At 41.5% G+C, this 59,543-nt stretch overlaps 2 protein-coding genes across 4 annotated transcripts in view; both read left to right on the top strand.

The window, feature by feature from the left end:
- Nucleotides 1-22,800, top strand: part of CACNA1F (calcium voltage-gated channel subunit alpha1 F) — a 71,134-nt gene extending 48,334 nt beyond the window's left edge. The window contains exons 34-49 of the mRNA XM_081967959.1: nt 3,912-4,040; nt 4,257-4,322; nt 4,807-4,898; nt 7,484-7,643; nt 8,621-8,748; nt 9,743-9,839; nt 9,925-10,027; nt 10,627-10,728; nt 11,111-11,241; nt 11,441-11,581; nt 16,294-16,505; nt 16,641-16,772; nt 17,797-17,960; nt 18,533-18,645; nt 19,811-20,128; nt 21,969-22,800. Of these exons, the coding sequence (XP_081824085.1) occupies nt 3,912-4,040; nt 4,257-4,322; nt 4,807-4,898; nt 7,484-7,643; nt 8,621-8,748; nt 9,743-9,839; nt 9,925-10,027; nt 10,627-10,728; nt 11,111-11,241; nt 11,441-11,581; nt 16,294-16,505; nt 16,641-16,772; nt 17,797-17,960; nt 18,533-18,645; nt 19,811-20,128; nt 21,969-22,280 (2,400 nt within the window). The 3' untranslated portion in view covers nt 22,281-22,800. The remainder of the gene's footprint in view (nt 1-3,911; nt 4,041-4,256; nt 4,323-4,806; nt 4,899-7,483; nt 7,644-8,620; nt 8,749-9,742; nt 9,840-9,924; nt 10,028-10,626; nt 10,729-11,110; nt 11,242-11,440; nt 11,582-16,293; nt 16,506-16,640; nt 16,773-17,796; nt 17,961-18,532; nt 18,646-19,810; nt 20,129-21,968) is intronic.
- A 3,844-nt stretch (nt 22,801-26,644) lies between these two features.
- SYP (synaptophysin) lies at nt 26,645-54,847 on the top strand. Of its 3 annotated transcripts, none has more exons than XM_081935809.1 (7): nt 26,645-26,718; nt 32,469-32,534; nt 40,448-40,572; nt 41,453-41,651; nt 42,902-43,093; nt 47,315-47,618; nt 52,194-54,847. In XM_081935809.1, exons 1-6 carry the CDS (start codon nt 26,701-26,703, stop codon nt 47,612-47,614), a joined length of 900 nt encoding a protein of 299 aa, XP_081791935.1. In that variant the 5' UTR covers nt 26,645-26,700; the 3' UTR covers nt 47,615-47,618; nt 52,194-54,847. The 3 variants fall into 3 exon arrangements, with proteins under 3 accessions (XP_081791935.1, XP_081791936.1, XP_081791934.1); XM_081935810.1 differs by lacking the exon at nt 52,194-54,847 and adding an exon at nt 48,131-50,571; XM_081935808.1 differs by lacking the exon at nt 52,194-54,847 and having other exon boundaries at nt 47,315-50,571.
- Nucleotides 54,848-59,543: the final 4,696 nt, after the last annotated feature.

Raw genomic sequence — 59,543 nt, 5'->3', positions numbered from 1 at the left:
CAGTAAAATATATCACAACATCTCTTGGTAGTTGCCTTTGTGTTGCTATATGTGAATTTACCCTGTAAATTTTGTCCATCTTAGCTGAAATCTCACTGGGGTCCTCCATTTTTAAAAACGTGACCAAAGCATCTGCACAAACTTTTCTTAAATCCTCTCTAGGGTTCTCTCTTATGCCCCTAAGCCTGATAGCAAACTCCATGGATCTAAATTGTATCATAATAATCTCATTATCCATCCTTTGCATATTCCCTTCCATTTCCACAAATTTCAAATCTGTTTCTTTTGTTTTGGATTCCAAATCCACAGCTAATTGATCAATTTTGTTGTCCACCTTAAGAACCACCTCTGATAATCCCGTTGCGATAGTTTGCATATTTTTATCAATTTGATCGGACCTTTTTATAGTGTCTTGGACCATTTGTTTAATCTCTTTAAGTTCCTTGCCTATAAAGACCTTCAAGTCCTGGAGATTCATTGGGGGAGCTGCCCCTTGATCCGTTGCCATAATTAACAGAAAAAAAGGAGGACAGTTCTTTCCAGCTTTCTCACAAAATACTCTTCCAACTAGGTCAGGTTATGCAAACCGACTTAAAAGTTGTTAATAGCTATTTCAGCCGCCCCAGCTATCAGCAAGCAATTAGCTTTCATTTTCTTTAGGATTTCAACTATAAATCAACGCCATTTTGAATCCTTTGTTCTTAACCCACGCCTCTCAAATTCAGCAGTAGCGTTCTTTTTTTAAAAAGATTTTTTCCCCCCACTTAGAGCTTACTTGCAAGTGTCTTTCTTCCTTCTGGGATGTTGCTAGAAGTTGAGGCTGATCCCGGCGTCTGGCTCCACATTAGCGGAGGACATCAAAAGACCGGAGAATGCAACAACTGCGAGGGGGGGCATTCCTTGCCGCACTCCAGAGGTTATAAATCCTTCCGGAGGGCTACAAGTGGCTCAACCCGACAGCTGAATCTCTCCCTCGTAAATTCCAAGAATTTACGAGCGTCCAAGGCGTTAAAGATCTTAAAAAAACACCTCTACAGCCTAATGATCTGACAAGCTCAGAGAAAGCTTGCCATCGACGCTCAAGGAAAAACCGGAAGATTGATTGCTTTTTGATTCTGAATAATGTACATGGTTAAAAGATAAAGTAAACAATCAACATAGTTTATCCATTAAAAACAATGTAAAAACTGTAACAAAAAAAACAGAGAATAACACAGTCTAAACTTATAATGCCCATTTAACAGGCTCCACACTTCCATGGGATCCCCAGGCTTGATGGCAAAACCCAGCTTAGGGGGCCGTTCAGGAGGTGAAGAGTGTTAGGGCCAATCTCACTTCAGGAGGAATGGTGTTCTGAAGGGCGGGTGCCATGGCAGTAAAGGCTCTCTCTCTAGGTCCCACCCAACAAAGCTCCTTGGCTGATATAACTTGCCCCCACCTCTGCCAGGCCTGATGCCACTGCCTGGCAGTGGTGGAGGCAACTTGACTGCCAATGCCACTGCATTTTCCACCAGCTGAGGCTTCCAGATACTCTTCAAGAGCAGCCCCATGTAGAATGCCTATTTACTGAAAGGACCTGGTCTCCCCCCACCCCCCGACTATGTAATTCAAATATAGCTCCCTGCTTTCACAAAGGCTAAGAATTTGCTTTTGTTATTTATTTGCTATATTATTTGTTAGATGGGTAGCCTGTCTTTTCTCTAGGAGCTTAACAAAGCTCACATGGGTCCCCTTTCCTTTTATTCTCCAAACAATCAACAATTCTCTCTCAATACCCAATCCTGTGATCAGCAAGAGCCATTAGGTCAGTGTTTCTCAAAGTTGGCGACTTTAAGTCCTGTGGACTTCAACTCCCAGAATTCCCCAGCCAGCATAGCTGGCTGGGGAATTCTGGGAGTTGAAGTCCACAGGACTTAAAGTCGCCAAGTTTGAGAAACACTGCATTAGGTTTTCATGAGTGAGAACCTAGAAATCACAAAACAAACAAAAGTCAACTTTCTCCAGAGCTTTTATTTTGTTGTAGTTATTCCTTATGCAGGAAATGAATATGTTTTGGGGAAATGTAATATGCTCTAAAGCAGTGTTTCTCAAAGTTGGCGACTTTAAGTCCTGTGGACTTCAACTCCCAGAATTCCCCAGCCAGCTATGCTGGCTGGGGGATTCTGGGAGTTGAAGTCCACAGGACTTAAAGTCGCCAACTTTGAGAAACACTGCTCTAAAGTTATTTTATTTTCTGAATTTCTTTGTCTTTTATTTACTCATCTCCGGATTCTATCCTGCTATTTCTTTTTTTCTCCATATATTGTCTGCATTGCTGCTTTCATGCACTAGCTATTATGAGACACAAAATTGACTTGATCTTCAATCATGGTTGTGATTCCTTCCCTCCAACAGAAAGGAAGCTGTAGTGTGAGAGTATTACCCCATGAATCAGAAAAGTTAAGCCATGTAATACAGAAGCAATGACTGTGACAAAATCCACAGTGGAGTCAAGGTGGCGGTGTGGTTAGAGTGCCAAATTACAAGAAGGAAAGCATAGGTTCAAATCCCCATCGATTCACAGAGTCACTTATTTGCCTTATTTCAAGGGTTCCTGTGGGGATATAAAGAAAGTAAGGTGATAAAAAAAAAATAACTGTATGCCAAAGATGTAGGCTAAAATAGTGGTCCCCAACTTTGACGGCCTGGCGAGGGTGGTGGTGGTGAGGAAGAACCAGACTGCACAAGGGATGGGATGGCGCATGCATGCGCAGGCCAGCCCACCACTCATGGAGCCTGGTTCCGAATAGACCATGGCTTGGTCGTGGGCCCCGCCCAGGTGTTGGGAACCCCTGGGCTAAAGGAATGAAGCAGGCCAGTGATAAAGCATTAAGGTATAAATGTTGATGTGATAATCCTCACTATCATAGGGATTGTAAATTACTGTATAAAATAAATGTCTTTCAATTCAGGCAGACTTCAGTAAATGCTCTGTATCAATGTGTGTTGTAAATGCGCATTTTGGGCAATATAAAATAAACAGATGAGCATATACATGGTAGAGCAGTCATTCCTGGCCACTGTATTTTATAATTTTGTGTCTCCCAGATGTGACGCTCCCATTGGGATCGCACTGGCCGAGGATTCTGGATGGACCAAACTGAAGAAGTGTGGTGGAGGGCTTGGGGATGATTGCAAGATGTTGTTGGGCAAAGATAACCAAAAGAATAATATGGGGGTATCATTTTGGTCTTGCCAACCATACATGCAATGGTATTATTTTTTTAGGTTGGTCTTGAATAATGGCAATTTGGCTCCACTGGCACTTTTGCCCCTACTTATAGCTAAGCATTTCCTTTCATCTTTCTTGTTTCTGGGACCAGCAGGCTTTGCTACAGATGGAGGCAGGAAAAAGGAAAGAGGCATAGTTGCCTAGCAACTACACAGCTCTGTTCTGTTAATCCTGGACCAGAGAAATATCTGGACTAGGAGCAGAACAGGCAGCTATGCAGGCAGGGGGAGTCATAGCTATACCCAATATATTGTGGCCTGCTCAGACTTTCCTGGAGGTAGATGCTGGTGGCCGAGGGAATGCAACTTACTTCTCACGTATTTGCAGATATACAAATATGTTTGTCTGACAAAGTGCATGTGTTAACTATGATAACTAAATGGGAGCATCATGTACAATGGCAAAGTCATTCATCTAAACTCTACTGTTGGAACAGAATACAATAGAAAGTCGTCACTGTCATGGCTGCTGCTCCCATTTGAAAGCTGATTACAGGGCTAGATGACGCTGTACAGATTCAGCTGGATGGTAGGATGGATTTAGTACGCTGACCTGTGTCATATGTATACATACGTTTCTATTATGGGGCTGCTTGTTCTAATCTAACCTCTTGCTGACCCCATTCCACTCGACTCCACAGAGCTCAGAGGACAGTTCCCGCATCTCTATCACCTTCTTCCGCCTTTTTCGTGTCATGCGCCTGGTCAAGCTCCTCAGCAAAGGTGAGGGTATCCGTACCCTCCTCTGGACTTTCATCAAATCTTTCCAGGTCAGAAGGGGAATGATGAGAAAGTAACCGTTGCCTTAAATCTAAGACTTAAACTTGCTGCATACTTTGTTCTAGCAGGGTAGGAAGGAAAAAACATACTTGGGAAATGTGCTAACAGGAGCATTAAACACTGGTTTTGCGTCAAACCAGAAGGATCTGGCCCTGGCTGCAGACTTAGTTCTCTAAATTCACTGCTGCTTTTTTTCCCCCATCCAGGCTTTGCCATATGTAGCCCTCCTCATTGCCATGATTTTCTTTATCTATGCCGTCATTGGCATGCAGGTGAGCAGATCTTCCTTGCTGCATTTTTTCTTGCAAATGAATCTTTGCACAAATCTGAGTGACTTGTAGGCATTTGTGGGGTAGGAGTTAGAACTCTGCACCTTTGTATGAGGCTCTGTATTATCAGAACTGAAAGATTTGATTCTTTCATATGTGCATGCCACAGATATTTGTATGTGCGTAGGTGTTCCAACTAGCCTAAGTACTACCTACATTTCTATAGTGTGCAGATTAAATGCATAATGTTCCCAAGAAACATTTACTGCCATCTATGGTTGGAGCCAGAAAATTAGCTCTTGCTGTATTCTAGAATCATCATCCAGCTGCACTTCTAGCAACATAGCAGAAGTATTGTTTTTATTCTCTGTTCTTATAAAGGAGACAGAATGCAAGGAAGGCTGAATTATGTGCACCAGTTTTGCATTTGAGTTTTTATTTGTTGTATCTTTGTCACAACCCTGAAATTGGATTCCTTGTCTTTCAGACCTTTGGCAAAATAGCTATGCAAGATGGTACAGCCATCAATCGCAACAATAATTTCCAGACCTTTCCACAAGCTGTGTTGCTGCTTTTCAGGTATCACGCTTTCTCTCCTTCTTGTGCTCCTTCTTAATTTGGGAGAAGATAAGCAAATGGCTTCTTTCTTACTCCTTTGTTTCCAAAGGGCTCACAGAATCTGGCCCGATTCACAAACTAAATTCTAATTCACAAATTGTGGCTACATAGAATGTTAGGGTAGGGTAGGGTAGGATAGGACAGGACAGAATAACAGAGTTGGAAGGGACCTTGGAGGTCTTCTAGTCCAACCCCCTGCTTAGACAGGAAACCCTATACCATTTCAGACAAATGGATATCTAATATCTTCTTTAAAATTTCCAGTGTTGGAGCATTCACAACGTCTGGAAACAAGTTGTTCCACTGATTAATTGTTCTAACTGTCAGAAGAACTCCCAGCTGAATGTTTGGCCCAATTTAAGTTTATAATAAATCAGAATTAAAAGCAAGATTTTGGTATTTGGAAGCAGGGATAGACAACATTTATCAAAGCATTACTTTGTCCCAGCAGACTGGTTATACCCCCTTTAATACCACAAAAATAAGGACGGTGTGGGGAGCACAACTTGAATAGGCACCAAAGGAACTTTTCAAATGTACATATAAATAGTAGGAATGTAGTTGTGCTCCTTTTTCTACCCTGTTTCCCTGAAAATAAGATCTCCCCGGATAATAAGCCCAATTGGGCTTTTGAGTGCATAAGCCCTCCCCCGAAAATATTGCAACCCAGCAGCAGCCACGCTTGCCACCTCCTGCACCTCAAAAATAATAAGACCTCCCCCCAAAATAAGGCCAAGCGCTTATTTTAGGGGTCAAAAGAAAATAAGATCCTGTCTTATTTTCGGGGAAACACGGTATAATGGTGATTCAGAGAGTGCAATCAGTGAGTTTACCAAAACATGCAGTGCTTCTGAGCATCACAGATGATTTCTAACAAGTCTTTTATTACATCTGTTGTATCTGTTTTCCTGTCTTTCCTCCTAAAATGTAATAAAAAATAGATTCCATCAATATTAGCTTGACTGCTCTAGATGGGCACATATATTGTCATGGAATATATACCCTCCCAGGCTGACTTTCAGTCCTCGGATTTCCTACTTGTCTCCTATCTTAGATCTACCGTGTTTCGCCGAAAATATGACAGGGTCTTATTTTCTTTTTACCTACAAAATATGGCTTGGGCTTTATTATGGGGGGAGGGTTTATTGTTTTGGGGTTGCCGGGCGGCTGCTCTCTTGCAAGTGGGCTCCCAAAGAGCTGGCCACAGCCTCATGGGCGAATGGCTGTGTTGCGCTGTCGCAGCAGCGCAACACAACAGCCATGAAGCGACCACGCTCACGAGCAGCCACCCGGCAAACCCCCTTTGCAGCTGAGCACAGCGCCATTCACTGACCTAGGGGTATCACCAAGCCGCGTGAGCGACTGTTCGCTGCCACCCGACTCCCGCGGCTTGGCGCCTTCCAAATGCCAGTGAATGGCGCTCTGCACGGGTGGAGAAGGGGGTTGCGTGAGCGTCTGTTCCACTCTTGCTCACCCGCCTCCCAGCCTCATGATGCATGGCCCAGCTCTCATTACGGAGCCAGGGCACCACCACCGCCATCCCAGCTTGGCTTTTTCCGCGGCTTCCAACCTGAGTCTTTTTGGCAGTGGCCGCTCTGGGCGCACGCTCTATGTTTGGGCCAGCTGCCTGCACAGCGTACAACCATAGAGCGTGTGCCAGAGCGGCCACTGCCAAAAGACTCGGGTTGGAAGCCGTGAAAAAAGCCAAGCTGGGAGGGCAGCGGTGGCAGCGGAGGTGCCCTGGCTCCGTAATGACAGCTGGGCCATGCATCGTGAGACTGGGAGGTGGGTGAGCGAGAGCGGAACAGCCACTCGCGCAACCCCCCTCTCCAGCCGTGCAGAGCACCATTCATTGGCATTTGGAAGGCACCAAGCCACGGGAGCTGGGCGGCGGCGAACAGGCACTCACGCGGCTTGGCAATACCCCTAGGTCAGTGAATGGCGCTGTGCCCGGCTGCAAAGGGGGTTTGCCAGGTGGCTGCTCGTGAGCTTGGTTGCTTCATGGCTGTTGTCTTGCGCTGCTGCCATTTGCCCATGAGGCTGTGCCCGAGTCTTTAGGAGCCCGCTCGCAAGAGAGCAGTCACCCGGCAACCCCCCTCTTCAGCTGGGCACAGCCCTGCTCACCAACCTAGCGGTATCCCGAAGGCGCCAAGCAACACGATCACCTTTGCCTCCCCCCAGGTTCCCGTAGCTTGGCACCTTCGGGATACTGCTAGGTTGGTGAGCGGCGCTCTGCCTGGCCGGAGGTGGGGGGTTGTCCATGGGGCTTATATGTGGGGTGGGGGCTTATATTTTTGCCCAACAGAAAAATGTGGCATGGCTGTATTATGAGGACATGTCGTATTTTTGGGGAAACACAGTAATAGTATTTGACTCTGTTTAGTCTTCCCCCCCCAGCATTGCACTTTCATCAGGTGCATCTCCTAAATCATCCCCCAAAGAAATTCAAAGAGGGCTTTTTCTGTCTGTTTGCTCCATACTTTTTTACCTTCTCTCTGTTCTGGCAGGATACATTCAACCTGTTTTCCCCCATCTTCTCCTTCTAGGTGTGCCACAGGGGAAGCCTGGCAGGAGATCATGTTGGCCAGCTTGCCTGGCAAGCGCTGTGACCCTGAGTCTGATTATGAACCTGGGGAGGAATTCACTTGTGGTAGCAACTTTGCAATTGTCTATTTCATCAGCTTCTTCATGCTGTGTGCCTTCCTGGTGAGTTCCTGGCATAGAGTACCCTCTGCTCTTCCCATTTAGCAGCTGGATTCTAGCTCTATCAGCCTAGCCCTTCTTCTGCAGAGCCAAGATCCATCTCATTATAACTGCCAAACTAAAACATTGGTTCCCACCATGCATGTCAGTTTTGATGCACCGGTTGTGCTGCGTGAAAATAGACCTAACTAGGAGAACATATGTGTCATCTTGAAGTTGTTTCTGCAATTGGAAGCAAATTAACAGCTGGGAGCCAGAGTGGGTGCTGCTTAGCTATCTCCATTCCTGCAGTTTATCTCTTTAAAATTGCTCTCCCCCCTCTAGCTGCTGTTTCATCTCTGTTGCACAGATCCTATAATGTGCTTCTCCTGTTTCTCTGCTTAGTCAGTAACAGCAGGAGCAACAGCACTGTTTCAGCCTCAGATGAGGCTCTTGCATTGTTACTAATGATACCAATGATCTGTGTGTGGCTTATCCCATTTCCATTCCCCATTGGTTCAGGCTCAATTGCTAAAATGAGGAGGATTGATGCTCATGAACGTTCTTTGACAAAAAGGCCTCCTCCTATCCCAAATGTGGGGCATACTCTCCTTGTTGAAAAGAAAGGGCATTGTGGGCAAGTGATGTTCTCTAACTAAATGTCTTTCAATCAAATGCAATACAATGTAATATAGCTCCCCTCATCCCCAGCCAAAGGGGAGGCAAATGACAGTCCAGAATACTGAGAGACATCCTACCAATGTCAGCACACTTTCTGTTGTGTTATTGAATATGTCCCAAGCCCAAATCAAAGCAATGACCCTTAGAAAGACCTGCTGACTCTCACTAAGGCGCTCTGGCATCAATTCCTTTCCAACTTGAGTACGGTTTTATGAACACTTGCTGAGCCCAACCGGACTTATTTCTAAATAACCTTCACAGGATCAAGCTGCTTGCTTCTGATTTTTTGCTCTTACTGCCTCCTCATTTTAATCTATTAGATCATTAACCTCTTTGTTGCTGTCATCATGGACAATTTTGACTATCTCACTCGGGACTGGTCCATTCTGGGTCCCCACCACCTCGATGAGTTCAAGAGGATCTGGTCGGAATATGATCCAGCTGCCAAGTAAGAAACTTAATTCCATTTATTGAAATAGTTTCAGCAAGTGCTTTTAGAAATAGTAGCGGTATCTTCCAGAATTTTCCATCACAGACAATAAGGAGAAATCTTTAACTTCTCTTAAGCTGCACAATTTCTAGTGTTCTACTGTTACCAGAGACAATAGAGACAATATTACTTTCTTTCGATAGCTTTGATGCATACCACAAAAGGCATTGTAGATTATATAGTGAGTTAATATTTTGAAAGTGAAATATAAGTGGTAGTCCTGCCTGAGGAATTGGTACTATCGTTTCTAGATCATGATTTTACTATTTGAGAGTCTTTCCTCAGTGCTGAGTTAGACGACTCTCCATCCATCTGGAAATGGCACAGACCTATAATTGTGACATCGAGTATCCCAGTTGCTGACTCTCTCCTGCCTCTATTTGTTGCAAGACAGTCAATTTCTCTTCAGGATGCTGAGTGACAAAACCTAACAGATTTTACACACCCTGAGGATTTTCTTTGGATGGTTTCTAACTAAGGAAAAGAATGTCACTCAACAGCTGAGGATGATTAAGTCTGTTTCCCTCATGGATTTCAGTTAAAATAATAGCAACATCATTGAGACAAGTCAAAGTGTGTTTTCCTAGTAGTGACACTGTCTATTTCCTACATCTTTCTGATTTAAAATGTTCTTTGAAATGTGTTTCGTATCATTATTACTTTCTATGCTGCTGTTTGATAAACATTTGAATTAATGGGCCTCTGGTTTAAATCTATACTTTTAAAATAGTGTTCCTTTATAATGCTTGGCTATTCGTGTGCTTAATACATGTGAAAATGTAATGTATGCTCATGCAGATTAATTTAGAATACCTGCAGCCTATAATGATAGATGACATGTGTTTCACATTTTCCCATTCACCATGGGAACTGGAGGTGATGAGAATATTTCATCAAAACTAAAGGACATCAGGTAGAGGAAGCCTTAATTAAATAAAGGTTGCTCTTCCAGAGGTTACATCAAGCATCTGGATGTGGTGACCCTATTGCGCCGGATACAGCCACCTCTGGGTTTTGGGAAGCTCTGTCCCCACCGCGTAGCCTGCAAAGTAAGTCAACAAAATCAGATTCATCTGGACTATAGTGACCACTAACAGAAGATTACAGGGATTCTTGATTCAATTTATCTTTTAGAGGCTGGTGGCCATGAACATGCCATTGAACTCAGATGGAACTGTCACTTTCAATGCCACCCTCTTTGCTCTGGTGCGTACATCACTAAAGATCAAGACAGAAGGTAAAGCACTAATTTAATACAGAGAAGTATTTTGTACATGAAGAGAGTTCCTTTTTTCAGGCTTCTAGTTAAGCTTCCACAAACCTTTTCCCTGTTCTCAACAGCTCCTCCTATGTCCTACCTACCCTAATCCCACAGACTCCTCCCTTCTCTCCACTTTTTTCTCCTGCTTTTGTTTTGTGGAATAGCGGAAAAGAAATTAGATAAGTCTGTGATACCGTAAAATAATGCGGCTGTTTTAGAATCGTATGTTCTAAGGCTGTCCCAATATGCTGTTCTCAAGAGCCAACCTTTCTGTTTTATTACAACAGATGACAATGAAAGTGAGGCTTTGTGCCTGCCATTTAAATTGGTTTTCTCCAGGTGTGTTAGGCTACAACGGGAATACAGCTATAGTTATAAGGCTGGGAAGACGTTTATAGATCACATATCTAAACCAGAAATCTTTTTCTTCCCCATTTTCTTTTCTTCCCTAATTCATTTCACCTCCATCTGACTGTATTCCCACTATTTGTTTTTCTTAGTTCCCAACTACTTGGGGTATTTTGGATAACTTAGAGGAATCAGGAATAAAATCTTATTCTTCTCTTCTCTTATAGGAGACCTGGATATGGCCAATAGGGAACTCCGTTCTGTCATCAAAAAGATCTGGAAACGGACTAAACCCAAAATACTGGATGAGGTGTTACCTGTTGCAGAAGGTCAGTGTTCCTTCGTCCTTTCTGTTAAATTAATCTCTTATCAAGTCCCCAGAAAGTCAGGAGTGGAGGAAAGATTAAACATTAGGTTAGCTTAATGGGCCACTTAAATATTCACAGAATTTTAACAGCTGTTAAGACTTGTTTGGTGCTGCACCAGTTAAGATTCTGCAGGTGTAACAAAAATATTTTTTCCTGATAACTGTTCTTGATGCAAAATGGAAGTCATCCTTGAAAACAACAAAACGCACTCACTACAAGAACAGTGGTGCTATTCTCTTGTAGTTTAAAAGAAAAAGCCAAACATTTCTGTAACATCACCTCAAGGTTTTTAGGCTTTGAACTTAGCCACAGATTCCTAAATGCTTGCCTCTTCCACTGGCAGGGGAGGAGATAACTGTAGGAAAATTTTATGCCACATTCCTGATTCAAGATTATTTCCGTAAATTCCGTAAGCGCAAAGAAAAGGGACTGCTTGGACCAGATGGATCCCCAAGTAACTCCTCCGCTTTGCAGGTAACCCTACCACTTTTAAGACCAATCCCTTAAATCAGGGGTCTCCAGCCTTGGCAACTTTAAGACTTATGGACTTTAACTCCCAGAATTCCTCAGCTAGCTTTGCCAAGGTTGGAGACCCCGCCCTTAAATGGTCAGATGAGGAGGCCCTGAAACACAGATAGTTGATCTTTTTGTTTTGTGACCTCCCCCCATTAAGGCTGGACTGAGCTGCTTACAAGATCTAGGGCCTGAGATCCGCAGAGCAATGTCCTGTGACCTGGAAGGAAAAGAGGAGGAGGAAGAAGAGGAGGAAGAAGTTGAGGAGAAAATCATTGAGGAAGAGACAGCCCTTTACAAGGTAAAGCCTTTGTTCCAGTTGGATTTAAGGAAGCAAATTTGTAGTTGTGAAAAGGTTACAAGGTTGAAAGCACTTTATTGATTTTTCTTCAAAGAAAAGAAAAAAAAATAGATTAGGAAGAATGCTGGGTTGGAACCCTTTCTGACACATTAGGTTTTTAAAAATGTATTTACAGGAGATAAATATTTTTGCATGGAGGAACTTTCACTCATGTGAGCTCTGTTCTCTGAAGTGAGAAAACGTTTTTTGCTAGTTTAGTAAGAATGAGGTGTCCATTGTGTGGATGACTGTTATCAATCTAGAACAAGGCTACTGTTTATTGGAACCTTCTTTGGAGTAGAGTATAGTTAGCTTCATATTCATAGTAAAACCTATGCTTTGCTATGTTTGACATAGTGGCTGAAGGTCCTAGGAAATCATGAGTTTTAGTTGTCCCTTAGACATGAAAACTGGCTGGGTGACCCTGAGACTGGTGGTCTCTGTCAACTCAATCCATCTCTCATGGTTTATTATTGTAAAAAAATTATATTTCTATAAAAAGAAGGCAGGATATAAAGCTAATAAATAATAAAATATTCCATTTGGGAAATAATTTTGTTGGAACTGGGGTTTAAAAAATGCTTAATTTTCTTCTCCGGTTGGGGTAGCCCAGCTTTTTATTTAATCATACAGCTTGTTTTTGCACAGCTTCCCATGGTGCACCTCTAACATGTGGACTACAAGTTCTAATAAGCTGAGAATTATAGCCAAGTGTACCACAAAACCCACTCAAGAGCATGGGATCCCTGGAGAGTGTTAACAGAGCACTTAACTCCAAGCACTAGTTGCTCATTGATTTTCCTTTGGCTTTGATTTGGTTCGATATCATTATTTAAGTTAAGACAGGTTTTCAACATGGAAATAACATGAATAGATTTTAAAAGATGAATTATTTTGAAAGTCAAATCCTAGTGCCCCTCCAGCTAATTGCAAATTCAGCTAGCCAGTTCTGTTTTTCCACACCTACTCTTCTCTGCTGAAATTGGAAAAGGTTGCTACTAAGTTTCTAAGAGAGCAGATGCATGTACAATATGGTGTTATGAACTAGAGAAGAGAAGAGAGAATTTGAGATTTTGGGAGAAAGGGAGTGAGAATTCTGTCTGCAGACTTATAATGTGTTTCTAGCTTGACGGGGCTAGAAAGTCAGAGACCCATCTTTTTCCAGCAGGTTTGGAGCTAAAGAATATACAGCAATTAATTTTCTGTGAGTGAGCAAAGTTTACATTTACTTCAGATTATTCCAAGGGTGTTCGCAAGGGGGGAGGGGGTTAAAAAAGCCAGAATGATGGCCACAACCATGCATGTAAAAAGTGTTTGATTGTATGATTGGGGCTGCCATCTATACTTTTTTGAGCCCCTCCCTGTGGACACCCATTGTTCATTCTCCTTTTCATGATTGCATTGTTTCATATTCAGTTTATGAGTGTTGAGCCTGGGCATTACAATTTCTTATCCAACTTCAAACCCTAAAATATTGGATTATCATCAAATTGTGGAATTGGAAGAGACTACGTGGACTTTTAAACAATCCCTCTGCAATTTGCATTAGAACTGATTAAACTAGGCTCAAGAGGGTCCATGCTCTTAAAAATATCCCAAGATAGAGAACCCTCAACCCCATAATACTTCCACTGTTGTACAGATCCTACCATTTAGAAGTTTTTGTTTGTATTTTAAAAAGAAATCTAGGTTGGTGCGACTTGTAGCTATTATTTTTGTCTCTACTTTCTGTGGACATTAACAAGTTCCCCATGGTACCTTTTAACATCATGAATCAGTATCAAGTCTCCCATTAATCTTTTCTCCAATGGAGCATCCCAAGTTTCTTTAAACTGTTTTGGTAGATATATCCTCAAGTTCCTATATAATCTTTGTTGCTACACAGTACTCCGGTTTGGAGTAGAAGAATATAGGTACTTGATGCACCTTTTGTGCAATGCTTCTTTCGATGAAGCCCATAACTATATTAGCTCTTTTAGCAGCTACCTCACACTGCTGATTCGTGTTCAGCTTGTTCTCAGTGACTAAGTCCTTTTCCTTGTATGATGTTGCTGCAAAGCCACAAATCTCCCTTTTGGAGGACATCTTGTTTCTCTCAGTTCAGACTTCTCACCTGTGCAATCTCATTCTGTATTTTTGAGTGTAGAGACCAAACCTTCAATTTCTGCATCATCCACCTATTATCCAGGTCATTAATAAAGATATTGTATAATACTGTCCCCAAGACAGATCCTTGTGGGATCCCATAAGTTACTGCTTTCCAATTTCCAGATCAGGTTTTCATGTCATTTCATGCTCATTGTTTTGGGTATAGTTAACCAGCCATTTCCTTGGCCACCTTCATGCTGTGTCATCTAAACAACCTTTGAATTGTTTATCAGTGAAAACATTGTATGGAGCCTTGTCAAAAACTCTGCTGAAAGATGGGTAACTCAGATTCTCAGCATTCTCCTTATCTAAGTTACCTTGCCAAGAAATGCAAGATTTGTTTCTCAGGACCTATTTTTGACATATACTTACTAACTTTTAGCAATCATAGCACTGTCTTCAAGACACTTTCAAGTGGCCTGGTTCCTACACTTCTCATTTGAAGCATTGTAAGTGGTCCTTGCTTGTTAGCTGTTCCTTCTGTTTCCAGTGAACATCCTTTTTTATTCTCAGTTCCTTCTTGAATTCTGTAGTCAACTACATGGGCTTCTTTAGGCGTTTCCTAGTTTTCTTCCCTCCTAGTATTGTTGGAGGCTATGTAACCCTTAATTCCCTCTTCAGAAAGTCACCCTCACCTACATTTTTGTTTTTAAGGTTTTATTTCTATAGCGCTTTTCTTACTTCATTAAAATTTGCCTTTCTAATATGCGTGGTTGGAGTTTGTTTTTTATGAAACTTTTTTTTACTAAAATCAAGAGTTGTAGGAATGTATGGTTACTTGCTCCCAAAGTTCCTACCACTTTAATATCCTTAATCATCTCGTCCTGGTTAGTAAGTATCAAATCCCAGACAGCAGATCCCTTAGTGCCTATCTCAATCATTTGAAAAAAGAAATCATCACTAAGGACGAGTAAAACATGTATGTGACATCTTACGTTTGGTAGACTTTATCTTCCAATAGATATCTAAATAGTTGAAACCTCCCTTCCGAAATACACCAAGGGGTATTGGGACTTCAGTGAAGCTTTTTCCTCTTCTGACTAGTTTGATGATTTATAACAGACTTGTAGCAAGTTATTGCTTCTATTAGCTTGCCCTGCTATATTAACTCAGATGCTTTCAACACTTGTACTACCATCAGTGAATTAGACTAGCTATAGGGAAGTTCATACCTTTTAAACAGCACCAACCTGCCTTTTCTCTGATGTTGACTGTTCCTCTGAAGCAAGCTGCACCTCTCAAGCCATCCCGTTGCGTTTCTGTAATCACTGTTTTATCATACTGGCCTTTCTGTCTCATGAGGTCTGACTGGTGTTGCTTGTTACTCATCCTTTATGTATTAACGTAGAGACATTTAAGATAATGGGTTAGATTCCCTGTTTTGACCTCCCTGTATTTCTTTTCTTCTTCTTAAACCTTCATATGCTGGATGGGTCATGCGTGTCTTACAATGTCATTTGTGTCCAGTTGGATGAGTAGAAAGACCTGTGATCAGCCATGCCGAAAAGTCTTGTCAGGGTTGTTTTGACACATCTCAGATCTGGGCACCCAAAGGGCAACATATAAAAGGGTTCTCATATGTTTTCTCTTGTTGGGTCACTATCTTTCATCTAAGGATTGTTAACAGTACAAGGAAAATACAGAAAAACCTGAAGTGCAACTGCTAAATCCATGCAAAAATGCCTTGCCTTCCAGAATTATACTTAATGCAAAAAAAATAAATCCAAATGCGTGTAAGATTGTGGAAGATAGCGCTCCCATCAATGAAGCTGCTTGCTGCAGAATAGTTTAAACAGAGCAGATGAAGCTGGGAGTGGTCATAAGGGCGTGGGCGAAACATACAAACATATATAAACTGAAAGATGCCATTAATCACAATTCTTTATAAATAAATGTTTTTTTTCTGAAGGCCTGGGTTTCCCAGTGGTGCAACTGATATTGATTTTACTTTGGAAATCAGAGTGGGATATCAATTTGGTCTGATTACAGAAAGGATAATTAGGACTGCTATTTTGGGAATGATACATATACAGTCTAAAGAAAACGGGGAGACACCAGAGCAGTGGTGGGTTCTGGATTCTGTTCCAACCAGTATGGTTGGAACGGCCCCAGCGTCACCCACATGCATGTGTGCAGCACACGCGCACAGCAAGCGCATGCGACAGCTTTAAAAGACGGTAAGGAGCTTGGGCAGGCGGGTGGGCCCTCTGGAGCACTGTACCAGAACGGTACCCGGTGCTCCGGGCAGGATCTGGTACGCCTGTACCGGGGCGCACCGCCTGCCACCTGCCACTGCATCAGAGCAAAGAGCACCAAGGACTAGAAAGCTGCAGGCATGCGAATTTGACAAAGGAAAAGAAGCTCCGAAAGTAAGACTGAGGTTGGCACATAGATTTGAAAGAACAGGCTCGGTTTAAAATATCTGGCTAGATCACACGTATAACATATTAAGCTATCCAGGAACAGCAATGGACAACAGGAAAAGTATTGCTTTCTAAGGCTTCCTTCCTTCCTTTTTCCTTCAGAGTTCTGAGTTATATAGTGAAGCCCCTGAGCGCCATGCCTCAGTTGCTGAGACTCCAACAGAACAAGAAGACAAGACTGTGGCCTCTCAGCACCTCTCTAAGACCAGCTCCTCCCATGTGTTAAATGGGCTGAAGCCCTATGAAGAGAACATTAGTGTCAGTGATGAGCCTGCTGACTTGCCTCCTGTTTCCATTCAACGCAGGATAAACAGGTGCTGAAGGGTTGAATGGGCTTTTGGACAGGGGAGGAAAGAAGGTAGTTGTAAATTCAGTGGGGCATAGTAAATTATGGGAGGGGAAAGAGCTTGGGAGACTGCGATTTCTCACAACCATATAATTCTATCCAGGCAACGCTCCAATTTCCCATCAACAGTAGAAGAAGTAGTTAACAATACTGAAGCTTGTATAGAGGACACCTCAGCTGAGCGAGGAAACTATAGCCGGGAGGAAGACTCTGAAAACCTGCCCCCACATGGCACGTAAGTGTTACAGCTGTGGGTTTCCATTTTTTTTTCACTACCAGTTTGCTCATGCGCGCATGTATGTGACACTTCTGCGCATGCATGCTGGATTTTCTTCTTGGTACTCCACTTCCATATTTTTTGGGGGGGGTTAACTATCCAGTAGATAAATAATATCTCTTCCAATGCCATGTCCACAGTCTATATATGGTCCCTCTGGATATTTTCACCAGCAGAGGACAAAAGGTCAGATGAGCAGAACATTTGGAGGATGTCCTCTCACCTGAAAGAATAGAACTTGAGCATCGAGTAGGGGCAAAACTAAGCCTTCTAATTCTTCAGAACCTATGTCTGACTTGGAGGATACTTCATAATCCCCAAACTCGTAAAAACAATGGTGTGAAGCAGAAGGGCAATGCAAAAGTACAAGGCTTACAAGATCAGCCACCGTGTCTGTAAAGTTGTACTCGGGAGCCAGGAATATCTCCCTTAAGAGCTAATAAATGTGATCTGAATATGGGAGAAGTACTCCACTGTTTCTGCAAGAAGGCCTTCAATAGAACAAATACTGGGAGCTATGGTTGTCATCGGTGTGTCCCAAATCTTGCTTTACTTGCTCAGCTAGACTGAACTACCCACCTTACCTGCTTTTCTGAATAGGAAGCACTTTGGTCCTCCTATTTTTGTGCCTGGACTGGACTTGGATAAAGTCCAAGCTGATTTCTCTTCATGGTCAGAACGTCATAATCCCTGATTTTAGTTTACCAGACTGTGTCCTTTATCCAGGACAGTTTGCTTCTGGCCACTTTATGCAGATGGAGGGGTTATTTTTGAGGGATCGCATATTGCAGTTGGCTCTTGGCTATCTCAGTTTATGCTTTGCAGGCTTAAATTCAACTACCTTGGAACTGAGCAGATGAGTTTGCCACTCCAATAAAAATGCCCAGTTGTCTCATCTGATCTTTCACACATTCAAATAAATTCAATTATTGGGAATAATCCACATAATGGGCTGAACTATGTGGTTGCATTTCTCATACAGGCAGCCTCATCTGCACAACCCTCAGTCCCACCAGCATCGCTGGCAGAGTGGCTACGGGGGCTCTCTGCCTCTGCTCTCCCATCGGCTCAACAGCAGACCGGGCAAAGGAGTCCTGGACGGGAGGCAGACCAAGCGCCGGCGCCTCTTGCCTGCCACTCCCGCAGGTCAGGATGATGGGGATTTGGTGTAAGGTGGAGAGTAGCTGGAAGAGGGAGGCAAGAAACTGTGCAAACCTGTCTTAGTTGCAGGAATATTTGTCTATCACACCACAGAAAACTATGTACGGTATCTACAAACGAAACAACAATGTTTGTACAGTCTCTTTAGGACCAATGAATGGCAACAGGCTGGGGGAAAGAATAGGAGATAAAATTAAGTTTGGAAACGGTACAATTTCAAGACAAACGGGAAAAGTTTGGAAACACAGGCTTTCAAGTGAAGAACTAAATGCAATTGAATAGTCCATTGGTTAGAATGGCTATAAACAACTGTAGATTTACTTTATCCACTGTGTTTTCACTTGCATTCCTCCTTGTGGTCTTAGAAAAGTGTGTAGTCATACTATGTTTAGCTTTTAAAAAAATTATGATGAGGAGCCGTTATACATTTAGTGAACGAATAAATATATATAGTAGAGTATATATTTGACTAAGCTAAACAGGGGGCTAGTAGAAGGTGGTCCTGTGCCAATGGCCACTTAACGCCTGCTCTTCCGTCACTTTCCTTCTTTGGCCAGGCCGCAAACCAGCCTTCAGCATCCAGTGCCTGCAGCGTCAAGACAGCTGCGATGACATCCCCATCCCAGGCACCTACCACCAAAAGGCACCACTGGGTCGAACACACGTGCAGGTGAAAGAGCATGAATAGAGTCTTCTTTCTAAGAAGCAGCAAGATCCTTCTTGGAAAACAATATTCTTTTGCTCTTTGAGTTCCTTCCCTGTTGCTCTCAGTATGTGAGGACCGTTTATGACTCAGACATTCTATTAAGATTGCTTCATGTGTTGTAGGGATGAACCTGAACTCTGAAAACAAGTGTAAGTGTCTCTGTCTCTCTCTCTGTCTCTCTCCCCCACCCCCACCCCTCTCTCTCTCCAACTCCTCTCCCACACACACACACACCAGTTTGGCCTCTCCTAGCTGAATGATATGCTGTCTCCCAGTGGTGGGTTTCCAATTTTTTTTACTACCGATTCACTCGTCTGTGTGCTTGCACTCGCGTGCGATGCTTCTGTGCATGCTCAGAAGCGTCCAGGCGGGTGGGCAGAGCCTCCTGCTGCCACTATTACTGGTTCACCCGATCCGGGCCGAACCGGGAGCAATCCACCTCTGCTGTGTCCATTTTAGCAGTCATGTTGTATGTAAACTCAACTGAACATTTCAGGATGGTCTTCTGTAATGCTTCACCTTTCTTCACAGAGAATATGTGACAGTAGTTGAACTTGTAATATGGTTGCTTTATGATCAAACCAGGTTAATATTGTTCCTATCATTGGCTGTTCCATTATTTGATTGTACCATGCGTCAAACCATTTACGCCCACTCTTTCCAATAAATTTCCAAATACCTTGCCAGCATGCTGGCTGAAAATTATTGCAAGTTAGTTCCAAACAGCTTCTCCAACCTAGAAGAAAATAAACACACATTGTTTCTCTGCACTGTTATCTACCTGGAGTATCCCAGTTTTCATGGCTCTTCTCTCCCACTATGCTCTAGTATCAGTGAGCGCACCAAGCTGCTTCTGCTTTTCCTTGGAGCATTTCTTCCTCTACTGTAGCTCCAAACGGTTCACTGATTGGCAAAAGTTCTCCACATACGGTTCCAGACACTGAATCATTGTGGGCAGGGCAGGAAAAGACCGTGTCAACTTGAGATGGCCTTGCTCTGCCCACAGTGATTTTGGATTTCAAGTTGTCAAAAGACTAAACTGGCCTTTTACTTTGTAAACCGAAACGCTGTTAAAAAGCACAGCAGCACTACTGTTATTAGGCTGACTGCGTTTCCCGTTCTCTTTCAGTCCCACCAGGGCTATGGCAAGTATAGCTCATGGCACAGTGGCAGCCACACTTCAACATCATCTTCCTCGCAATCATGGGCCACGCCTCCAAAACGAGGCCGGCTGCTCTATGCTCCGCTCATCCTAGTGGAGGAGGAGAGGGTGCCAGGATACAGCTGGGAAAAGAATAGCAGCAGCCTTCCACCCATGTCGCATGCCCACTGGTACAGGAATGAAGCCGAGCTGACCTGCCACACCTACGGAAGCCTCAAGGTTCCAAGCCCACTCCGGCACAGCTCCGGTGGCAGATCTGGCAGCGCAGACAGTCTGGTGGAGGCGGTGAGTGTGGGACCGATCTCTGTTTCCTTCAAGTACTTTCATTTAGACTATCACACTAAAGATACAAGTTGCACAAGCAATAACACAAGCAGTAACACAAATAAAAGGGCTGCATTTCTTTCTATTTAAACTCTCATAATGTAAATTATATACCCCCAAAAAATTAAACAGGAAAAAAAAAAAAACAATGTGTCAAAAGGGTGTAGAGAAAGAAAAATCAAAAGTATATGAAAAAGTGAAGAAAAATTATGTTAATGAGTAGCTGTGTTATATTAAGCTTATCCAAATTGTTACAAATAAATTTTCAACACTAAGGTGAACCAGAGAGCTACATTGTGTAGCCTTTTCTGCCAAATAAAGCCTTTCAAAGGCTGAGAAGTGACAGATTTCATGGAGTCGTAATTCGGTACACATGTCCTTCCAGTATAGAGAACTGAATATAGGACAGAATGTTTTTGTTTTTTTAAATAATTTTTTTATTTTCAGACAAACACAAACACACAACGCATATAACATAAAAGCCTCTTCAATTACACACAGGGTGTCAATTGGTTACAAAGTCTTTTTGTGTCCTTTCCGTGGTCCTCACTTGAATTTTATCAAAATTCACATATTGACAATCAAGGTATCTTTGTATACATTGTTATTATGCTTCCTCCTATTCTAAGTCATTCTATTATTTTAGCATTGATAACATTATCTAATAGTTTCCAATTCCATGTTACGTTGTTCATTACACTCAAAATTTAACTATATTTAACTAAATTTATTGTGACATCATTCTATTATTTTAGCATTGATAACATTATCTAATAATTTTCAATTCCATGTTTTCCCCCCATTATTAGTATCGTCAATCTAATATACTTATATACAAATTGATCATTAAACATCCATTAAGCCTAACTATTATTACATCCTTTCAACTTAAAGCATATTAAATTTAAAGTAAATTTATATTTTGACAATTAATTACATCACCCCTGAAATCATCCAATGATATTACATTTTTATATTCTATTCTATATAAAATTGTTTAACTTTTATAAAAATGCTTTTCAACATCATCTCCATATCCTCACTTATAGTATTGTATAAAATTTCATATTATCAATCCAGTATATATAAATGCTTTGTTATCATTATTAATCATTTATTTGACTATAGCTATTATTACATTGTACATAGCACTCAAAATGTAACTACATTTAATTAAAATTTATTGTGACATTTCATTTCATCATCCTGTATCCTTCCAGAGATAGTGTAGTCCAATATCTCTTGCCATTTGTAAAGTCTATATTCTAAATGTTTTCTTGATTAAGTCTTATGTGGATTTCTCTTAAGAACTTGTTGTTCATTATAACAATTCGAAACCCTTTATCTGCTCTATTTATCAGCTTCACTTTTGTTATCATTAGTGCTTTTGCCGAGATTACTCTCATTATTTCTGCCAAATTTTCTCTCCTTTCTTCATTTTTTTTCTGACATCCGAAATGAAGATCCGGTTCAACAATTTCTCCTTTCCATATTTCACACCTGTCATTTCCTTCCTCTGTCAGTTTGCTGTAGGACAGAATGTTTGACCAAGGTATTTTAGAGAGCAAACAATTCCCAGTCTTCCATTTTAGATCTTCACTTGTTGGAAGCCTTGGAATAAATGATCTGCAAGTAAATTATCCTTTTTTGGTTAGTTTTCAGGTATAATACTGGGACCACATTGATCTCTCTCATGGATGACCAGTGGCAGGACCAGGATGGAGCAGTGCAAACTTTCTCATCCTATTTGACCTCTCAGTGGACCATAATACTAAACTTGCCTTTCTTCTTTGTCTCCTAGGTGCTCATCTCCGAAGGTCTAGGCATGTACGCACAGGACCCAAATTTTGTGGCCTTTACCAAGCGGGAGATTGCTGATGCCTGCCACATGACTCTGGATGAAATGGAAAGTGCTGCCACGGATTTGTTGAGTTGCAAGTCTGCTGGTGGTGATAGTACCAGCCGAGGTGGTGGAAGCCACCTTCTGTACAGCAGTGATGGGGAACATAGCGGAGCTGAGAGTCTAGGCCTTGTTTATAGCGATGAGGAAAGCTTCCGTTCCCGTGAAGAAGAGGACTTGGCTGACGAGATGATCTGCATCACCACTTATTGACCAAAAAATGCCCTCCCAGCAGGGCACAAAGAATCAGTGGCTGCAGAACTGTTCAAAACATTGCTACGATGGTTATGGTTATTTAAAAAGCAATGGAGTTCAGGGTTAAGAAGTCAAACGCCGTCCTCACATTGACCGTAGCAGAAACAATTATTAGAAAGACTGGATAATAAGCTTTCCTGATTTAGAGAGTCTGCTCTTTATCTTCCAGGCTTTGGCTCTTCCAAAAATGGCATAGAAAGGGTTCTGGAGTTGAACTGGAATTCCCATACAATTAGTTGTACTTTTTTTCATCAAAAACAATAGATATTGTTTAAAAGATCTGGGATGGGAAGCTATTTTGCCAGATCATATTAAAAAGAGAGAGAGAAAGTAATTATTCTCCATCTTTTCCCTGATGTCCACTAATTACAACCAGTTCTTTTATAGTTGTTTTTCCAACCTCATACCTTCCAGATACTTTGGATTTCAGCTTTTATACTGTATTTTCCCAGCTTCCCATAATGATAAATGAGGTCAACATCCCACAAATGCTCTTGGTATCCTGAGCTTTATATAATAAAGAATCCAGAACAACCTCTGGAGTTCCTCTTCGTATACTCCCTTGAATTGAAAGAATGTGTATGATTTGGGGGAAGTTGTCTGTGGGTGGGAATCCGAAGTATTAAAGGGAAGGCTATCATGATGAAATTGTATGAATTTGGAAAAAAACCTTTTTACAGATGTTACTTAATCCAATCTATTGTGCTCATAGAAGATTTCCCTATGTCTATTGCCATACATACTAGACTAACCTCCCAATCCAGGAAATTCTGATTTCCCTAAATTAAAAATGGGTAACTTTCATCTAATTTCCTGAATTTGCCCAAGGTTGCCCAAGTTATCCACATTCAACAGCCAGCTACTGAATAAAGATGATGTAATTTTCTGCATTTGCAAGGGGGGTAGGGGCAAAAGCAAAAGAGACTGTTGGTCTTTGTTGATAAAAAATACTTTTAACAGATTGTATTTCCTCCTTGCAAGGCAAAACTAAGTAGAATTACCCTCTTAGGACCAAAGTCCCCTGAAAACATATTTTTTTAAAATGTACATTCTTAAAATACTATTTTATCTCCCTATTCAGCTCAAAAGGCTCCTTGAATATTTTTGTAGAGTGCATAGCTTCAGGTCTTGAAACTGAAAGACAGGCCATAATATTCTGTGTTTCACCTGAATCTGGTTTTATTTTCTCCTTATCCTTATTTTACTTCTAAGGATGAGGAGAAAATACAGAATGTTTTTAATGATCAAGCAGGATGGAAATAGTTCAGGGAGAGGATGAAGGAAAAAGAACACATGCCAGTAAAGCTGAGGAAGGGTGACTTTGCTTCCTTCTTCCTCTTTTTTTTCCTGCTGTAGCTGGATGGAATTTCTTTTTTCGCCTACAGTGGGGAAACCTGTTCCTTCAGAGATTATAATTCAACCATTATAATTCCCAGCATCAATCACTGTTGCTCAAGCTATCTGAGGCTATTGGAGTTAGTTTGACAGCACTGAAAGGGACAGGTACACTCAAATTTCTTCCCTGTTTGCATCTTAAATCATGTTAAAGGAAACCTGGAGGAGGGTAGCTATTCAGGCCTACATGTATATTAAATTATGTTTTTTCCCAGTGTCAGAAAGGCCAGATTTTCAATTGCAATATTTTTCTAATCAATCTTTATTTGCAAGGACATTATTATCTAGTGATAATTTAGAATTGATGACACATTTTTGAATTTCACCATAAAAATGTATGACTGGTCATGAGATTTTCTGACTACACTGATCATAGATTTGAAGGGGCCGGATTGAAGCCAATTGCAGAAATCAGGGAATAAATAACCTAACTGTACGCTGCCAAGTCTGTTAACAGACAAGGCAAGCCACGAAGCAAACAATGTACACAATCAAAATGCATCAAATTTTGAATGCGTATTATTGTGGAAACAAATGTGTTTTTTTTAAAAAAAACAAGATACTCTGAAAGCTAAACAATATATAATTTTAAGGCTATGTCTGGTGGATGGAGGACAAAAAGGAGGAGATGCAGACTTCTGGTAATCCTAGGTGAGATTAGGTCCTCCAGCTGGGCTGATTTTTTGCAATGTTTAATTGATAAGCTAATGTCTCTATTACCCACTGATCCCAGAGGGCCTTTGAGCTAGATTGCTTTTATATTACCATCAAGGCATATGGATAACATGGGTGCTGTATGAAGGCCCTGACCCAGGTTTTAAAAGCCCTCAATTCAAATGCTTGAGAGGTCCCTTCCAAGGCAGCAAGATAGGCAGAGAGTCAGAAGAGAAAGGTAGAGGCAATGAGACCCCATTTTGAATTCAATCCGACCTATATTAGCTTTGGATTTACCCACACAGAGCCCTTTCTAATGGATGACCTATGGGGAGGAAAGTACTGATAGATTAGAAATTCTCTATTCTGGCATAAATTTGCTACCCAAGGACAAAGACCCAGTTTTTGTGCATATTTATAGTTTACATAAACCTATCAAAGATCCAAAATATATTCATGAGTAAGGCTAACAATCCCTTTAAATTTACAAAATCATGTGGGTAACATTTTAAATAAGCTTTCTATGGTATATGGAACCACTAGAGTTTGATCTAAAATTCATAGGTATATCAAATTAAGTATTAGTTCTTAGATGAGGGAATAGAAGGGGAATGTACCAAATTTGCAGATGACACCAAGCTGACACAAATGGCCAACACCCCAGAACATAGGCTCAAGGTCCAGAAGGATCTCAACAGTCTTGAATACTATCTAAAAAAATGAAATTCAGTGGTGAGAAAAGTAAGGTTTTACACTTAGGCAAGAAAAACCAAATGTACAGGTATAGAACAGGTGGAACCCAGCTCAAAAGCAGTAACTGCAAAGTTTGAAGGCAGCATAGGAGTCCTAATGAACAACCACTTAAATATGAGCCAGCAGTTTGCTGCAGCCTTCCTCCCCTACCCCCCAAAAAAACCCAGTCTTTGGCTGCATTAACAGAGGGATAGAGACCATGTGAAGTATTAGTACCACTTTATAATATCTTGGTAAGACCACACTTATAATAATACATCCAGTTTTGGTCACCACAATATAAAAAAAAATGTTGAGACTCTAGAAAAAAGTGCAGAGAAGAGCAACCAAGACAATTAAGGGGCCAAAGGCTGAAACATAAACACTTGCAGGAACTGGATATGTCTAGTGAAAAGGAGGACTCTAGGGGGTGACATGATAGCAATGTTCCAACATTTGAGGGGCTGCCACAAAGAAGGGGGTGTCCACCTGTTCTCCAAAGCACAGAAGACGAGACAAGAAACAATAGATGGAAACTAATCAAGGAGAGAATCTACCTAGAACTAATTTTCTAACAGTGAAAACAATCAACCAGTGGAACAGCTTGCCTCCAGAAGTTTTGGGTGCTTCATCAATGTACATTTTAAAGAAGAGATCGTACAGCCATTTGTCTGAAATGATGTAGACTCCCTGCTTGGGTGGGGGTTTGGACTGGAGGACCTTCAGTGTCCCTTCCAACTCTAATTGTTATTGTTATTCTTTCTAGATCACATGTATCCATCCCATGATGGTAGAAAGAATAACAGAATAACAGAATAGAATCATAAAGAGTTGAAAGAGACGCTGAAGGTCTTCCAATCCAGACCACCATCCAAGCCCAAAGAAAGTCTGGAATGGTATAGGATCTCCTGCCAGTCAGGGAGGTGAACTAGAAGACCTCCATGGTCCCTTCCAACTCTTATTATTCTATTTTCTCCCTTTTCTAGGGAAAAATGGAAGTTGCTGTTCAATTAACAGAAGATGTATTTTAAAGTCGCAGTTAATCAAAATTATGGGTTTCACTCATGTAGTCAATAACATACCCCTACCACTGCCTTTCCTTTTTTTATAATCCTCTGATTTTGAAAAGTGGCACAAAATGAAAACACTATTTTTGTAGATTTTTAAAAATCATATATACAAGATACACAAAACCATTGAGGCTACAGTAATAACTGGAACATAAGGGAATAATAAGACAGTCCTTTGTTTTAAGAATATCAAAACACAATATTCTGTTTGAAGGCAGCATCTATTTGAAAGGCAAAAATCAAAACAGAAAAGCAATTTAACTTTAGCATCAACTTAACCTCCATTTCCCTCTCTAAAAGTATTCTCCATTTGCCCAGAAAGAACATGGTTCTCATCCTAGCTTCCCCTGCCAGTAGCTTTGACGTCATCCCTCCCGGCTCTTCCAATCTCTCCCTACCGCTATTACTCTCCCCCCACTTCACGCTCTTCGCCCCTCCCTCTGAGGCTGCTCCAGATAAGGTCCCCCCCCCCCGGCCCCAACCTCCCCTGCGCTCTGCTGCGTCGCCCTCGCTTTCCCCAAGCAAAGATGGAAGTCATCAATCAGGTAAGCGCTGAGGATTTCAACACCGGGAACAGCTCCCCACAGCCTTCTTAGCGCGCACCCCCACATTGGGATGTTGATCAGCTAAGCTGGCTCCCACCCTTCCAATGGCCGCTTCCCCGCTTTAATCCCATCCTGCCTGGATCGAGATTGAAGATGCGCCGGGTGCAGCACCATCTGCGAGCTGCAGCGAGACGAGAGCCTCCGTTTTAGAGCAACGGGGTTGGGGTGGAAGCACTGTTTAGTTAGGTGAGCACTGCAGCCTCCCAAAGTGGGGATGCAGACTAACGGAGCCGCGGGGAGTTCACATCACCCACTGCAGCAATTTGAAGGAGCTGCACTGAGCCCGTCCTGGCTGGGAGGGAGGGGAGGTGAGAGGAGGCTGTGAAATTGCTGCAGTGAGGCAGCTGGAAATGGGAAATGGGGACTCTGGAGAAGGCAGGTGCCAAAGCAGATTCAAGATGATATAGGTAAATAGAGGATGGATGCATGGACACATGGACAGATGGATGGACGGATGGACAGATGGGTGGATGACAGACCAGAGATTTCTGTTGGGAGAGATGGAGGTCATTCATAATCCCTCCCCCATCCTTTTCCATTTATAATTTGATGCAGCAGCTCTAGATTGTAGCTGACAACCCTAGGTAACGTAGAGGCACAGCATCGTTCTGCCTGCTGTCACTGCAGCAGACCGGGGAGGAAAGTGGGTGAGAAGGAAGAGCTGCCAAGCAAAATGGCTGGGGTGATGCAATAAAGCTGCGCAATCTAAAATAGGCTCTTAGGCTGTATTTAGGGAGCCAAAGGGCAAGGGAGACGTGGGGGATCTTTGGGGGGGGGGGAGAGGAGGGTTAGGAAAGAGAAAGCACCACAACACGTAAACAGACAGTGGGGGTGGGGCAGTGACGGCAATCAATATCACTGCACTGAGGTCAGTTGGGAATCCGGTGCATGCAGAAAGTGTCTGCAAGGATTGAAGAGGTGGGTGGGCTCAGTCGCAATACCATAACTGAGAATTGGGGGGAAAGAGGACTGGCAGAGTTGGAGCTAGGCATGTCCTAGAAATTGGGCAAGGTGATTGCAAGGAAGAGAAAAACAGATTAACCGGATAATATGGAACTGATGTGCACAATTCTCTTTGCCTTGGAGCTTCACCAAATGAATGAATAAATAAATAATGGTGCTTCCTGCCAAAAGGAGAGTGGCCAGGCAGGCGATGTAAGTGAGCACAGAGGGTAAAAGGGGCAGCAGCCCTTCTCTTTGCAGGGTGCAGCAGATGATGGATGGATGGAAGAGGGGTTGTCAGAATGGCTGCGGAATAACTCCAAGCCAGAGAAAGGAGGAGGGAGAAGAAGAGCGAGGAAGGAGGGGTGGGGGCATGAGATGAGATTTTATTTGATCATGTTTTGAGTGGAGAAGGATGTCAGTAGGTAAAATGGGTTGGTTGGAGAGAGGTAGTTATAGATACTAGACTAGAGGAAACGGAGAGCAGGCAAAATAAGATTTGTCGCTTAGGGGCAGTTTCTAATCCCTGTTCCCTAGAGCAACTGCAGCAAGATGTACCAGGCAGAGGGGACGATTTGCAAAAGGAAGTGATTTCTTTCCCCTTGGGAATGAAGGTGGCTTCTAATTTTCTGCCCTGATGGAACAGGTTCAGGGAAGCAACGTTGTTGCACAGGCTGTGGGATTCATATTTCAATGCAGTGGAAGTATTTTTTGAGGGAGCCACAAGGACTGGCACGAACTTTGTATTATTATTAATTTTTCCCTTTTTGGATGAAGTGTCTCTGGGAACCTGAAGTATCGTGAGGGCAGAGTGCTTTAAATAGATCAGAAAGATGGAAGGAAGAAATGTAGATTTTTTTTCCTACATGGGATTTTGAGCTGTTCTTTGCATAAGGAGAAGCATTAAGAGAACAAACGGATGTCCGTGTTAAAGTGTCGTCCACCAGCCAGTGGAAAAACATCCCTACAGTTTGCTATCCCAATAGTCAAGCCCTGTTCAGTCTCACTCAAAAGGCTCATGAATGCCCTTACAGCTTTCATGCAGAACAAGATGAGGAAAGTGATTGATGGATTGTCCCATTTAAATTTTCCCTCTCACTGGAACCACCTGCCAGCAGGAAACCCAGCCACTAATTGTTTTCAGCATAACTGAATTAGTGTAGATTGAATGGCGGGCTTAGTCCTGTATTAGGTCAGGAGCAGGTGCTCTCTTGTCTGTACCTGTCAGCCAAGCTATTTCTGAACACATATCCAGTGCTCTTTCAAAAGAGCATTAGACCTGTACATATATAAAGACCCTGCCTAGGACCGATAAGAACCTCAGAAAGTGCTGGCCAAGAATTAGGCAAGCAAATGTCTCTGCAGCAGCGACATCTCTGGTGTCTCCTACAGCCCAAACTAGATATGGTCACACTGAGCAGCATTCAGTGATGGGGGAGCGGAGGGTGGCGGTGGTGCTCGCAGCAGTCCAAAGTGGCTAGGAACTGGGCACATCCCAATTCCTGACCACATCACCAGCTTCCTATTGATCAAATGTGCTAGGTTGTGTCCTTGGCAAAAGTTATTGTGGGGCAAGAGGGTAAACTTAATGTTAAATTTCAAAGTGCTGGTGTTGACTTTAAGCTGCCTCTGCTGTGAGCTGGAAATGAGACAAAGACAGTGGCATGGGAAAGGCTAGGAGGACACATTGGTTTCCTGGTTAGGGGGAATATGAGGAAGAGCCCTAACTAAGGCTGTTGAAGAGGGAAGGGTAGACTTGGGGATATTCCAGAGAAGATTGTCGCATTACACTTCTTCCTGCCCAGTTGTAAGATGGTTACTCAAAAGTAAGTCCCCTTGGGTAATAAGAAAGCTTAGGACTGCAGACTCACTCAATCCTTGTTTCTTCCCTTGGATCTTACAAGACGAAAGGGGGAAAAACATGATTAAAAATACGAGAGGGCTTCTGGTGGTGATGTTTCCATCCAACCCCAGTGGTTAGATGGAACAACAAATTGTGGTCTTTTATTTGGCTTTTGTTAACTTCGGGACAAAATGTATTTGATTCTGTTGGCTTTTAACTCTTTTTCAATTGAATGTAATGTTTGTATATTTTATATTTTTTAGACGTGGAGCTGTCCATTTCTTCTAGAACAGGTGAAATTATAAATGCAAATCAGTCAACTTTCTCAGAGAGGGGAATGTTGTTGCTGGTGCCGATGCTTTTGAGCATCCTGGCTTTTTTACTGCCGATAAGTGAATTGTCTCGAGGCATGTTCTGAGGCCAGGCAGGAGATGCTGGGAAACAGAATTAGTCCAAACTGCTTGTGAACAAGATAAGAGGTTTTGCTAGCCTGCAGGGCAGTTCAGCTATTGGATGGTGTGCGTAGGCAGTGGTATCACATTGCCTGTGTGAGGCTGTACAAGTCAGAGATATGTGTGTGTGTGTCATAAGAGAGCAGGGTTTTCAGTTGCACATCAGTGTAAGATGGACAAATGTGGGACAAAAATGTCCCCAAAATATGGGATCATCTAGAACGGTGAAAAACCGTGGAGTGGTTTGCAGTGTAGGCAGATGTACCTACTCATAGATGTGTATGAAGAAAGGATCTGTGTCACTGATGTGCCTTGGGCAGCCCTATGTCTATCTCAGCATGCACCAGAGGATATGATGACTATCGTGCCAGTCTGTGGTCATGAGACATATTTTTGGCATATATCATGAAGCCAAGGACACCATGCGAATAATAACCTTTGGTATGTTGACTTTACTGAGCTAACCTATATGATTAGCTATACGAAGCAGTTTTGATTCTTGAAAATGCTACATAGTATTTATATATAGATGGGAGATTTCAGCATTCAGAAAATTGCAGCATTCGTGTGCACCACACACAAGAGATGTATGAGCCTTTTAAGATCTCTGATACATTTTTCCTTTGTTGAGTGCTGCCTGTAGTATAGGAACAGATCTAGCTAAGAGAAAAGCCATGCTAGATGACCTATTATGCATTGTTTTTTACCTGTTTCTAGGACAGTCTCTTTCGCCTTCCAGAACAGTGGTGGAAGTCTCAAACAGCCTTCAATCCCAAACCTATCTGGTGCTGAGAATAAGTTAGCACCTCACCTCCCTGGAAAGGTGCTTTGTGAGGAAGAGGGGCCATCACTCCTGGTTTGGCATTTGGGAATCCTGACAGGGTTTCATTACTGAATGTGCTTCTTTCAGTTATCTCCATTAAGATACCCTAGCAAATTCTAAACTAGTTATCTTTGCTGACAACAGTCTTGAACTATTTTTTTATTATTATTTATTATTTTTATTTATTATTTTGACTTCTTAGTCGCCCCCTCTCCCCCAAGGGACTCGGGGCGACGTACACCAGCAGCGGTTACCACGATACAATATGGAGGAGGTGGAACAATAAATAAATAAATTACAATAATTTAAAACAATTAAAAACCCCAATGATAGTTAAAGTTAAAAATTAAAATTAAAAATGCCCAAGAGGTGGAGAAGCTCTAAATTAAGCCAGGCCGGCTAGTCGGAACAGGTGGGTCTTAAGTTTCGTGCGGAAGGAGCGGAGGTCAGTCGTTGTCCTAATGTCTGGGGGGTGGTCATTCCAAAGGGTAGGGCCCATCACAGAGAAGGCCCTACTCCTGGGCGCCGCCCTCTGACACTCTCTGGAGGACGGCACCCGGAGAAGTCCCTCCCTATGCGAGCGAATAGGTCGCAGGGATGTGTGGGGCAGAACGCGATCCCGCAGGTAGCTAGGCCCTGTGCCATGGAGCGCTTTAAAGATGGTAACTAACACCTTGAAGCGCATCCGGTAGGCCACAGGAAGCCAGTCCAGCTCGCGCAGGAGAGGTGTTATATGGGAGAACTTCGTTCTCCCCATAATTGCCGCGCGGCTGCATTCTGGACCAACTGCAATCTCCTGGCGCACCTCAAGGGGAGCCCCATGTAGAGAGCATTGCAGTAGTCCAGGCGGGATTTTTCCTTCTCTTCACTGCCCCCCCCCCTGCTATGGTTTTATCAGCTCTCATTATGTTTTTTTTTAAACATATTTGAGCCAACACCTTTTTAAGAGCAAAAGAGCAGCCCAGAAAATTAAAGGGGAATATCATTTAACTTACCCTATTTAAATCACGTTATATTGGATTGCAGTATGTTTTCTGAGTATTGGTTATAAGGGAAGCTAAAGCAAATCCAATTAGACCTTTCTTCCACTTGGCATCCTCTAGATATGTTGGGACAGGAATTGCCAGAATTCCCATGAATTCTTGAAATTTCCTTCCAACATATCCAGATGTTGTCAAGTTGGGGAAGCCTGACTTAACTGGACACTTTTGAAAGACACTTTGGGCCATTTCCCTGTGTGATTCCAAGGTTATTCTATTTCGTTGTAGTGCTTAGAAAAAAACAAACTGAATAAATGATTCTGAGAAGTGTGGCAGAGAGCGTCCAACTACAGCGTCTATTCTTTAGCATGTTTGCTTTGCTTGAACATGTTTGGTGGATCCCAACTGATCTGGGGGATGGAAACTTTTGATTTTCTGAATGAGACAAAAGGAGACAGGAAAAGGGGTGGACCTTCATGGCCATACCTATCCTAGGTACTTATTAAATTCCAGATTCACCTTCAGCTTATCCAGCTGAAAGATGTCAAAGGTCTGTGACTTTGGACCAGTACAGGTTTCTGCTGAATGCAGCATCTTAGATGTATATATTCCACAGGTTTGTAAACTAAATTTCCTTTCTCTTTTCACAGCTTGTGGCGGTGGGACAGTTCCGGATCTTCAAGGAGCCCCTGGGTTTTGTAAAGTTGCTAGAATGGGTGAGTCCACCATACCAGCACCCCTATAAGTCAAGAGGAGTCTGTCTAACTCCTTTCTTCATCCTGCTTAAAATTAAGAAAGATGCTCCAGAGATGACAGTGTTTGCTTGTTCCTTCTCCCAAAGTTGCATCCATCTCTTAAAGGTGGAGAAGGTTTGCTTTCTTTGGCATCTGATCAGTTATAGTCTGCTCCTGAGCCTTGGCTGGGCTCCAGCTGCATGTGAAGTCAGGACTAAGGCTGAAAAATGAGTTCCTGGATGCTATTCCCAGCAGGATTTTACTGCTTAACATTGGATGGTCTCACAGGTGGATGAAGTGTCTCATTTCCCCCTGTGCTATCTCCAGAATTACTGGGGTTGCCAACCATTCCTAGCCTAGATCTTATAAGAATGGGTTGGAACACAGCCTATTTGCTGAAGCATTGAACCAGGTCAGGCAGGCTATTCTTCCAATCATCTGGAAATTCTCCACGTCACAACCACTGTGACCATAGCAACCTAGCAGGATGGAAGGAAGGGATACAGGGAGAAAGTGCTATCATGATATTTTAGCACTGGGATTTGCTAGTGATGATGCCAGCATCAGAAGAGATGGTGCAAAAGAGAGATTCTGTACCTCAGATAGATAACTGGCCAAGAAGGATGCTCTGCCAGGTACAGAATGAAAGTCCAAGCTACGTCCAACCTGATTCTCTCTCTCTCTCTCTCTCTCTCTCTCTCTCTCTCTCTCTCCCTCCCTCCCTCCCTCCCTCCCTCCCTCCCCCCACTCTCTCTCCCCCTCTCATTTTATCATCTAATTTAAATGTATTCCAACAACTAGGTAATTGGAAAAGATAGCGAGATAAAATGGATGGGCCAATATGCACGGAGAGTTTCTCTCACAATGCTCATGGAACCAAATATCACACAGCAGTTTAGAACTTACTGTCCTTGAGTTCTTGCTGAATTAAGTGTTTTTATAAATGATGATACAGAATTAAAATGTGCTTGCTGTGCAGATACCATCATGTCACCTGTTATAGAAACTACGTGGAAAAGAGGCCATTAAGAAAATTTTAAAAAGGACAAACCACTTCCATTTTGCTGCCAAGAAAACTGTACAGTGTGGATGCAAGACATCCACACTATGCAAGACATCAGGAGTTGAACACAACTTGAGGAAGCTTTTCCAATGGTTCCCCAGTCCTAGTCTGACACTCTATTATATCACTTTAGACCTCATTACAAATCCACAGTTGCCGGAATGAATGCATATTAAGCAATAATAATAAACGCTAGGGTTGCATAGCAATTAAATATTTGGGATTGGAGACACTCAGGTCTACTCTAACCTCAGGCAAAGAACCTCTTGGATTGACTTCAGGTCAACTTTCTCTCAACTCAACCTCAAAGAGTTGTTGTTAGGAGGAGAAATGGGAGAAGGTTGTGTTGCATACACCACCTTGCAGAAAAGTAGAATATAACAAATGAATAAATGTCAACACGGCATAAATCTGAGAGCGAACTGGAATTGGAAAAAGTAGTGCTCTATCTTAGAAGTTGAAGTGACGATTCTAGACCATTAAATTAGAATATAGAGAATAATATCCAAACATATAGGCAAACAAGCTAGTAGTTTCAAACATCTTTTTGGCCATAATGACAGGGGTGCCAATTTTTCCCCCTTTCATTCAATTGTGTTGTAAGAAACAGCAATAATTTTAGACCACACACAATGAAATCTAAAATAAAAAAAACAGACCTTAGAAAAATCAGGAGCAGTCAGGGCATTTGAGATGGAAAATTCAGATGCTTCCCCCTAATTAACTCAGACCACACTCCATAGGGAATCTGCCTGTTTTATTGCAATGTTGGTAGCTATAATAGAACACAATAAGAACTGGAATGTGTGCAGGAACATTGGTTGGTGCCCAGAATAGGTAGGGTATCTTCTCTATATCTCTCTGTGCCTCTGAAACCTAGTAAACAGGGTTTAGGCCTCGTTACTATTCAAATTAGAGATTTCAAGGAATGCCCAGGGCAGCAGGCTAGAGTGGAAAATAAAACACTCTTATAAGCAGCACCAATTCACTTCTGTATTGCTGCCTCCAGAACGTGTCCATGAAGTCACAATGAGCTAAACTGATTTGGAAAAGAACTTATCTTTTTATGTTAGGCTATTGAATGGTATCACCACAAGTTATTATATCAAGATATCAGTGAAAACTAACACTGAGCCAATAGGAATTACATTTCCAGTGCAGCAGTGGATCTACTCAAAAGTAAGTCCAGCTGAAATTCTGAAGAATCACAGCCCTTACCTGAAACATTAAGACAGCCCAGTTACTTTTATAAAATATAGGTTAACCACCAAGAATGGGAGGGTAACACTTAAAGTCATTCAGTACTCAGTTAAACAATACACACACACACACACACACACACACACACACACACACACACACACACACAACAATATCCAGTTTTTAAAAAGTGAGTTTGGAGGATTGAAGAGAAAGGAAGGAGAAAAAAAGAGTGCTCTATAGATAGGTAAAGGGGCAAGAGTGGGTGGGTCAAAATGAGGAGCTTTAGACTCTCCATCATACATGAGCTGTAATATCTCGAATAACCATTGGATGGCAGCCAAGAGTTAAATTTAGGCTCCCGTTGCTGTCATCTAATGACTGAGCAGATCTGCTCAGGTACAGGTGGATTACTTTTTCCCTTTCTCCCCCCCCCCCCCCAACCCTCAATAGCTAAGCACATTAAAATAGCTTTCTTCATACTGCCTTCCCAATAGGTTCTCACAATGCCTGGAAATTATGGGCCTCGTGCTACAATATATCTGGAGAACTCCAGGCTCATGAAAATTGCTTTGTACAACTATTTTGACATTAAACTCAACCTATTTTTTTTCAATTCCTGTAAAAGAACATATCCATTATGAAGATTTTCTTTTGGTGTCATCAGTAAGAGACACACACACACACACAAAGAAAATTTATGAGCAGAATTTTGAACAGGGAAGCCATTGATGGGATGGGACACAACTGCAAATATAAGATCCTTGTGGTTGAAGCCATCCTGGATTTTGGAAGCTGAAAAATATGATTCCATATGACCTGGGCAGTTTGGGATATCTTTTCCTGGAAAATTCTGGAGGCCAGATATTCCCTACTGGATAGAGCAGAGGTGGGGAATGATGACCTCTTTATGACTTGACTTGCTCAGGAATTCTGGGAGTTGAAGTCCACAAGTCACAAAAGGGCCATTGTTCCCCACCTCTGGGGTAGAGCAAGGATCCCAGCCTTTGGAGCCAATGGGCATGTTTGGATATGCAGGTATTTTCGGAACAATGGTTACCATGGGAGATATGGCCAGACCCAAACACTTGTATCTACTAAAAATCAAACGAAGAGCTTGCCTACAGCCCCACTCACCATCCCATTTTCTAAGAATACTTCTGTCATTGAAAATACGGCTTATGCTTAAGGCATGCTTTGCAACATACAGGCTTCCCATTTTGAAAAAAAAAGATAATGGATTTTTAAAAGAAGGTTAAATGTAATAGTCAGCTTGTTGGGCTCAAAGAAATATGTTGTGCAGATTGTTGCCTCCAGGACATCTTACGGAGCATGTAGTAAATAGACACTGGGACGGATCGGGACTAAACCCTTCTCCCAGCATAGCCTGCAGCATACCAAAACCTCAAAGCCGGTTTCCTCTGGTTGTTCTTTCTTAGATGCACATCCTGGCCTCAGAGGCTTTAAATAAATCCTAAATCCCTTTATCTGTCAGGTTCACCAGCACTTCTTAATCCACTTTTTATTATGTATTTTGCAAAGACTAGTCTGGAAGTACATTTGCACTGTGATTTATGAAGTGCTCTGAACTCCTGCCTTTGGACACCCCAGCAGATTTCCCTCCACGTCTCCGGAGCTTTCCGCAGAGAAGGGGATCAGATTTGTTCTCAGACCAAAAAGGCTCTATTTTGTTTCCTTAAAAGATGCATCACTTCGCTATTTTGCAGTGGCGCGTGCACCCCACATTTTTCTAGGTAAAGCTTTGCACTTGCAAACTCAGGAGTTGTGTGTCTTGACTGTGACTACCAAGCTGTTTCTCCTAGCCAGCCTCACAGTTGTCTGCAGTGGGGCATGTTGGAAAAAAAAGTGGACATACTACTTTCAAATGGCACAATCTTCCACTTGTGCCCCAAGCTTGAATTGCCGGTTCAGTTGAAACCATCCCTGAGTTAGTAAACTTGAACTACCTTGATACATGAACCAAGCCACGCAAACAGCTTAGCAATTCAGGGGTGTACACATGCACACACAAAAAGATGAGCTCTGCCTTATCTTGAACCAGCTTCTCCCCTTTTGTATTTTATTTGCCTACGGGACCTCTAGTAAGCTTGTTCTGTCGCATGGACCCTTCTGCCCTATCAGTATTCCAAGGGAGCAGGTTACCCCAACCCAAAACCATCTGGGGGGAAGGGAATTCTGGTAGGGGGGAATTTCAAATCAGATTAACGAGGTACTGCGCACATTCAATGGATACTGAATGCCGTACAATGGAATGGAGGATCCAGGAAAAACAATCCCAGCCAGCTGGCTGGAACCCTGAATAGCATGCTGTTCCTTTTCATTGCAGTTCTTTACTTGCCCTCTGTCTTTGGAAGCCATTTCATTAAAGGGATTTAAGCTCCTCGCAATCTAATTCGTCACGGCATAATTTGAAAGCCTTCCAATAGCAATCACCCTATGGCAGGTCTTTAAAGCAGGGATCTCTGCTGGATCTTCTGCTCTGTGGGCTGAGCCCAGGCAGGAAATGGTGGCTCCCTAGGTGGTAGAGAGCAAAGTGGGTCAGGGCTGGGTTAATATCTGGTCCCTCCCTGATTAGATGCTGGGAGGAAGAGATTAAAAGAGGGATAAGGCACGCTCTCGCCTACCCTCATTCTCCAGCTCTTCCTATGGCAAATTTTGCTCTAAAAATATCTATGATCACATGGTGATTTCTCAGCTGATCCATGATGACAGTAAACCAAATGCCTCCTGCCACCCCCCCCACCCCATCCCCCTACCCCCATCCTAAGCAAAGGCTAAGATGATCCCTTCATCTGCTGCTTTTCTTCCTAGAGTGCCCCCTGCTGGCCCAAGTGAACACAACAGCGTTTACATCCCCACCCCTGCGTGCTATCGCTCTGGAAGACTGAAATAGCCCTGTGACTCACATGGGTGCAGGCATTGCTCATTATCGAGAGGTGGCCTTGCTAGAAAAAGAGATGCGTTGGCATCAATTAAAGGAAGGGCCACATATGAGGAAAGATGTGCTTTGTAGAGAGGTAAAATCTTTTGATGCCACATTGGAGTCATAAAGCATTTCAAAAATATGTTTCCACACGAAGTGGCACAAGGTGCAGCAGAGTGCAGCGTCATTAAATTATGCAAGCCGCCTTGAGCCATCATGGGCGAATAGGCGGCAATATAAATTTAATAAATAAATAAATAAATAAATGTGCCTCAGCTCAAACATATGGTCCTTCCAAATTGGCTTGGAGAAATGATGGGTGCTTAATGCCTACTAATTTTCATTTCAAGTCCCTAGTTCTCATTGAGGTAGGAAATCTGCAACTGGCTTGTACCTTTTACATCTGGGTGGTGCCATGTTAGGCAATTTCCGTACACCCAAATTTGTCAGGCATAACAGCGGAAGCTGTATAGCAGGATGAAAAAAATTGAGAGGAGATTAACCTCTTCTGAATTCTACAAACTCCACCCATGACTTATGATTCATTTCTAATCATGTAAAAACACATAACTAGCTTAACATGTATTTCTTGACTCTGAACCTGGGAATCCCCATACCATATTTTTCGGAGTATAAGACGCACCTTTTCCCTCAAAAAAGAGGGTGAAAATCTGGGTGCGTCTTATACACTGAATACAGCATTTTTGGCCTCCCGAAACCACGACCCCTTTGCAAAAATGGCCGTGCATAGTCTTTAGGAGGCTTCCAGAGTGCTCCTCGGGGCTGGGGAGGGCAAAAATGAGCAAAAAGGGCCATTTTTTGCTCATTTTTGCCCCCCAGCTCCCAGGAGCACCTTATAAGCCTCCTAAAGGCTATGCATGCCCTTTTTTTGGACAAAGAACAGGCCCATTTTTGCGAAAAACGGGTCTGTTTTGGGGAGATCTGCAGAGTGCAAAACCCTTTTTTTAAAATTTGCCACTTCAAAATCGTGGTGCATCTTATACTCCAGTGCGTCTTATACTCCAGTATGTCTCATACTCCAAAAATACGGTATTTGGAGTGGAAGTAGTAAGCTAAGAGACCTCTAGAATAATAGGAGACTAACATTTTTTAATGTTTTTAATGTCTCATTTAAGAGACAAAAATAAAGCAATGATATACAATAAAATATGGTGATTAAAATTATATCAAGCTCTTCAAAGAAAAAAAAAGATTGTATTAGGATGTACACAACTAATGGAGTCCTTTCATATATTATTAAACCTAGACAATATAGCCTTCACCAAATTAAAATTCCCAGACTCCTTCATTGGAATCTATTTTTTTTTAATTGTATAAATTTGATGAATCTTTGCAATATAGTAGAGCAACTGCTTGTAACTTTTCAATGTTGTTTTTTAAGTGAACTTAAAACTTGAACAATAATTGTTCAAAATGTGGTCCTTTTAAAATAAAAATTCAAATTAGATGCTAATCCTTATTGAGGGGAGAAAGTACTTTGAGGGGATTCTGACTAGGAAGAAAAAGAATAATAGAAAAAAAGACTAAGTACCATCCACTCTTGTTTGAAGCCTGCTAAATCTGTTTCTATTTTCTTTTTTTAAAAAACTATTGTTTTTAAACTTGTTTGGGAAAAATATTGCACACATTTTTATTATAATAGTTTGTCCTTCAGATCCTTGAGTTAGTCACTGCAACCAGTTAGTTTTTTAAAAAAAAATCATACTAAAATATTTAAATATGCAATAGTAAAAAATGATTATATCTAAGAGCATTTCACCATTTTCACCATCCAAGTTCTTGCAAGCAAAAAAATATCAGGAAATTTTATTCCCCACCCCCACGGCCCGACGTGCCTTTCTATTTACCATGAGCTATTAATGGACTGTTCAGTTGACCAATCATAAAGGACAAATGCCAGCAACCAATCCATGTCCCTCCCATATCTATCCAGCTCTCTCTCTCTCTTTCTTTAAACTGTTCAAGCACTGCATGTAACCTGATCTTGTTTCCCCACTTCCTCCCCCCCTCTCTCCTCCCCCCTACTACCTATCTATCCATCCATCATCTATCAATCATTATCTAACAGAGCTCACAAAACATGTTCTCATCTTAACCTATCATTCTAAGGAACCAAGATAAGGTACAAATGAGAAGCCTCATACCTCCAGGTTTCAGCATTTTAACTTGATTACTGGGCCAGAAATTAATTGGCATGTTTGTGAGAAAGATATTTAAAATATTTGGGTAAGCAGGGAGCACCAACATCAAAAATGTTGCAAATATAATTAGCATTACAGTAATGACATCTTATAAAATTAATGTATTCAATATGGAAAGAGGTACTTAAAATCCAGATTTAATATTTCAAACAAAATATTTCATAAAAAGTCAATACAATGAAATAATCAAGCTATTTTTTTTCAAAACCTTCCACTAGGTTTATTTTCAGGAAACTTCAATTCTCTAATGTTAGAAATAGCTTCCATTGCAATATTTTTTCAGGAGTGTATAATATTTTACACGTGGCCACTAAATATCCGTGAAACCTATACCATTTTGTAATATTGCCAGCCTTTTTGCTTGCCTTATGATATGTAGCAAAATAAATAGGATTGCTGCTGAGTAGATTTCCAAATTTCCTGTGAATGTCACTCACATTTGCTCCCCTTCTCTTTTTCTCCCCAGTTCTTTTCCATTTTTGCATTTGCGACGTGTGGCAGCTACTCTGGACAATTCCGCCTCAGCGTTGATTGTCCCAAGAAAAATGAGAGCAAACTCAATATAGAGGTGGAATTCTCCTATCCCTTCCGGTGAGTTAAGACTTAGTTGGAACTGTTCAGTGAAGAAACTGTAAAGAAACTGCTGGTGGGCAAAGATTTACATGCAAGATGTTGTTTATAGACAAAAACACAGCGCATTCCAGGAATAAGCAAGCTACCAACCAGTGGCATGCACTTCTGGTTTTGACAGTCAATGTCCAACACCAGGTAGAACGTTGGGATTCCCAAAATGCCAAGCAGGGCCAAACTAGATTATTAAGTGGAAGTACCATCAAGGAATGTTTGTAGGCCAACAAATATCCAAGAAGAAAGGAATGATCAACCACTATTTATTGCTGCCAAGGAAACAATAGGACACCGGAAGTAGGGTCAATACAAAGGGAATGTTATCTTTTCTGGATGAAGTACAGAAGACAAATTTCAACTCCTGATATATATATGGATGGGTGGTGGGTGGAGGCATGCACATATGTATGTTTATGTGTGCTTTTTCAACAGTCATGCAGAGAAACCCAAGGAGTCCATTAGCAGAGCGTATGATAATGCACCTCCACAATTGTTAATCTTTAATTTGTTGCATTGAGGACTATACTTACCCTGAACCGTGAGGATCCATCCATTGTCATGGCTAATAGCAACTGCTACCGTGAAGTAGATTCCATTATGAATTTTGCTAATCACTTTTTCATAATCAGGGTCTAATCCTGTGGCTGTAATCCCCATGGTTTTGTTTCTCCTGAAATTAGTAGTATTAGGCAGCTTTCCTTAATGTAACACTTCCCAAATGGGATTCTGGGAATTGTAATCCAACCCAATAACATCTATCTAGTTCAGTGTAACCAACGTTCACCCATATTAGCTGCCTTCTTTCTGTGAATTCCTGTTACAGATTATTTTATCTCTTTTCCAGGCTCCACCAGGTGTATTTTGATGCTCCCACCTGTAAAGGAGGCGAACAAGACAAGGTTTTCTTGATTGGAGACTACTCTTCCTCTGCTGAATTCTTTGTCACGATTGCAGTCTTTGCCTTCCTTTATTCTCTAGCTGCGATTGTTGTCTACATCTTCATGCAGGATAAATACAGGGAGAACAACAAAGGTCCCATGGTTGTGAGTACAGTTATAGGATGATAGGATTGCACAAGCCATTTTGGCACACGTGTCACACCTGATACTAGCACCCTTTGAATTAACCTCAGCAGGAATAGTTGCTTCTGAAGAGGACACCTAGAATGGCAAGCAGGGATTTGGAAAACCTTCCAAATCCATTGTGAAGGATCCACCATTAAATAATAACTTTACATTCAGGATGTTCATGCTCCCACCTGATTGATTAAAGAGTGCCTTTTGAATGCCCTGTTTTGTGCACCAAAATATTAGAAGTTCATTAGGAACAGGAAGTTAATTGATGATAGCATGAGTCGGGGTGTCTAAAGTATGTTGAACAAAATAAATATTACATGATGGGTTCTTTATTTCTTTTGAATACTGACATAGTGCTATAAATTAGCATACTACAGGTAGTCCTCAACTTACAACCACAATTGAGCCCAAAATTTATATTGCCAAGCAAGACATTTGTTAAGTGAGTTCGCCCCATTTTACGACCTTTCTTGCTACAGTTGTTAAATGAATCACTGCAGTTATTAAGTTAGTAACACGGTTGTTAAGTGAAACTGGCTTCCCCATTGACTTTTCTGCTTATCAGAAAGTTGCAAAAGATTATCACATGACCCTGGGATACTGCAGCTGTCATAAATATGAATCAGTTGCCATAGGTTGAATTTTAATCACGTCACCAACGGGATGCTACAACAGTTATAAGTATGGAAATGGTCATAAGTCACTTTTTACAGTGCCTTTGTATCTTCCAATGGTTACTAAACAAACTGCTGTAAATCAAGGACTGTATCTATAATTCTATTCCACTGGTGACCCATTGCAAGCACTAGGGTCAGGTGGGGACTCCTCCAAGGTTAGTGAAACCAATTTTTACTTACCACCAGGGTCTATTATTTCAAAATAGTGGCTTATCTGAGACCACCTGATGATCTTCTAGCTGAGGTGAAATTTAAATAATCAATTAGCCAGTTTAAAACCTTGGGCTTGAGTGACTGACATGGCCATTGAGTTGCTGAGCCTTCACCATCATCCTACATCCGAGGTATAGATAGCCACTATCGCAAAGTCTTCCACCTATACTCAATTAGGGTTAGGGTGTGCTGGGAGGGCTTGGCAGGATCTTAGCTCTGGATTTCAAGAGTGGCTTATGATATTCACTGACAAGATCCCCAGAAGTTTACTGTTCTTCACACATTGGGTAATTTTTCCTCATTGGTTTTTTCTTCTTCTTGCTGCAGGATTTCGTTGTCACAGCCATTTTTGTGTTCATGTGGTTAGTGAGCTCTTGCGCTTGGGCCAAGGGGCTTTCAGATGTCAAGGAGGCCACTGACCCTGATAATGTGATAGAAAGCATGTCTGTGTGTAAGGAACCAGAGGTCAAATGCAAGGAGGAATATGAACCCATCACTTCTGGCCTCAACACCTCTGTGGTAGGTCCTCCAGCTTACCGTCATAAGAATATGATTAGAGTGTAGATAGGATTTTCATATAGGGTCAATTCCTGGAGGCTGAACATGCATTTTATAGTTGTGTTTCTTAGCTTTCCTTGACTATAGTTCTACAGTGTGTGTCTGTACATGTGTGTGTGTGTGTGTTCCCATATGACTCTACTATATTTTCAAAGAGTTCATTTGTACTACTGAGTTTCAGCTAATGAACTCTGTACCAGGACAAGTTTGTTGTTTACATGGATGTTTTGGTGTTTTGTGCATCTTTATCTGTTTCTTTGTAAAAATGCCTCTGTGTCTGAACTTGGGGTGATGTCTGTACTTGTAAGTGTCTTATAATGAGCCACTTTCAAGGAAACAACCTTAATTGTTGTGTTACACAAGTGTCATATTACCATTTGCTGATCCAAATCAGATCTACTTGTTATCAAATAAATCCCACGATTCTGTTTTCTGGTCTGACTCATAGCGAGACATAATCCTTTTGTTTCGGAATGCTACTAGGTAAATTTTTATGGTGCAATCCATCCTGCCTCTTTCTTTGAATTTTGAGAGAGACTCCAGGTGAGGTTATCTCCTCTTTATAGCCCTCTTGTATTTTCTCATCACTTCTTCTACCCTTCATGTGCACACATGCACACGGCCATGGGAAAGAAAAAAAACACTTGTTCCACATAACAGAATAAGCTGTTCTTCTGTTGAACTACTCCTGAAGCTGACTTTTAGAATTCCAGTTTGGTTTTGCCCATATGGCTGTATAACCCGAGAGTAAAACTGCTGCATTCTGTTTGCATATCTATTCATGACTAAGCACTAATGACTAAGCAGAATTGCACAGCTCAAATAAATGGGCTTTTTTAAAAAAAAACATTTTTTTTAAAAAAAATGCTGTTAGAACCAGATAACTTTTGAGGCTGCATCAACAGAGGGATAGAATCAAGATCACGTGAAGTGTTAATACCACTTTACAATGCCTTGGTAAGGCCACACTTGGAATACTGCATTCAGTTCTGGTCACCACGATGTAGAAAAGATGTGGAGACTCTAGAAAGAGTGCAGAGAAGAGCAACAAAGATGATTAGGGGACTGGAGACTAAAATATATGAAGAACGGTTGCAGGAACTAGGTATGTCTAGCTTAAGAGAAAGAAGGACTAGGGGAGACATGATAGCAGTGTTCCAATATCTCAGAGGTTGCCACAAAGAAGAGGGAGTCAAGCTATTCTCCAAAGCACCTGAGGACAGAACAAGAAGCAATGGGTGGAAACTAATCAAGGAGAGAAGCAACTTAGAACTGAGGAGAAATTTCCTGACAGTTAGAACAATTAATCAGTGGAACAGCTTGCCTCCAGAAGTTGTGAATGCCCCAACACTGGAAGTCTTTAAGAAGATGTTGGATAGCCATTTGTCTGGAACAGTATAGGGTTTCCTGCCTAGGCAGGGGGTTGGACTAGAAGACCTCCAAGGTCCCTTCCAACTCTACTATTGTATAATGAGGTCCTAAGGAAGCTCCTCAGTGGTTTTCCGGTGAGATTAACGGAGATTAGTTTAAAATTTATAATTTTATAAAATATTTAAATTGACATTTTTTATAAAACGTGCTCAATTGTTACATAATATTACATAGAAACTACAAGGCAATGTAAGCATTGCATAAACCTTACCAATATGGTAAGAAAAAAATGAAAAAGACCTGATATTAATTTAGGGGTGGGCGCGGGGGGGGGAGAAAAATCAAAGGAGAAAAGTGCAGAGAAAACAAAAAACACAACTAAGCAAAATTAAAAACTCTATCCCCTACAAACCTAAATGCAATTTACTTCTAAATATATAGATAAAATATACCATTTAAAGGAAAAGAAAGGAAAATATAATATTCAAATAATATTAGTTCAATTTCATCATTATGATTCAATTTTTGAACTATTGATTAAACCTATGCCACTTAGAATCATTTTGTCCAATTTGCCCTGTTTAATACAAAGCTAGTCAGACAGCTGAGATTTGATAAATTTCATCGAACCACCCTTAGAATCTGGTACACAAGCTATCTTCTATGAGTGCATAATTCCCTGAAAACTTAATAGCATTTTACTCTGTTAATTAATTATTATATGTTTTCAGAACAAGATTTTGTTTAGATAGGCTTTTTAATCTGGAGGAAAGAGGAAGGCTTAGACAAATTCAACTATATTTATCTTACTCCACTGGTTCTTGACTGGGAATAATTATCCCCAAGGGGATAATTTGGGTCTATTCTAGGGTACTGTAATGGAACAGTTTGTAATTTATTGTTTGTGAGTCAAGGTGTAAATTTGGAATTAGCCCAGCCCAGATGCTTGTATTAAACAACAACTTTTTGTTTGTTTGTTTGTTTGTTTTATAGGGGAAATGACATGTGAGACCAGGGAAAGGGATACGGTAATTGCGCCATTTATCCACTAAAAAGCATGGCCCTTCCTTGCACTTAAAGATAAGAAGGGGTAATGTTATTTAACTGGGTGGTTTAGCATTTTTCAATTTCTTTTTTAGTGATCCATGATTGCAGAAACTTTGAAAAAGACGTAGATATAAGCTAATTCAGAATTAGGACTTTCCTTTGCAGAACTGGATCGAGTTATTCTTAGACCTACCTCTATTGTCAGGGTGCAAGGGGGCACAACAGCTACATAGAATAAGAGAGTTGGACGGTGCCATTTAGGCCATTAAGTTTTTCCCCCCACTTCCTAAATTAAAATTAAGAGAGATTGAGAGTTGGCTTTAAAACAGTGTTTTTCTGGGTCCTGTCAGCCAAGGAATATCAGGTGGTGGGAACCAAGACACACAAGCCTTCTCTACCGTTGGCTCTGCCCTCTGGAATAGTCTCCCTAAAATTAGGATGGCTCTGACCCTACTGGCCTTTCAGAAGGCCCTGAAGATCCGACTATGTGCCTGAGCCTGGGGTCCCAAATCTATGAAGGATCCGGTTTCTTGATTATATTGACACTGATTATGATCTCTCTTGGCTGCTATTTGTATTTAACTTCTTTTTTTGTATTGCATTTTAACTGTTTTTATGATCGTTTGTTGCTCAGAATCACTGGTTTGAGATAACGAAGGAATGCATGAGTGAATGAATGAATGAATGAATGAATGAATGAATGGCCTTCCTGTAACTGAAAGTCATTTTGCATCTCTGGGATAATAAAGGACAAGTCATGATAATTTTCAATATGATACATGGCTCCCCACAGTTATCCTTCCTCAGGATAAAATATCCAGCATCCACTTTCTTCTGTCTACTCTGGTATAGGTTTCTGTTGCCTGGATAGTTCACGTTGTTCATCCTAGTACTCATCCTACTTTGTGGGAACCTTTCTTAAAATATAGGATCCGAAACTGTACCTAGCACTTGAGGTACCGTAGGTCTGAGTCTGACCAATGAAGAACAGCAGTGTGCAGCAGCTGCCAAAAAAGCCAACACAGTTCTAGGCTGCATAAACAGAGGGATAGAATCAAGATCACGTGAAGTGTTAATGCCACTTTATAACGCCTTGGTAAGGCCACACTTGGAATCCTGCATTCAGTTCTGGTCGCCACGATGTAAAAAAGATGTGGAGACTCTAGAAAGAGTGCAGAGAAGAGCAACAAAGATGATTAGAGGACTGGAGACTAAAACATATGAAGTACGGTTGCAGGAACTAGGTATGTCTAGCTTAAGAGAAAGAAGGACTAGGGGAGACATGATAGCAGTGTTCCAATATCTCAGGGGTTGCCACAAAGAAGAAGGAGTCAAACTATTTTCCAAGGCACCTGAGGGTAGAACAAGAAGCAATGGGTGGAAACTAATCAAGGAGAGAAGCAACTTAGAACTGAGGAGAAACTTCCTGGCAGTTAGAACAATTAATCAATGGAACAGCTTGCCTCCAGAAATTGTGAATGCCCCAACACTGGAAGTCTTTAAGAAGATGTTGGATAGCCATTTGTCTGAAACGGTATAAGGTTTCCTGCCTAGGCAGGGGGTTGGACTAGAAGACCTCCAAGGTCCCTTCCAACTCTACTATTGTATTGTATAATGAAGCCATTATTCCTCAGGGGTATTATATGTTTGCTAGATTAGTGTAGTTGCTGAGCTATTCTTCTTGAATGCTCCATGCAGTGTTTTAACAGGCAAGGCTGTACATCCCCAGTTTCTGTCATCAATTTATCTTCATGTTGTCCGTAGGTTTTTGGCTTCCTGAACTTGGTGCTTTGGGTTGGAAACCTATGGTTTGTCTTTAAAGAGACTGGATGGAGTGCCCCCTTCATGAAGTACCCACCAGCCCAGGAGAAGCAGCCAGCACCTGAAACCTATGGAGATACCTACAACCAAGCTCCAGGATATGGACAGCAGGACACATATGGGCAGCAGGGTGGCTACCAGCCTGAATACAGCCAGCAAGGCTATGGTCAGCAGGGAGAATTCGGCCAGCAAGGTGGCGGCTATGTTCAAGGCGGGCCCACTTCCTTTGCAAACCAGATGTAGGCGGGTGAGTCGTGGAAATATATGGGGAAATGGAATCGTGTAGTTGTTGCATACATTGTGCCGATCCATCCAATATTATACGTGATAAGGTTTTGCATGATAGGTTATGGTTCTGCTAGCCCTATGGAGGAGCAAGGACTGATCTGAGGCTCTGCAACCTGACTCCTTTGATCAAAGGAAATCTTATTTGGCTTTCTTCCCTCGTGTTCAAATTTATAAGATTTTCACAGATATTGACAATGCCCAAGGACAGGCTTTTATCCGAAGTTCTCAGAAGATTGAATTCTACATATGCTACCACACTCTATATTTTTTGTCCTTTGGGAGGAAATTCATATAAATGTATGCAAATACATGAATTTTTTAAAAAAATTGAGCCTTGTCAGAATTATACTGGCAGATAAATTCTTTCATAGCGAATGTTACTTAAATGTTCCAGTTCAGTAAATATAAGGATAGCAGTAGTTGAGTCCCAATTACCATATCTAACCAGAATATATGGTTTCTTTATTTTAGGTTTGTTTCAGCCCTAGTTAGCCCTGTTTTGTGACATGCCTGCCTAACAGGGTCAATTCCTCACATCCAGTACCCTCACAAGAGGAATACCAAAAGAAAATCCCCAGAAATTTCTAAGCTCAAACAATTCTCAGAGGAAAAATAACCATAAAAACCAATCATGTTTGAAATATAGAGTCTATTTATATGTGGCATTGTTCAGGACAGTTTTGTTATAGAGATGTGATAAGCTGTATATGTGCTCTGTAGCAGCAAAGACCATTCACTGTTTATCTGAACTTGTCTGCATGCCATGCCATGTATCCTACAAATAAATATGTACGTTCTGTAGAAATATGTATCTACTAAGTGGAAATGGTGGCTTGCATAGTGATATCTGTAGCTACAATTGATGTGAAGCAAGTAGTAACATCTGTACAGGTATGCAATAACTGGAAAATCTTTTATTATTCATTGTGATGTGCTAAGTATTCATAACTGCCTTAGAATTAGCATTTGAGCACTTCCAAATGATTGTATACAGACTGATGGGTGAGGTTCAACACATCTTATACATTGTAAGCATCATGTTAATAGGAGTCCAGCATCAGGTAAACACAGGTGACAGAGTCCAGTCCCAATCAAAGAACACAAGGAACATCTCTGTAGGATTCATTTATTGGCTTGGAATTTTGCTTGGTTGTATTTGCATACAAGCAATTTCTTTTTTTTTAAAGAGAGAAATAAAGGAAAGCAGAAGATTTGTAGGAGCCATGGTAGTGCAGTGCTATTGCTATTGCTATTTTCCTTACGTCTGGGAGGCGTAAAGTGTAAAGGAGCCAATAGCTGGATTTGATCCTAGATAATGAGTCTGAAAGGATGGGTATGCTAACAAGGTTCATTATCTCTTTGATAAAGTACAAAAGGGGCTCCACTGAGAGATAGGAAACCAGTCTAAGATTCAATATTATGCAGTATGGTTCTGCATAGTGGTTAGTAGTGTCTATGGGAAGGAGCAAAATCTACAAAATGGCAGCCGTGGTATTGTGAACAAAGCTCTTTCCATTATACTTGCATTAATATAGCACCTCTGTACAAAAGGTGTGTGGGGGCGGTTCGATTATAACTCATTACCTATCATCATTTTGATACTTCAGGTTGTAACTTCAGAAGAGTTATGTCTGTGCAGAACAGTTTAAATAGTTCATGCAGCATGTTCAGCTGTATTATCCTTCTGCCTATCATTTTTGTCCCATTTTAGCTTTTGCAGCCCTGCATTTAGATTTTGGGCTTGTTACCACACTAAAATTGATCCATGCCCAGAGATTAAGCCCCCAAGTAGTACAATAATTCAATCCATGACAGCATTTCACCACAGTTGTCCTTAGATTGTGCCTACACTAAAAGGAAATTAGTGTGGCTGTGTTCCCTCAACATGCCAACTAAACCATAAACCATGGGCTATAAGATGCAGTAGCTGATCTAAAATTAAACAAGGTGTTGCATGAATCGAATCAACTGTTAGGCTGTTGTTTATTTGGTTTAGCATGTTACATGAACACAGCCTTTGTGATGTTAATTACGCTTAGTAATCATAGTCCAACCGGTTAATTAGTTTTCAGCAGCAGTCATGTTCCATTACATATTTAATGGTGCCCAGAGATAACTGAAAAGGTGTTAGCTAACCTGGTGACTAACCCATAGGTGTTTAGTTTTAGCCTTAAATTCAGTCTTACAAAGATTAAACTACCTCCACTCCATAGTTGGTCAGATTCAATTTTCAGTCTTCACACAGCCACATAAGGAGTGAAAAATGAAGAGAAAAGATGAGAAATCAAAGAAACAAAAAAAAAAAAAAAACCTCTCCAATCATTTTATCATGCTTTATCTTTTTTTCTCCCTATTTGTTGTCTGAAATAAGCGGGGGGGGGGGGGATAACAGCTTCTTGGGCACAATAATGAGTCCACTGGTTGGGAGAAGAAAGATTGTGTTGCTAGTGGTGGGAGGACAGCCATTGGGAATAAAATGCTATCAAAAAATTGTGGAAAAGAAGTGAGTAAGATCAATGTATGGGTTCTGAGATCTGCATACAGGAAATTTGCTAGTTTGCATACTAGATACATTAACCCAAATCTTTTATGTTCCTCTTGAACCCCAAACTTCATTTTGCAGTACCCACTCTTACAAAATGTAGCTAAACTCTTTTTTCTTTCCAAGGGAAAAACATTTACGCTCTCCTCCACTCATGGAATGAAGAAACCACTTCTCTGTATCGCTCTTCTAAGCAGTGATAAGCAATTTATGGCACTCTAAATGTTACTCAAACATAACTCCCAATATCCCTAGAAAGTATATCCAGAGTAAGGACACTGAGACTAGTGTTTAGGACCATGTGGATGGCAACTGATTGCCTATCTCTGATAAAATCACACGTTTTTATAATAGGTGTAAGTATATAACCCCCCCCCCCAAAAAAAAAGATCACACTATATAATTATACAAAACTGTATCACAATTCTGTAAAAGCCAGTAAAATTGTGATACAGATTGGCACTTATTCACTTTGTGTGTGTATATATTTTAAAGAGAAACTCTAATCAAAGGCTTTCTGTTATCATTTCTAATTTGGTCCTGAGAATCAAAAGAGTAAGCTCATGTAATTTACAATAACAAAAGAAACATTGGTAGCGTATCAAGCTTCTTTAACAATAAAACCCCGAACTGCATTAAGCTTCCTGCTCTCCCTTTGGTAATTTTAAGACTATTGGGAAGAAAACCTAGTTTGTCTTCTCGGTTCTCAAGCCAGAGAAAGCTGCCCTCTTGGCAGACTTCCACCTCAGGCAGCAGATTTCAGCAGCCAAATACAGACAGGAAATTCTATCTTTAATGCAAAACTATTGTTATTTTAGTCCAAAGATAAAAAGAGGGGATTGAAGATTTTCTGCTTTATATGGTAAATCTGAGTTGGCTAGTTTCAGAGAGCTTAAGCCAGGGGTGTCCAAACTTGGGAACTTTAAGAGTTGTGGACTTCAATCCCAGAATTCCCCAGCATGCTGGCTGGGGAATTCTGGGAGTTGAAGTCCACAAGTCTTAAAGTTCCCAAGTTTGGACACCCCTGGCTTAATGGGTTTGAAAAATGAAACACAATAGGCTGCAAACTGCTTCCTAACCAGGCCTAGCTTGGACTTAAATGGAAGTCACCTGGTGAAATGTTACTTATTTATTCCTTCATCCCATTTATATACCACCCATCTCACCTATGTGGAATGGTAATTACCTTTTACCTAGGTAATGCTTCCTGTATATTTCAATTAAGGCCAAACTTCCTCACTCTATTAGAGTGCCATCCACAAAGTCTATTCTTGTCATGGTGTAGAAAAGAACAGCTGTCATCTCCTTTGTCCAAAGTTGTCTTGGGGTGGCTCTATCTCCACATTCTTTGGAACAGGTTTCAGAGTGACTCAGGATTATCAACTCTGAAAATCTGTGGTACTGTATATATTTGTGTCCTACGACAAGCATTTTGGCACAGGCATTATCACAGCCCTGTTATGACTTTTCACAGCCCAATCCAGCCAACCAACCAAAGGAGCTTCGGCTGGGAAAATCCCAGCATTGTAGCTATTTTAACCAGAGGTTTCAGAGTTGACGATCCTGAGTCACTCTGAAACCTTTTCCAAAGCGTTTATATGAAAGAGGAGGAAGAACAGCGTAATCAAAACTTGTGAGATTTTGTTATTACAGCCAGTCTGGATAAAGGTTCTAGTCTTTTGGTAGAATTGGTTTTCTCTTCTGGCCTGCTTTGTGGGGCTGACACTTAGGCAGTGCCAGGCAGGCCTCATGGCAGAAGTTCATGGTCTCCTTGAGCCAAGACAATTGCCAGAGCTGGGGATGGCGGATAACATTTCACAGCCTGCCACTGTTGTAGTAGAGAGTGGTGCCCCTTTCTATTGATTTCTGCTAAGATCTGGCTAAGATGTCTGTCTGTCCTTTTCTGCTAAGATCAGGATATCCATCGATTTCAGGATGATGTCACTCATTCTGTGTTCATTTGGCTGTTTTTTCTCCCTTTTCTCTCCACAGGTTTCTACCCCCAAATAGAAGGCGTTGTGAGAAGGAAGCAGCCATCCCGTCCTGGCTCCCCATGTCCCTTGTGCAGGGGAAGGGAGGGCTGGTGGGTGCTCATACTGGGAGGTGGCTGGTGGAGCCCTCCCACCCCCCCAGGATGAATGTAGATGTTTGTGCTGTTTATATATACATATATATTATATATATATGAGAAACTATAACTAGAGGTAGACCGCTCCCTCTCCCATTGCCCCAATGCCTCATGCATAACACACTTCTCCACATCATTGCAATCCCCAGGACAGTTTCTTGACCTCTGGCCTCTCCAGGCCTATCTCCTACACTCTCCAGCCAAAATGGGTTGTCAGATATCCTCCTGAAGTACCCTTTTTCCTCACCATTCACTTTGAACCCCATCCTATGCTTTCTGTATAGTGGAAGGCATCCCAGGACTTCAGTTTTGACATTGACCCCTCATCTGATGCCAAGCTTTCCTCACTCTCTCCTCTGCATGCCTCTAAAATGGGCCGGAAGCTGGGCCGGAAGTGGATGAAGTGGAGGGCAATTGGGTTGTTCTTTTGAGTGTGCAAATGCCAGGGAGGTTTGGGGTTTAAGAGGTTTGGGGGTTCAATCCTCTAGCAGCACTTTAAAGTTTTTTTTTTTAACAAACCCTCCATTCCTGACTTCGCCCCATTGATCTATGGGGTAGGATAGAGGGCAAATATATTTGGGGGAAATTATCCCCTGCTTTCCTTCCAGGTGGGTCCAGGTAGCTGTAATGGGCTGTGAGAATAATCTTGAGGATGAGCCGCAGCCAAGGCAGCAGCCAAATAAAAGAAATCTGAATCCAAAGCAGGAATGGAATTTGAGGAAGGGTCGCAAACGTTATCCTCCCTAGTTCTCTTCAGGATAAAAGACACCGCGGAGAGGAGGTGTGAAGGCACATTCAGAGTTGCAAGACTGATCTTAGCTCTTTGAGGTAGACCTGACTCAAATAACAAAGTCATGAACACTAAAGCTACTTTTATTCTAGGGTTACAGTAATAGAATCTTGCAACTCTGAATGTACTTTCTCCCCTCCCCCCCCCCCGCCGCCGCCTTTATTCTTTATTAACCAGGGAGGGTATAGTCTGAGATGCTTTCCCAAATTCTAGTTTGAGCCTATGTTTCTCGTAGCTGAACATTACCTTGGTTGCAGCTGTTCTTCCTCTTCCTCAAGGCTATCCTCATCAGGGGAGGAGGGATGCTAAAATGGGGAAGCCTCAGAAAGATCCACAGCTTTGGGGTGCTCATTATTGTGTTGAATGAATTGACCATTTCTTTAGAAGGCTTTAGCCCAGTTGGGAAGGAAGAGCAAAACAGGTGTGGGAGACTTATTCCTAGTGAGCTGTTGCACCAGGGGTCTATAGTTAAGGGAAGGGGAGATTGCAGGGGAGGCTTCCACTATCCATCCATCCATCCATTCTTTCCCCATGCTTTTCCTAATTTGCATTCTACTCTCTCTCCCTCTCCTCCTCCACCCCCCCCCCCTCTCTTTACGATATGGTAATTTAATCCATCCAGACACCATACTTATCATCAGGATGGTTAACCGCTGAACCTTTTCAATCATCAGGGATGTCCCCAGTCTCGTTCACATAGAAGCCTCCATACATGATTGCTTATGACAGGGGTATTGAGCAGCCCTCAGTCTTCAGAAGCTGATGAGATCTGCATGGTGGCATGTCCCAAGAGCCCTGTCTATGCAGGATGTCTATCAGCTGCTATGCTCTCAGCAATCACCATGGTGGTCCAAAATGACACAAACCCAAACCCAAGAGAGAAATCTATTCCAATGCCATCTCTGAGCTCTGCGGTTTTCAAAGGACCGCCCACTTGCTGGATGTACCACATTCTCACACAAACCAAGCTCCTGAAGGCCAGAAGATGTAGATCAAATGGGGGAACCTAATCAACTGTAAACACGCTGCATGTTAAATCATTCTGATCCATACAGGCTTGTACAATATGATCTGGAGTGCTTGGTATCAGTTAGTAGCTCTTAGCACAATAAACAAAGTTGATTCCGTGTGAGCTTGTTTCCAAATAAATATGCATTATCATTCAGATTCTTTCTCTTGCATTTGCTCTTAAATTCTCTAATTCATTCTGTTAATCTGAGCCCTACCACTAACTTCTCCCCTTTCCTTGGCCCTGTTACTTTTTCTCAGATTTATTCATCAAGTTTACACTGATCTCCTCACTTACTCATTTCCCCCCCTCTAGGCCATCCCCTAAGTCTTGCTCCTCTTTTCTCCCTTTAAAACCTCTGGCCTCCAACTGCTCCATTTTCCATACCAGCCAAAGCTTCCCCCTTCAGCCCAGACCCCTTCATTCTCCCCCTCCCCACCCCCAGTGGCACTCTGACTATATATTACTCAGTGTCTGTGTATCTGATTGTGCCGTAATTGTGCGTTTTGGTTTGTCCGGCTCTTTGCCCCGGTCGATATTGTGTGATTTTTTCTTCCATCTTTAAATGACAAAAACAAAAACACCAACCAACAAGAACAGCAACAAAACTTCAGAAAAATATGCATTATTCCCCCAAAATGCCCCCTTATCCCCCCAAAATTATAGAAAAAATGGATAAAACCAAATAAAAACGGAAAGAAAATGAATTTAAAAGTAAATGTTTGATGTGTCTTTATTTGATATTTTAAACATGCTGTCAAGATACATATTTTAGTCATGTATCTTTTTGATTGATAAAAGCGCCGCACTCCCCACTGTCCTTACATGTAAGTCCAAGTGATCATCAAAGGGCTTGTAACTCTCCAAATCTTAGCCACTAAAGCTGACTTGGTTAACTATATTATTAAACTAAGAGTGAGCATTTGAAAATGAGCACCTGTGTTCCCTTGGCTAAGCAGGATTATCAAGGAGAAGAAAAGAAAAAAGAATGCCACGGCATCTTCTTGACATGTCTGAAACCCCAAACTAAGGAAAATCTGCTTTCTAAATTGTTCTTGAATGATTTCACTTCAAGCTAAAAGCGCAATCTCTGAATACAGCGTTCCCAACCACTTCGCATCAGTTCAGAAAAAAAGGAGTCATCTGCCTTAGAGCCACAGAATTTTTCTTAGCCCTTTATAAACGGGAACTTTTCTTTGCTTAATTGTTTGTTTCTTAGCATATTAACTAATTTGGGAAGGAAGATTATGGGATGAGCTGGAACCTGATTGCAAAAAGCCAGACATAGAGCGGGCAGCCAGACCCGCTGTTTTGCTAAGAGAAGGTTAATGTAGGAGATGACTAGACTGAGCCTACGGGAAGGGTCAAACGCATCATCAGTCTGCGCCCACAAGAGATCTAAGTGCAGCCTACCTTGAATTTCTTATCTACCACCAAATTGCTTTGACACCTTTAGTACAGATTCTTGTTGTAATACAAGACACGTAAAATAGAAAATGCAAGCATGCAACCAAATTCTACTTTGAATCAAGAGTTTATTTCATGAATGTTTTAGAACTTGAAAAGCCAACAGTTTTCATCAATACTTCAGTAAGATAATACTTAAATCTCCATCTTATTTCAATAAGGGACAGAGATAGCAGCTAGGTCCAGCGAGAAGCAGCTACCATCAATGACCCCGATATGAATTCAAACCTCCAACTTTCATACCTTCTTTTCACATATCTTCTGTTCCTCTGGAATATTTTCAGGGTAGCTTCCTCTTTCCACTGTGCCATCCTGCAGTTACCGCATTTCAATGTGCCCGTCTGAAATCTCCTACCCTCTGCAACTTTCAGTTCCTTTTTTCTTAATGTCCCAGGCACTTCATGTTCAAAAATATCTCAAAACTGATTATACTGCATTTTATAAGTTATACACAATATGGGTTACAAATATTTTTGTTAGTTTGCAAGTTTAAGCACTAAAAAATATTGCCTTATAAGGCAACTTTTAATAGGAGCATAGGCCGGGTATGGGATATAGGTGTAGGAAGAGAGATAGGGTTATTTTCTCACATTGTAGATAGCTTAAGCTTATAATAAATTTGTATATACGTTTGAATTGCCTGGATCTCCTGATTGCCCTGACACTTGACATATTAAGGTAGAAATTAATAAGGGGAAGGAGCATAGAACTATACATCACTGAAAAATAAATAGGATACACATGGAAAATATATTTGCGTGTCGAATGGCACATTACACACAAGTTTTAAATGAATCCCTGCTTGTGATATATAAAATGGCATAACTACAGGCAGTCCTCAACCTACGTCCACCATTGAGCCCAAAATTTCAGTTGCTTTGCAAGAGAGTTACTGAGTTTTGTCCCATTTTACGATCTTTCTTGCCACAGATGTTAAGTGAATCACTGCAGTTAAGTTCACATGATTGTTAAGTGAATCTGGCTTCTGCCTTGACTTTGCTTGTCAGAAGGTCACATGACTCCAAGCTATGGCATCCTCATAAATATGAGTCGATATCTGAATTTTGATCAAGTGGCCACAGGGATGCTGCAATGGATGTAAATGTGAAGAACGGTCATAATCACTTTTTTCAGTACCATTAGAACTTTGAATGGTCATTAAGCAAACAGTTGAAAGCTGAGGACCACTTGTACTTACAGGCTGCCAGTAATTAATTGGCCGTACTGCTATCATTAAGGTAACAATGAAATAAGAAAAATAGAGAAGCCCAAGCAAATACAGGTAGTCCTTGACTGACAACCAGATTTGAGACCATAATTTCTGTTGTTAAGCAAAGTATTTATTAATTGAGTTACGCCTAATTTTACAACCTTTTCACTAGCTGTTAAGTGAATCACAGCATTTGTTAAGTGAATCATGTGGTCATTAGGTGAATCCAGTTTTTTTTCCATTGACTGCTAGTCAGACGCCAGCTGGAAAGATTGCAAATGATGTTTGCATGACCCGGGGACCCTGCAACCATTGTAAATATATGCTGGTTGCCAAACATCCAAGTTTGGATTAAGTGACCATGCTAGTTAAGAACAATTAAATATGAGGACTGATTATAAGCCACTTTTTTCAGTGCTGGTGTAACTTCAAAGGTAGGCAGAAAGGTAGGTATAACTTCAAAGGTAGGCAGAAATGAAGAGAAACTAAAGAGCCTCTTGATACAGGTGAAGAAGGAGAGTGCAAAAGTTGGTGAGACAATTGGCTTGAAACTCAACATTAAGAAAACTAACATCATGGCTGGCAACTGGCCCTCTCAATTCCTGGCAAATAGATGAGGAAGAAATGGAGGTAGTGACAGATTTTATTTTCCTGGGGTCCAAGATCACCGCAGATGGGGACTAAAGCCAATAAATTAAAAGACGCTCCTGGAGAGGAAAGCTATGGCAAATCTAGACAGCATACTAAAAAGCAGAAACATCACCCTGCCAACAAAAGTGCATATAGTCAAGGCTATGTTTTTTCCAGTTGCAATGTACGACTGTGAAAGTTGGACCATAAGAAAGGCTGAGCACAAAAGAATTGAGGTCTTTGAACTATGGTACTGGAGAAGACTCCTCCAAATCCCTTGGACTGCAAGGCAATCAAACCAGTCAGTAACTAGAGAAGATCAACCCTGACTGCTCTTTAGAAGGCCAGATCCTGAAGATGAAACTCAAATACTTTGGCCACCTAATGAGAAGGAAGGACTCACTGGAGAAGAGCCTAATGCTGGGAACGATTGAAGGCAAAAGAAGAACGGGACGACAGAGAACGAGATGACTGGATGGAGTCACCGAAGCTGTAGGCATGAGCTTAAATGGATTCCAGAGGATGGTAGAGGACAGAAAGGCCTGGAGGAACGTTGTCCATGGGGTTGTGATGGGTCAGACACGACTTCATAACTAACAGCAATAAATAACTTCAAAAGATTGTAAGTTAAGGACTACTTACAGTATAAGGCATTTTTGTATTTTCTGACCAAGGGACTTTCAACACTTTGTATGTTCTCCTTTTTGTTGTACAGTTTTGTCAACAGGACTCAGAGCAAACCTGGAGACTATGAGTTAAGGACTGATGTAGAAGGAAAAGCAGTGAAAGATCACCAGAGTAAATAAGATCTTAAAGCTTTAGCATCTCAGAGACAAAAGTTTTGAACACCCCACAACTAAGTTTCTGTGCAATACACTTCCTGTTCACTGCTCTGGTTCTGCAAAATGCCACCCAGCCGCAATAATTTTCCCAACCAGTATGTTGGTATCAAGAGTGACAAGTTCTACACCATTGATTCACAAGAGGAATACCCTTACATTTTCCCTTCTGTGATAAAGAAAAGATGTTGAGAAAATAACGTGTATGATTCCCACTCAATAAAATGTAACACATATTGTACACTTGTCCTGGAGGACATTTTATTAGAAGAAAGGGGGCCTGTTATAACAAGTAAAATAGCATGTAAGAGTAGGTACGTTCCATTTTAAATTGTTTTCTTATTGCAAGTATGGCTTCTCTTCAATTGTTGATGATTCAGAGAACAATTCCTCTGCCAAATTGCTTGTTCAGGGCAAGAACTTCCTTAATCTCAAACCCCAGGTTATAGGTCAAAAACATGCACAGGCAGATCCAGCCCAAGCAAATTTTGGTGAAGGTCAAGGTGGTCTGATTGCCTTTCCACTTCATGACAGGAGCAGCTTGGAGAGGTGACAAAACAGAACATCACTGCAAGATAAAAAGCAGGCTCGCTTGAGGAGCGCAAGATGGAACATGTTGGCTCCATGCTGGCTCAGGAATTCTGGGAGTTGAATTCCACAGGTTATAAAGGAGCCATAGTTCCCCATCCCTGCTGTATAGGATGCTATCTTGGATGTGGAATGCCATCTTGCTGTGTGGCACATGCTGTGCTCAAACTGTGCTCCAGTTTAAGTCCACATAAATCTAGTACCAGGGTCTCCAAACTTGGCAACTTTAAGACTTGTGGACTTCAACTCCCAGAATTCTGCTGGCTGGAGAATTCTGGAAGGTGAAGTCTACAAGTCTTAAAGTTGCTAAGTTTGAAACCCCTGACCTTCATGGCAACCTATAGCTAAGATAGGTTCTCACCACTTGAGGACATGAGGGAGAAAATTTCAGAATAGGAGGTCTATAAATCTTTATCTTTCACTGCGATAATCTCAATTGGAAAAGTCAATCACAAACTTTTCCTAAAGAAAACAAATTTCTCTAGTCCACCGAGAAACTCTTGACATAAATGGGACGTACTACTTCCTGTTTTATCCTCAGAAGGCAATTGAAAGGGAGGTGAGAAGTAACTGAATATCATAACTAAATATGTGAATAATTTCTTCAAGCAGGAAGTTTGTTAAAAATCCACTTTAGTATTTCAGCAATTCCCTATAGTTATTTCACAATATGTCATACTG

The sequence above is a fragment of the Natrix helvetica genome, assembly GCF_964273705.1.
Source record: "Natrix helvetica genome assembly, chromosome: 1".
Lineage (NCBI taxonomy): Eukaryota > Metazoa > Chordata > Lepidosauria > Squamata > Natricidae > Natrix > Natrix helvetica.
Note: the sequence above shows the minus strand (reverse complement) of the source record. Positions and strands in the feature narration are given on the sequence as shown.

What these genes read in the sequence shown, in the direction of transcription:
- SYP (XM_081935809.1), top strand. An exon ending in TTGTAAAGTTGCTAGAATGG is followed by an intron (nt 32,535 to 40,447) that starts GTGAGTCCACCA and finishes TTTTCTCCCCAG; the next exon opens with TTCTTTTCCATTTTTGCATT. An exon ending in ACAACAAAGGTCCCATGGTT is followed by an intron (nt 41,652 to 42,901) that starts GTGAGTACAGTT and finishes TTCTTGCTGCAG; the next exon opens with GATTTCGTTGTCACAGCCAT.